The sequence below is a fragment of the Gigantopelta aegis genome, chromosome 9, assembly GCF_016097555.1.
Source record: "Gigantopelta aegis isolate Gae_Host chromosome 9, Gae_host_genome, whole genome shotgun sequence".
Lineage (NCBI taxonomy): Eukaryota > Metazoa > Mollusca > Gastropoda > Neomphalida > Peltospiridae > Gigantopelta > Gigantopelta aegis.
Window position 1 is genome coordinate 20404604 of NC_054707.1, and position 67338 is coordinate 20471941.

The 67338-nt window shown below is 36.0% G+C and overlaps 2 protein-coding genes across 2 annotated transcripts; one reads left to right on the top strand and one right to left on the bottom strand.

Annotated features, from left to right (window-relative positions):
* Positions 1 to 5688: 5688 nt before the first annotated feature.
* Positions 5689 to 31990, bottom strand: LOC121381163 (tubulin gamma-1 chain). Its single transcript, XM_041510337.1, has 13 exons — positions 31882 to 31990; positions 27103 to 27153; positions 24412 to 24473; positions 23544 to 23711; positions 22948 to 23016; positions 22020 to 22099; positions 19630 to 19756; positions 18949 to 19035; positions 18091 to 18240; positions 14623 to 14775; positions 11942 to 12103; positions 11124 to 11315; positions 5689 to 6464 (listed from the first exon to the last, which is right to left on the bottom strand). Exons 1-13 carry the CDS (start codon positions 31928 to 31930, stop codon positions 6441 to 6443), a joined length of 1374 nt encoding a protein of 457 aa, XP_041366271.1. The 5' UTR covers positions 31931 to 31990; the 3' UTR covers positions 5689 to 6440.
* Positions 31991 to 37767: 5777 nt separating this feature from the next.
* On the top strand, positions 37768 to 56320 carry LOC121380450 (reticulophagy regulator 3-like). The gene is made up of 6 exons (XM_041509267.1): positions 37768 to 37792; positions 39024 to 39150; positions 41545 to 41629; positions 47590 to 47718; positions 50828 to 51034; positions 52421 to 56320. The coding sequence occupies exons 4-6, from the start codon at positions 47592 to 47594 to the stop codon at positions 52957 to 52959; spliced, it is 873 nt and encodes a 290-aa protein (XP_041365201.1). The 5' UTR covers positions 37768 to 37792; positions 39024 to 39150; positions 41545 to 41629; positions 47590 to 47591; the 3' UTR covers positions 52960 to 56320.
* Positions 56321 to 67338: the final 11018 nt, after the last annotated feature.

A 67338-nucleotide genomic window follows, 5' to 3' on the forward strand; every position in this document is an offset into this window, starting at 1 on the left:
CTGATTCAATAATAATCGGCTATTGGATGTCAATCATCATTACATAGGCGTATGTATATTGGCTTTATTGGTCAAGAGCCGACCAATGAAAATATTTTTGACAATCAAGAAAACTGAAGTAATAAATGAAAATTGTATTTGTTACTTTGTATATTCGGTTAGTTTATACATTCATTTAATGGTTAGTGAGAGCGACGTCTGTCAAGTACATTGCGTTAGTGGTTAGTGAGATAAAAGTCTGTCGAGTACAGTGGGTCAGTGGTTAGTGAGAGAGAAGTCTGTCGAGTATAGTTGGTTAGTGGTCAGTCAAAAAGAAGTCGGTGTTGTGGCTTTGCAATTACCCATTGACATGTTCTGACTCATTGTGGCTGGGAGCCGGTACCAGGATGCGAACCCAGTACCTACGTGTCAGTCGTATTTCCGATAGCTTAGCCACTACATCAACGACGTCGGATATATCTGGATAATCGGCTGGCATTTTAATTCAATTTAATTTAATTTAATTTAATTTAATTAATTTGTTAACTTATTTTATATCATGTCAGTGAGAAGTGTGCTTGTTCTCCGTGTTTGTCACACGATCTACAATTCTGTTAGTACTTTCTTCCACGTGTTAAGTGCTCACCCTTTTTCAATGATTGGGTTCAAGTCTTAGTCCTTAGCTTCTATTTCTCGTTACAGCCAGTGCACCACGACTGGTATATCAAAGGCTGTGGTATGTACTAACCTGTCTGTGGGATGGTGCATATAAAAGATCCATTGCTGCTAATCGAAAAGAGTAGCCCATGAAGTGGCAGCAGCGGATTTCCTCTCTCAATATCTGTGTGGTCCTTAACCATATGTCTGACACCATATAACCGTAAATAAAATGTGTTGAGTGCGTCATTAAACATTATTCTTTTATCCTTAGCTTCGGATTTACTGCTTCTTTAATTTATTGATTAATCACACTCCTAGCAATGAAACAAATATGTTGCTGTTTGTAATGGTGCACCGGCCAAACATACGACATAATATAATCAATACAAAATAGCATTTGGGCAAAAATGCTGACTTTGTTAATTTTTTACGATACGAGAGAAATTTAAAAAAACGTACTTCTCAGAAATTATTCCAAATTCTATTAATTTAGATGTGTATGCATTGAAGGTCCTTTATCAAACATTGTGAGATACCAAGTATATATCAACAAACATTATGGTTATTATAGTGAAGGGGGCTTTTTTTAAAGAGTGAAATACATTACTTTTAATAAATTGTACATTGTTAGGTAATATATGATAACAGATTCGGTTTTCCTAATATATTTAACAATAATATGATATTTTAATCAAATTTGGTTTGTTTTCATTGGGATATTTGAAACAAGTTGAATATATAACGTTATTATTCAAAGCTGTTTGCGTTTCATTTTTCGTATTTTTGTATTATTTATAGCAAACCAAAGGACACCGATTTATATTAGCACAATGCAAAGCGACACTATTCACAATAATTCCATTGTATAATTCCATCACATAATACAATTTTCATACATCTGCGCACACATTTTCAAAGAAATGGTTGTGTAACGAATTTTGTTTATTACCAAACGTTAAAACCAATTACGTACGTGTATCTGCTAGAACTTCTCTTTTTAGAGTTATAACTCGCAACAAAATAAACGTAGTATCAAAAGCTACTTTTACACATATTTAATAAAGTATACATGTTTGGCTGTAACATTTATAGCAATAAAAATACACTTTATTTCATAAACAGTGACATTGTCTTTGCGAAATCAGGTTCTGGATGACTTGTGGTGTCTTTCTCGGCACGTTTACACACGTACTGAAAGTAATCTAGTGATCAGTTGTTTCTCTTGCTTGTGATGTGTACTTGTTATAAAACAAAAAATATATATAACAAACATATATGAAGAAAGTAACGTATTTTGGTTCCAATTGTAAATTAATTCTCAACATAATTTCACTAAACTTATGTGATAATTACAATAACAATATTTAAATAGCTATAACTACTAACGAAAGGTAATTTTTAAAATGTTCGTTGTCGTTCAGTTTGACTTGTTCTAGACGATTTAAATTTGGTAATTGGCATTTAGGAATGAATTGAATTTTTGGGGTGAAAACAAAGAAAATTGTACTCATCCGCTGTTGGAATGTCTGTGAATACTGGCATAGATTGGTACCATTGCTATGTGCCTTTTGACGGCCTTCTTCTCTATTTAAGTGATGTTTACAAATAATAACGGGTGGGTTTTTGTTTGCGTAATGGATTTCGGTGCAACGGATTCTGTGCACATAACTTTATTCTCACATAACTCGGCGAATTTTTTTACCGACCACGTTCTATTTTCCTTTGGTCGGGAGAAGACCGCCTGGCAGTTATATGTATAACAAACGTCATTTGTCTTTCTATTCTGTAAATAGGTCAAAATAGCGTAACGTGTTTGGTGTTTTTAATAATCAATTCCTGGGTTTGAACTTTGCTCAGATTAGTTTGACCATTTTTTTAATATACTTGGTACAATTTAATAATATTTTATTTAAATACGAATAATGTAGGGTTGACATGTTGTAGCCTTCATGTTACACCAAAACTAGTAACGGATTTTGTACGTTTCTGGCTAAATGCAGAAAACACTTTTAAAAAAAGAAGTTATTGTTGAAGACAAATGTGAATAGCCAAAGCAAGTATACCACGCTTCAATTTAGTGCAGTTGACATACTGCGTCACACGTAGTCCTGAGTAACACGTCAAAATTAAAATGTCGTATTGCCGACATTGAAAAAATTACGTTTTGAAAATATTGATTGATTGATAACAACAGATCTTCTGAATCGTCTGTAATCTTTCTACAAAAGTTCAGCGAAAAAGTGCGTTCGAGAGAAATGCTGCCGAATCATTTTTGCCAATTTATTAATTCAGCCGTAAAAGATTACTTTAAGAATAAAGTTTCTTTATTTGTTTTGTTTAATGACACCACTAGAGCACATTGATTTATTAATCATCGGCTATTGGATGTCAAACATTTGGTGATTTGGACATAGTCTAAGGAAGGAAACCCGCTACTTTTTTCCATTAGTAGCAAGGGATCTTTTATATGCACCATCCCATAGACATGATAGCACATATCACGTCCTTTGATATACCATTCGTGGTGCACTGGTTGGAGTGAGAAATAACCCAATAGGCCCACCGACGGGGATCGATCTCAGAACGACCGCGCATCAAGCAAACGCTTTACCACTGGGTTACATCCAGCCACATTAATAAATTTACTAAGCTATTACTTTAAACAATAAAGAAATCAGCTGAAAAGATCTATTTATTTTTGGAGTTACTTGATATGATTTGGATCAGTCGAAGCTTTTATAACAATGAGTATTAAAGGGATATTCCTGAGTTTGCTGCATTGTAAGATGTTTCAGGCTAATAAAATATTTCTACGATTAAACTTGCATATTAAATAAATTGTCTTGTTTAGAATATCAGTGTCTGTACATTCAATGTGTTTCTTGTCGTCTTAATATTTGTAAGAAGCCCAAACTGGATTTTGTCTTCAAATAATTTCGTATGTACGAAAATTGTTTTTTTTAACCTAGTACAAGTATTATAACGATCAGAAACACGTTTAATATACAGCCACTAATATTTTATGCAGAAAAATATATTTGATATGTAATTACAATCGTCAAAATGTCTCTGTTATTCGATAACATCTTAAAAATTGCAGGAATGTCCCTTTAACAGATTAGAATTTTCATAAAATGTATCAATAATTGGGTTTGCTTAGTTTAATAACTTTCAAACCTGGGGCATTTCTGTTTATTCTACAACAATGTGCGAGCTAAAACTTATACTTGAAGTAGAACCTTATTTCATACCACACACCCCCCCCCCCCACCACCCCACCCCTCCCTCCATTGGAAATGGATAGATAAATGTATGTAGCTACAAGACGGCTGATGTACGGACGGTGTAAAGTACATGTTACACATTTGCGTCATTTTAACACCTGTCACAGAAACGTCGAACACAATTTACTACTCTAACACACCACTACCCTAACACACCACTACTCTAACACACTTCCCTAACACACCACTATCCTAACACACCACTACCCTAACACACCACTACTCTAACACACTACTACTCTAACCAACCTCTACTCTAACACACCAACTACTCTATGAGAAATAGCCCAATGGATACACCGACAGGGATCGATCCCAGATCGACCGCGAATCAAGCGAGCGCTGTACCACTGAGCTATGTCTCGCCCTTTGATGAAGGCGACTATGCAAAGAGCACGTTGGAATTTGGAAAGGTTCTTTTTAGTCCGTATATGGTGTATGCCACCAAATCAAATCCCATAGACAACAATAGTAACATATGTGGCTAAATTTTCTACTTGCCCACATATACATCATGAATATAAATACTACTACCCCTCACCCTTAAAGTAAACAAGAAAACATTTAAACATTAAAAGACCTTTGACCTTTTGTGATGCACTGGTTGGACCGAGACAAAACACCCAATGAGCTGAATGGATCGACGGAGGTGGTTTTATCCTGCAACACAATACAAACTCACATGACTGCGCTAAATCTCGCCCACTTAAACAGAACATACTTTACTCGATGTACATGTACCAGTTGTGGCAGCAGGGCTATTCCATTATGCGGTATGCAAATAAGTGGGTTGCACTGTACCGATTGGGATGAAAAAAAACTCTCCAGATCCTAGTGATGTTCCAATGATCGATTATAATCGAACATTTATCTAGTTCAGCTCTTCCAATGTGGTGATCGATTATAAAAATCCATAATCGATTGTGTGGGAAAATGTTAACTGTAATTGTTCCTCAAAGTTAGACGATAAAATTGATGTAAATATCCTAGTGTTTGTGTTTATTTTCATATATACATAAAGAAAATATTATTAAAGGCCATTTGTAGGTTGCACACGACAAAAGGTGCAAGATCCTTACAATTCAAATTCTTATGTTAATTCAATTCTAACCGGTTATATAATCAAAAGAGGATCAGTTGATGCCGTTTATAACCAGTATGAGGCAGATGAGGCGCTCATCGGGAATTACCTCAGATTTATTTTATATTTCACATGACACTGATATTTATTTTACAGGTCTGGGTTTGAATCGGCATTTTTTCCTCTCTGGCTATGTCCTAGATAACTGATTGTTGATGAAGAAATTCCACTAACTGTGCTTGCCGTAGTAATAAAACTGACCGATTAAAGAGACATTCCTGAGTTTGCTGCATTGTAAGATGTTTCCGACTAATAAAATACTTCTACGAATAAACTTACATATTAAATATATTTTCTTGTTTAGAATATCAGTGTCTGTATATTCAATGTGTTTCTGGTCATCTTAATATTTGAAAGAAGCCCAAACTGGATTTTGTCTTTAAATAATTTCGTAGGTACGAAAAGAAATATATTTTAGGAAATAAAGTGAAATTTAACCTAGTACAAATATTAGAACGATCAGAAACACATTTAATATACAGCCACTAATATTTTATGCAAAAAAATATATTTGATATGTAATTACAATCGTTAAAAAGTCTGTTAGTCAATAACATCTTAAAAATCGCAGCAAACTCAGGAATGTCCCTTTAATAGAAAAAGTTAATAGGAACACAAAACAAATAGTTTACAAAATATTTAATATACAAAATATGTTCTCCACCATTAGTATATAATTTTTACATTAGCAAAATTGTTCACCTCATAATTGATAAATGTCCAGAAGAATATTGCTTCCAATGTGTCAAAAAAACAATGTACAGAGATGTTTGTAAATAAACATTACCAACTAGCAAACAAAGCACATTTAACTGGTGTTATTTTTTATCTAAATCTTGTGTGTAAAGGTAGTACTAAACCAAATAGTAGTATACACCCTAAACCTGCTTTCAAAATTAGGAACATTTAACACATGGGCTGGAATTCAGTGAAGACATTTATTTCTGAACTAGTAAGAACATTTTAAATTGGCCTTTTTTTTTTAAAAGGTAAGCAACATTTTAAAGATGTATGTGTACCTTTTGATTTATAAACACTGAAAATAAAATTAAAATTTAATATCCAATATTTCAGCCAAACCTCATAACTTGAATTAATCAAAAGAATAGGAAACAAAAATTATGAAGCATGGGCTAAATAATATTCATACACATATATTTTTGGAGACAGTAGCATAAGGTTATCACAGAAGTATGTTTTGGCAAATCCTTTTGTTCCAAGGATTTGTGATCTGAGTAGTTCACCATTGTGGCATGCCTTCCACACCTGGCAATGTTATATACATGTATCAACATGGTTCTGCACCAAATCATGTCAAGTGTTTTCGTCTTTCATCAGATCAGCACTGCAACGATCAATCATTCAATCCTTTAGTTTCACACACGTTCTGAAGTTCCACTCTGCAAATATAAAGATGTTCATCAGGAGCAAATATCTGCTGTTTGAAAAGTACAGAACAATCTAAAAGACAAATATTACTGTTAAGAAAAATCCATCATAAAATCTGCTAACAATTAGCTATTTGACATTAATCATGCACAGTGGACAGACCGGGGGAAACCCCAGAACGAAATGACAAATATTGACTGCAACTGAAACCCTCATACACAGCATCAGGAAGCTAACCAACTATACTGAGTCAAATTAAAAACTTTACAACCGTTTCAACTTGGCTAATTAGCAAATATTACAGAAGAATGGGTTAAATAAGGTATTTTTTTATTGTATGACGTCCAAAGAAAGAATAGGAATAAATGTTGAGTCGAAAATCTGTTCGATGCACCCACAGCATTCGTCAAAACCAATCAAAATGGTAATTCACAAGCAGGGTCGTCTGATGACAGGTTCAGTAGCGCGTATGCCCTCCATGTGTACCCACGTGTAAAGACTGCATTAGGGATACGGCACCATTGTTCAACTAATGAGGCATCAAGTTCCTGCAAAGTCTGTGAAGGGTTCCTGAGAGTGAGTAGTCATCTTCCCAGCACATCCCAGAAGTGCTCGATAGGATTCAGGTTGGGTGACTGTGAAGGCCAATCCATGACATTGATGCCCGCGTTCCTCAGGTAACCCTTGTCAAGATGGCCGTGTGGGTCTGGCTTGTCATGCTGAAAGATCAGGTCTGGACCATGAGCTGCCATGAAGGGCACAAGTTCCTAGGCCAGCACCTGGTCGCGGTATACAGCAGCGTTGAGGTTGCCATGAATGACAAGAAATGGATAACGTCCATTTCCACAGAAAGCACCCCAAACCATTACACTTCCGCCTCCAAATCTGTCAACTTCACTGATACAAAACTTAGCATGACGTTCACCATGTCGTCTCCAACCTTCTGCCTGCCATCGGCAAATTGCAGTGTGAAACTTGATTCATTGCTAAACACGACTCTATTCCATTTCGTCTGAGTCCATCACAAGTGGCGTTGTGCCCACAGTTGATGTTGACGTTGATGAAATTGGGTCAAAATGGGTCCAACATATGGGCACCGTGTGTGGAGGTGAACGTTTCGCAGCCGATACCAGATTGTTTGCGTGGACACCCGTCTGAAAAGTTCATTACTGGTTGCTATTACTGTCATGAAATGGTTGCAGAGGTGACGTCACATGTGGTCTACCCGGTCGGGGGCGATCAGCTGTGGTGCCAGTTTGTTGTACTCATGTCCGCAGATCATAAACTGCCCGTCGACTGCAACCCAACGCCCTTGCAATGTCAGTTACTGACATTCATGCTGCACATTTGTGAGGCGTGGCATCAAAACAGGTCATAACAAATATTGTTTTAATGGGTTTTTTCTTTGTGTCAGACTACTGTGAGCAAGTAACGATGAAAAGACGTGTGCTATTGTAAACACGCGACCAGTGGCACATGCAAAACCACTTTTGCCTCAAAGGTGCTGTGCACGTGCTATGGATCGGGTCACGTGGGCTGTGATGGGCTTCAAATGGAGTGTAGACATTGCCATTACAATATTTATTCCTGAAAAATACACTCATTGACTTTATTCAAATGTTAGATTGTGAAGTTTTTTATTTGACTCGATATACAGTCGACCTTCGATAACTCAAAGTTCGATTTTTCGGAAACGTCGATCTCTCGAAGTGAAACGGCGGTCCCGGCCGAACTGCTATACAAACTAGTAATAACAGACTTCGAACACTCAAACTTCGCACATTCGAAAAACTCTATCTCTCAAAGTAATTTTGTGGTCCCACCATAAAAAAAAGATCGCCGACTATGCAGAACGAAATGATCCTACATGCCTGCATTGGGTTGTCGGTGTTTGTACACGGCAGCGGGCCTCATTACACAAAGTACGGATAGTCTTGTAATCTTCAAAGAACTGTTGTAATAACAATTAACGCTGTTTGTTTGCAGAACCGTGAACATTCGGAAGAAATGCTGCTCAATCTGTGCAAAATTACAGACACAGTAATGAAAGACGATTTTTTAAGCAAGTGTGCCAAACAATCTCTAATTACAAACTTTTTCGGATAGTTCTGCTCTTTGTACTTTGTGATTTGAGAGCTATAAATTATTTTGTACTGTTGTGAATGTTTTATATGTAAAAAAAAGTACATAACCTAGTGCTATTTGGCATACAGAGTTTTGATTCGTTATGTTATGTCTCGCTATGTTAGTGAGGGTTTTTAAAATGATTTTTGTGATTTACAATAATTTTGCTATTTATACTGTGTATTTATTATTTGGTAAACAAACGTACTTAGTGCTAACCGACATTCGGTATTTTAATTTATTACAACGTTACGTTCCGCCTTGTTTTGACATTTGAAAAATATATCAACTTTAATTTATCGCTTACTTCCGGTTATATGTAAGTACGTGCTTTCAGTTTTCGTTTTTTTTTTTTAACTTTACTGTCAATTAATACAATAAAAGTACATAGAGATGTACGTCAAATTGATCGGATTTATCTCGTTTCTGTTAATATTTACTTAGTTTTATCATATACACAGAAGAAATGTGCTAACATCCGATATCAACGAAATGATAATACTGCAATGCAGTTTCACTTTGAGGTCTGCTGTACGAATTTCGAACACTCCCTGAAACTCGAACTATTTCGTCGTCCCCTTCGAGTTAACGAAGTTTGACTGTATGTGATTGGCAGTCAATTCCACAATAAATCTCTGTAACTCATAAATTTGGGCTCAATTACCAGAAGTTTCCTCATTTCTCTCCATCAGTACATCTTCTTCTAGAAAGAAATGTGCATAGCATAAGCATACAAGGCAGGGAGTGGGGGGGGGGGGGGGTTGGGGGGGAGGGAGTCCTGGATCAAAATCTCAAATTTGGGCAAATATTATACAGATATTCGGGCAAAATACACTAGCTCAAGACCTTTTTACTATGTATTTCCATCATTCTACCCTCAAAATTAGTTGTAATCCATGTAAAAATGTGTAATGCTTCCTTTGCAACCCTATATAGCTATTTGGTAATAATGCTAATATGATTAAATGATTTTTCCAAGATTTGGGCTTTTTTTTTTTAATTCGGACAAAAGCCAGCCTGCCCCCCCTACAAAAATGGAAGCCTGTATGCCTATGGTGCATAGAATTACATCCACAACAAACAAATAAAATGGTGAAGATGGATATAATTTGAATTTTAAAAATGTAAAAAGACAGAGTAGGAACATTTCAAAACTAGGGAGGTGAGACATGGGTATACAACTACAAAAAAAACAAGATTGACAATCACAAGTGAACGCATGACATTTTAAAAAATAATATAAGTTAGAAATATTTTCCTGGAGTGGAACAGACATTTCTGTAAGTGGGTCAAATGATATACCTCCCGACATCTCCAGTGTTCGAGATTAACGGTATCCTGATATCCCAGGGATACCAGAATTTTATTTTGGATACCAGACTTCAACAACCCAGTATCCCACTGGGATACCATATAATGTTGGGTTTTTTTAATCCTGCGTTTTTATTTTTCACTGAAACAATGAAAGTCGTCATTTACTGGGGAAGTTAAGTAAATAACAGTATTTTCCAGCTCGTACACAGTCTAATGCTATGCCATAACAATATCTCCCCCCCCACTCGTACCCAGACTAATGCTACACTGGAACAATAACGGCATAGCAATAGACTGAGAACTGCTAAGTCGCTATTGTTTTTGTTGGATATTTCCTCCCTTTAAAGTTTTACACATTCAAATTGATACAGGTAGGTTTATCATTAGTAATGTCAGAAACACTTACAGGCTACTGCTAAATATTAATTTATGTCAGTATTACAAAAAAATAGATACAGCAAATCTTTTTGCCAATTCCGTTTGATTGCGAATTTTACGAATTCCACGATTTCGATTGCGACGTAGCAATAGACTGGGAACGAGAACAGTGTAAGTCTGTTACAATGTTGTTTATGAATTTCATTTAAGTGGGATACTAAATTCTCAGGTGGGATACCAGATTTTGAAATGTTAGTATCCAAGTGAGATACTGCCCAACATTTTTAATCTCGAACACTGATCTCCACCCACTAAGGCACACTGCAGGGTAAGCACCCAACCCCTCAACTTCCAAACTTTCTTGAAAATCTAGTGTTTACAGGATGAATACAATTATTCTTTTTTTAGTATATGAGATGTCACATTGTGTTCTACTAGGCAAGACTGCCAAATGTAAATGTTTTGAAAAATAGTAGGTGCCATTTTTTTTAAACCGCATCTACTCCCTACTAAAATCCTACTTCTGCTTCTACACTAACTATACTATTTTCAAAAGACACTTTATGGATCAGAGATGAAATTGGGTTATGACAAAAAATCCTGATATTTCAATATTGGTGTTCGGGTACTGAGATTGGTCCTAAGGGGAGGGTTGCATGATGGTCTAAAATTCCATCTCCCATTCAGAATGTATGCAAAGCACCAGTAAAAAAATATGACCTAAGTTTTGAACAGACAATATTTATAGAAACCTTTTGGCGAACTATGGAAAACCTGGAAACACTGTACAGACGTTTAAAATTCATGACTATATTCCAGATAAATCCGGAATACTTTCAACTCTGCTGGATTACCTGCTGCATTCCCCAGGACAAGTAGTCTCGCGTGGTGGCAGCGTGGTACTCATCAACCAGCTGTTGTATGACTTCCCGCGAGCTGTCAAACTCGTCCAGATTGTCCTTGAATATCGGCTCCTTCTTGAACTGGTCCAAGAAAGCCTCTCTCTTCCTTAGTTTATCAAACTGACGCAGAGTTCTCTCAAATAACTGAATTTTAAAAAAAACCGTAACAAACTTAGCAACAACCACCATTTCTAAACATTTTTTATCCAGAGATCATATAGGCTCGTAAATTCGGCCGATCTTGTTTTGATAAATGTTTGATAAATTGTTTTACATAAAATTTCAATCATCTTTTAGAAGAAAAATTCAAGGACTTTTTGATCAATGATGTGAAACTGCAACAAGTTTTATGTGACCACTCACATTAACCGAGTGTTAAGTTGCTTGTAGATCACGAAGTTTCAATGTGAGATTATCATAGATTTTGTTCACTGTGTGTTTACTAGTTGCTTAATGTCAAAATTAATGACAAAATAAAAACAAAATGCACAATACTCTAAATCTTGTCTCCTGAAAATCTTACAATTAATCAGATATTTGATTGGGTACCTTAGTAACCATTCAAGATCCTTTGACAATCTTGCTAGCAAAAGGAAGCTTTTGATTCAAAGAAAATAAATATAAATGGAGATGGGTGACATACTACTATTAATTGCTTATCATTTAATTGCATATTACATCATGAGAATACAACTTAAACATTCCAAACAGAATGTACATATTTTGCATAAATATTCAATGATTATATCAATGATTATATCAATACTAACATTTGAGATACTTGTATGATTTGCCAGCATTAGACCGCTGACGCGATGTGCTGTCTGTATGTACGGTGATTTTCTCGACAGTGCGACCTGAATGCTTGCTGGACCCCAGGGGATGAACTGAGCCAGTTTACGCTCTCTGATTCGCTGTAAACTTTTGTGTACCTGAAACAAGAAACAAAATTGAATGTTTAAACAGGGTACATTAAACATTTTAAGATAGATGACTTATTTACAAACATAACAGATATTATTTTGAAAAAGTGGACAACAGTTGTGTAATCAATTAAGAAATAAATTTTTTTGTTCCAATATTCCAATATTTAATGTAATAACTAGTGAAACTGTGTAAGGTCGATCACCCCCTATAAGATGTTTAGAAAGGAGATATTTAATGTATCATTAAGTGAACCTGTGTTGGGTCAATCTCCCCCTGTATGTTTAGAATAGAGATATTTAATGTATCACTAAGTGAACTTGTGTTGATTCGATCTCCCCCTATATGATCAATGGAGATATTTAATGTATCATTAAGTGAACCTGTGTTGGGTCGACCTCCCCCTGTATGTTTAGAATAGAGATATTTAATGTAACAAAGTGAACCTGTGTGGGGTCGATCTCCCTCTGTATGATGTTAGAAAGGAGATATTTAATGTATCATTAAGTGAACCTGTTTTGGGTCAATCTCCCCCTGTATGTTTAGAATAGAGATATTTAATGTATCACTAAGTGAACTTGTGTTGATTCGATCTCCCCCTATATGATCAATGGAGATATTTAATGTAACATTAAGTGAACCTGTGTTGGGTCAATCTCCCCCATATGATCAATGGAGATATTTAATGTAACAAAGTGAACCTGTGTGGGGTCGATCTCCCCCTGTATGATGTTTAGAATGGAGATGTTTAATGTAACATTAAGTGAACCTGTGTTGGGTTGATCTCCTCCTGTATGATGTTTAAAATGAATATATTTACTGTATCATTAAGTGAACCTGTGTTGGGTCGATCTCCCCCTGTATGATGTTTAAAATGAATATATTTAATGTATCATTAAGTGAACCTGTGTTGGGTCGATCTCCCCCTGTATGATGTTTAAAATGGAGATATTTAATGTACATGGTTCATACAGGCAAGGACCCATAAAATTCAAGGACTTTTCAAGGACCTACCTTATGTTTTCAAGGACCATACATACAAACCTTAACCAGCCTTTTCGAACAATGTTTTGAGTGCGCTCTCGCCCATGGCGCCAATCTTAATATCCTTACAACAACAGGAACACATGGCCTTTGACACGTCCTTACTCTCTCTGATCCACGCATATTTTCGACACCACGTTTTGTTAAAAACACACTTTCACTACGAATGTTAAAATTTGAACATGTGCTTGCAAAAACTTCAAAATCTAAGTGATTCCGTGTCGTCTCGCCTGACTATTGTTTGCAGTTCTCAAAACGAGGCTATTACACTCGTAAATAATCGGTAAATCTCGGCTGAGGCATTTGGAACATAGCATTTGTGCTGGAATGAAATAAGCACTTTTCATTTCAAACTCCCAAATTCAAGCACTTTTCAAGACCGTGCGAACCATGATGTATCATTAAGTGAACCTGTGTTGGGTCAATCTCCTCCTATATGGTGTTCAGAATGGATATATTTAATGTATCATTAAGTGCACCTGTGTTGGGTCGATCTCCCCCTGTAGACCGGCCTCGGTGGCGTCGTGGCAGGCCATCGGTCTACAGGCTGGTAGGTACTGGGTTCGGATCCCAGTCGAGGCATGGGATTTTTAATCGAGATACCGACTCCAAACCCTGAGTGAGTGCTCCGCAAGGCTCAATGGGTAGGTGTAAACCACTTGCACCGACCAGTGATCCATAACTGGTTCAACAAAGGCCATGGTTTGTGCTATCCTGCCTGTGGGAAGCACAAATAAAAGATCCCTTGCTGCCTGTCGTAAAAAGAGTAGCCTATGTGGCGACAGCGGGTTTCCTCTAAAAACAGTGTCAGAATGACCATATGTTTGACGTCCAATAGCCGATGATAAGATAAAAAATCAATGTGCTCTAGCGGCGTCGTTAAATAAAACAAACTTTACTTCTCTCCCTGTGTGATGTTCAGAATGGAGATATGTAACATTAAGTGCACCTGTGTTGGGTCGATCTACCCCTATATGATGTTCAGAATGGAGATATTTAATGTATCATTAAGTGAACCTGTGTTGGGTCGATCTCCCCCTGTATGATGTTCAGAATGGAGATATTTAATGTAACATTAAGTGCACCTGTGTTGGGTCGATCTCCCCCTATATGATGTTCAGAATGGAGATATTTAATGTATCATTAAGTGAACCTGTGTTGGGTCAATCTCCCCCTGTATGATGTTCAGAATGGAGATATTTAATGTATCATTAAGTAAACCTGTGTTGGGTCAATCTCCCCCTGTATGATGTTCAGAATGGAGATATGTAACATTAAGTGCACCTGTGTTGGGTCGATCTCCCCCTATATGATGTTCAGAATGGAGATATGTAACATTAAGTGCACCTGTGTTGGGTTGATCTCCCCCTATATGATGTTCAGAATGGAGATATTTAATGTATCATTAAGTGAACCTGTGTTGGGTCAATCTCCCCCTATATGATGTTCAGAATGGAGATATTTAATGTAACATTAAGTGCACCTGTGTTGGGTCGATCTCCCCCTGTATGATGTTCAGAATGGAGATGTAGCAGTGGTTGGCCGATCGTTGTTGTACGGTGGACACCATCATGTTTTTCGGCTGAAGGAGTCGTCTCATCACATCAAGCACGGTGGTCTTCCGAACGCTCGCCACCTGAAACAAAACAACAATTCCACAGAAATAAATCTCACACCTATCATAACGTTTTCAGTGCACTGTGATGAACATCCATAGGTTCAACTATAAACCAAGTTTCAGCTCAGTGTGATGAACATCCATAGGTTCAACTATAAACCAAGTTTCACTGACCTAGGACTTATAGATTGTGAGAAACTGATCTAAATGTGAAAACTTTATCGCAAAAGTTGATGCTGCTGCCATCGGAAAAGATATACCTATATCTCGTCTTTTTACTTCGTGAAGGCTTACAGAAAAGATAATAATGAATGAATCAGTGTCTAAGCAGGGGTGGGAATTGGTGAACTGTAAAAAAAGAGGAAATCTAGAGGGTCCCGGAAACTCTTGAAATCCTAGGTTAAAATTTGTGCCATCTGACACATTTTGGAGGAAAGGACGATTAAAATGCGAGGAAACGCAATGTTCCATGAGAGGAGAATTCCTACCCCTGCTAAGGACAGCCCAAGACAAAAATATATTGATTACCAAGTACCAAACAAAGACAAATATCTGAATGGCATGGGTCATTCTACAGAAAGCATCACTTTTCAAAATACAAATTCAAGATAAAATAATTAAAATATATAAATATTTATTGTTAACTTTTGGAAACTAGATGAACAAAGAAACATCAAATTATATCTGGCCACGCAGAACTGTAATCGGCCTGCACGTGTTAGTCTATGAACATGTTCATTATGTCATTGGTGTTACCGGACAAGTGGGGTAGTTCAGCAGTGTGATCCAACTGGTTTATAGTGATCAAGAGCACATGGATGTGTTATTTGGGTGTCCCTAATAACATATATGGAATAACTTTAAAATTAAAAACTATCCATGGGTGTAATTGTGCATTTTCACACAAATATTTTGCATGTGACTTAAATTATACACTCTGGCAGTTTTAATTATTTAAAAATATGGAGTCTTTCAAAATAAATTTCATCAAAGTCATAAAGGTAGAAGGTATGCTTTCTTAAATAAACAATTTAAATTTCAAAAATAAAGTTTCTTGAGAAATGACAGCTAAAATATTCTTGCATAACACCAATGACAAAACAAATAACACCAATGACAAGATGTAACACCAATGACATTCAAGACTGTATCCTTGAAACACTATTATTCTTGAGACTACCACTACACTACTTGTTTGCACAATTATGTAATTAATATTTTCTTAAAATATTTTTTTTCTTCTTCAGCCTACAACTATTAAAGGCCTATTAGAATAATAATTGTGTGTTTCTGTATTCATAAGATACGGCCGGTCAGACAGTTTAAAAAATATACTAAATTACACAGAATTTTAATTTTGTTTAAATATTAAATTAAAGATTTATTAATTTATGTAGTTATTTTCAGGTTTATATTAAGGCTCAAAATCTATTTTACTGTATACTTGTATTCCCAATAACAAGTAAAAGGTTGTAATCCAACTTTTGCTTTTACGCAACTGTTCCAAATATTTCCAGAAAACGAGGACGCCTTATAAATATGTGATGTCATTCTAATGTTTTCAGTATATACCATACAGCAAATCAAACAAATTATGTCACTCTTCAAGAAATAAATCATGCAAACTGTGTCATTATTCAAAAGAGTTAACTATTTCTTTTTAACTAAAAAACTATTTTAATGAAGGATTTTCAATATTGTTTTAACTAAAATTTAAACAGCCTTTATTGGAAATGAAAACATAAGTAATGTAATTTTCCAATATTTGACTACAACTTGGTAATACATTTTTAGTATGATTTTAACTTTTCTTTATGATAAAGTTAACATCTTAAACAGGAAAGGTTAGTAGTTTTTAACTGCGTTTAGCATTTGAAAAAATAACATTTTCATGCATGCACCGTTCGACATTTTCAATTTTTAAAAACAACTACATGATAAAATATATATTTCTGAACTATGCACAGTGGGCAAACACTTTGTTTAAAAAAAAAAAATTAAAGGAAAAAATCCAGCATTCTGGTCCGGTTGGTGTTTTACTAACGGTTCCACATGGAACACCTTTTTTCATACTATGAAATATACTACATGCTATTTATATTTTGAGCCGATTGTTTGGTAAATTGGACACAAAAATAACATTTATTTTTTATTTCCAAAACACATTTACTTGTCTTCTTATGTCAAACCAAACTGAAATTATTAACAAAAAACCACTTTTGTAGAAGGATGGGATGGACTATAGTAAACTTGATGGCTTTAGGGGGTTGTAAAGTTTTGTATTTAGATACTTACTTGTCTGAACTTTATTGTTAATGGAAATCTTCACTAACTGAAGAAAAACCTCACAAATGAACGACAAGCAGACGACAACAAATTGGATGTTAATTGCACGAACCAAGCATAACACAGTTAGGGACGTTGAAGATATACTCTTTATATTCCAGCAAAACATTTATTTTACCCAAAGTGCAACTATGATGCTGCACAAGTCCCTTTAATTTTCAAATCATCTTAAAAAAATATGCAAAGCAAGGAAAACGGCATCTTATTAAAACGCATTGTCATTGGTGTTACTCAGTACCCGGTAACACCAATGACAGGTAACACCAATGACAAATAAGTGTATAATTAATTCATGCTCTCTAAAGAAACAGTTGAGAAAACTGAAAAGTGCATGTTGTAGCAAACATACGATGTCTATAATAACATACAAAAAGTTTCTTAAATTTATTAACCATTACATAAATACTATTTTAACACCAATGACAGTGAATAAACATATTTTTATATTTTGACAACACATTCATGACATTTAAAGAAACCTATTCACAACTGTTCAAAGGTCTGCTGTTTTTGGCAAATAAGTTCGATGGCTGATATCTACGGGTGGAATGTTTCATCCAGAGAGCATTTAGTTTCTTTTGTTTTCTCATAAGTATATACAGTAACACCAATGACATAAAACTCCAGGGACAAGCTTATATTGCCCACCGTCTTTTGAATACGGAAAATATTTACAAGATTCCTTCTTTAGTGAGTAAGTCAGCCATCAGTACGTATTACATTAAAGGTTTTCAGTGTTATGTCTTCTGTTATATATTTTAACAGTGCATGGTATGTATAGTGTTATGCTAGGGACAGGTAACACCAATGACATTTTACACTAATCTCGAATAAAATCTCTATCAAAGCTGATTACCAGAGAGAAAAATATGCTTTCTGTAGAATGACCCACATATGAAGGCTAACAGACCATTTACAATATGAAAAGTATGCCATTTCTTCCATATCAAGTTAAAACAACAAAAGTGTATTGAAATGATGTACAACCTGTGAGTCTGTGGTCAGTGGGGTGTAACCGGTCATGAGAAAATGCAGTCGCGGTGTTGGTATGAGAGAAGCTATCAGACCAATCAGATCATTGTTCATGTAGCCTGGGTAACGCAAAGTTGCCGTACTTGTTGCCATGACAGTAGAAACCTAAAAGAAAAGAAAAAAAGAAAAAACATTCAAAGTTAGACAAATACATTAGTTTGTATGCATAAATGTATTAAATTCATGTTTATTTTATATCAAATTGCTTACTATTGAACTTATTCAAGAACCCAGGGGGCTGGACGTAGCCTAGTGGTAAAGTTTTCGCTTGATGCACGGTTGGTCTGGGATCGATCCCTATCGGTGGACCCATTGGGCTATTTGTCTTTCAAGCCAGTGCTCCACAACTGGTGTAACAAAGGCTGTGGTATGTACTATCCTGCCTGTGGGATGGTGCATATAAAAGATGCCTTGCTGCTAATTGAAAAGAGCAGCCCATGAAATGGCAACAGCGGGTTTCCACTCAATATCTGTGTGGTCCTTAACCTTATGTCTGACACCATATAACCATAAATAAAATGTGTTGAGTGTGTCGTTAAATAAAACATTTCCTTCCTTCCTTCCTTCCTTATTCAAGAACCCAGTTAGCATGTTTAAAAATATTATTTCAAACATTAATTTGTTTTAAAAAACTTAATATACATAATTTGTACTACATATAAAAAATATATTTGTGAATCAACACCGAATAATAACATTTTGTTTTAAAGTTATTTCCTTTACCAGATTGAGTAGTTGGATTCACTGCAAAAAGAGTCCCAGATTTTAAATGTTTTCAATTTTTGTTTATTTTATATATCAAAAAAGGCTCACCAACTGATTAATCTGGGCGAATGATGGTGTCTCGATGTGAAGTCGATCTGCTGCAATGCGGTGCAGGGCTGTGTTATCCAACACGACCTGAAATAATAAAAATATTTCATATTTCTTTTTGTTTAAAAACTATAAACAAGCATTCTGAGAGTACTGCTAAAGCAATACATGTCGCCCCCTACCAAACCCAACAATTTTTTATCTCTTAAATGTAAGGGACATACCTTTGTGAAAAGTGGCTAAATTACCATGAAAGATACACATGATCAGTAACAATACACGATAAAGAAATGTAAAACAATTTAGTTCAATATTTCAAGATCTTTTGAAAAAAAACCCTCTTCTAAGTTCAAGGGCCATAACTGTAATTTTTGCAATGAAAGTCAAACTTGATCTGTAACAATACATTATAAAACTACACAAAATTTTTTAGGTCAATATCTCCAGGCCTTCTAAAAACATATCTGGAAAACTATATGTGTGACAGACAGACAGACGAATGAAACCTATAGTTGGATAAACAAAACACACAAAGTAACTATTTTATTACTTGGTATGAGGTAGATTTTTTTCTTCTAAAAATCTATTATTGTGTCATTTATATCAAATACATTTAGAAGACAAATCAAAGTGGAAGTTTACTCAGAACAAAAATAATATCTGTTAACAATGTATAATTACCACGCAGTCGGCATTCTGTGTTAATCGTTTCAAGGTAAGCAACGAGTTGTATGGCTGTACAACAACGTCAGAGATTTCTTCCAGGTTTGGAAAAACAGAGTATGTCTGAATCAACTTCTTGGGAAATCTGAAGAAGAAGTTAAAACTCAGAATTTTATCACCGTGTAACAGATGTAAGAGATTTCTTCCAGGTTTGGAAAAACAGAGTATGTCTGAATCAACTTCTTGGGAAATCTGAAGAAGAAGTTAAAACTCAGAATTTTATCACTGTGTAACAGATGTAAGAGATTTCTTCCAGGTCTTGAAAAACACAATAAGGAAGAAAGGAAGGAAATGTTTTATTTAACGACGCACTCAACACATTTTATTTACGGTTATATGGCGTCAGACATATGGTTAAGGACCACACAGATATAGAGAGAGAGAAACCCGCTATCGCCACTTCATAAGCTACTCTTTTCGATTAGCAGCAAGGGATCGTTTATATGCACTATCCCATCTTAAGCGAGAGCTTTACAACTGGGCTGTGTCCTGTCCCTGAAAAACGGAATATGTCTCAGGTAGTGCTGCAATGATAAACCGGTATACCGCGATAATTGATCTGCTCGATACGAACCGCGGTATACTTTTGCGCATCACGATTTTTACACGCTATTTTTTCCTTGTATTATATTTGACTTGAAATAGGCAAACAAACAAATAAACAAAAAAACCCATCATTTTATTAATTGGTGATGACAGGAAATGTAACAATCAGTCAAGCGTAGTCGGCTTACTTGTTGGCATACGAAGTGATAGGTCGGTTATACTTGGTTCTAACTTCTAGACAAAACGTGTTAAAAGTCCGATAAAAATAACCAGTTGACGATAATTACAAATAAATGTTTTGTTACTTGCACATTATTATGCATTGTTCATTTACGTTGGAATATGGCTACGGCTATCATCTTCAAAGAAATAAACCAACAAGTGAGAATCGCACTTCGCTGTTTTTCCCTGAACTCGGAATACTTCGGCCGATCGTTCAAAACACCTCGGGCAATAACCTCTGGTTCTGTTGATCTGCCGAAACATTGCGACATATTTTCCGTGTCAAGCAAGCAGCAACGGAAAAAAGCCCGATAGTAAGGATTTCCAAATGTGACTATTTATAAATAGTTTAAAAGAGTCAAACCGGTGTTCTAATAGACTAGTATTGTGTTAAAAAATAAAAATGACCAAGAACAACATTATGCTACTAATAAATGTTGTGGTTTATATAATCATTTAGGTCTATGATGGTATCAATATTACAAATATTTCGATTTATATACTTAAATCTTCTGCTTTCATTAAAAAACCCACATAAATATTAAATTTAAATAATATCAGCTATATTGCAATACATATTGCAATACGGTTTCTTATATCGCAATACCTTTTTTACCGTATCGTTGCATCCCTAGTCTCAGGACTAGCTCTGGCACTCGTCAAATTCGCCAATTGCGAATTTCAAAAACAATTAGAGAATTTTATTTTAATACAATTTTGGCGAAATAATTTCATGTAATAATTAATTATTTTTTTTTACAAAATAACTGGTTTTCTGCAATTTTTAAAGTTTAATAGATAATTTGGCGAATTTTTTTGCTGACCAAGAGATAGCCCAGTTTGTGATTAAACTTGTTGAGAAACCTAAAACCCCCCAGGTTTTATGCACTTTATTATTATATTGCAGACACGATAATGTGTACCGAATATTTCCTTCTTAACATAACTACATTTTTAAAACCATCAAATATAACCGGGCCCAACAATTTTTCTTAACTCTTAACTTTCAGGACCATTAAAAAGTGGGTAAATTGCCATGAAAGTCAAACTTTATCTGTAACAGTACATGATAAAGCTATATACAAAATTTTAGCTCCATATCTCAAAGTCTGGAAAACAATTTTTCACAGTTAAAGGGCCATAACTCTGTCAAAAATGGGCAAATCACCATGAAAGTCCAAATTGATCCGTAACAGTACTGTACACAAATTTTCAGCACAATATCTCAAGGCATTCTAAAAGAAAACCCATCCGGAAAACTATATGTGGGATAGACAGACGGACGGATGGACAGACAGACAGATGTATGTAGATAAAACTTATAGTCCCCTCCGGTTGGACTGGTAGGGGACTAATAATGAGAATGATAGAAGAAAACCAAAACTGCATTATGCTATCACATTTGAATTATAATATTGAAAGTAGGGATATACAGGGTATTTGCAACAACCCATGACATTAAATTAGGTGAGATAAACCCTCTCACTAACAGCTTATTGATGTTATGTGAATAATAAATTGATATTTAGTTAACATACTAATCTGTGATGAACACTGTTGTTATATAATCTGTTACTGACCTGTCATTGAGGCGTTCCAAGAGAAACGATCCCATTCCAGACCCGGTACCACCAGCAATGGAGTGACAAAGAACAAAACCCTGCAAGAATTCACATTCAAAATGCACTGTTCGAAATATGGTAAGCACTTGTCCATTTGTTCCGACAAGTAAAAAGTTGCTCAGAAAAGCAAAATGGACATCAATGGTTGTCCAGTGGACAAAGTAAAAAATTTCAATGCACTTTTATTTTGAGCAATCAAATATGGTCCTTGTACTTGAATAAAACAAATCATTTCTTTGGACAAGTAAAAACATTGGTGGACAAATAGATTTCTAGATGTACTTGTCTGGTGGGCCAGTGAAAGATTCTGCTTATTTCTATCGCTGAAATGTCAATATCTATCTTAACATAATAACTGATTTTTGTAAGTAAATGAAAAAAACACTGAACAAAAAAAATATATATACTAAATAAGAACAGCTGAACTGAGAGAAACCATAGATAATAAAAATCAACGACTAAAAATGCCTTGGATAAAACATGAGCTCAGTAGAAAAGTAGAAATATATCCAGACTGTAGAAACAAAGGAAGTAGTAGTCGGAAAGTGACATAGGTGTAGTGAAGTGGATAATTATAAGCATGAAAAGCTGGCACGTTAAACAAATATATGCAGTTCCAGTTATCTGACCAACCCTAATTTTTTTTGCAGACCTAAACTCCCCCCCCCCCACCCCCCAACTCATGGCCTGGTGCTTATAAAACTTTTACAGTCTAGACTTGAGACTCTAGTAAGAGTCTGAGACACTAATGCCATACAAATTGTATGTGTGTGACGTCATTAGAGATCGAGTCTGGACTCTTAAAAGTTTCATAAGCACAGACCCTGATGTTCAAAAGAGTAACTAATGTAACATGTAAAATGTGGTGAGCCTGGGAAACAAGTACCTCAAGACTGTCGCTGCCATCGGCTTCTCGGTCAACGATGTCAAACACATCCTCGTACAATCTCTCTGCCTAAAATAAAATAAATAAATGATGGACTGTTATTAAATTCAACAAGCTAACACACATGAATCTGTTGACTATCCGTGTCTAAAAATTATGCATGTACACCAACCACAAAACCTTTATTGTATATGCAAACAGCCTTAATTGCTAAAGAATTTAAGAACAAAAACAAAGATAAAAATGTCTTGTTTACAATAAATGTATTCAATATCGCTGACAATTGCATTCATAGATGTTCACCTCAGTTAATGTTAACAAGAAAAATAAAAATAAAATTACAAAATAAAATAAAATAAATAAATTTAAAACCCCCCAATAAATCTTGTTTTATTTTATTGTGATGAACATCAACAGGTGCAACTACAAACCAAGTTTCATTGATGTAGGACTTATGATGTGTGAGAAATATATTAATATATTAAATATATTTTAATGCTGAGCTAAATGCAAAAGTTGATGCTGTCACTGCCAGAAAAGAAATACCTTGACATCACCAATAAGGCGAAACCAAAAAACAATTTCAGCATACAAACCTGTGTATATCCACTAGCCCAGTTGTTGCCGGCCCCACCTCCGTGTTTGGAGAGGTAGACATTCTCTGGGTTGTACAGGTTGGCATAGGGAGAGTTCAGGATGGAGTTGATAACTCGCGGCTCAAGATCCAAGAGAACTGCACGGGGGATGTAGTGTTCATCATCCGCCTGCAATTACAGGTACAAATAGTTGATACTAACTTATACATTTAAAATATACCATTATACATTTAAATACAAGATGATAGCATGGGGCATGTAGTGTTCACTGTCTGCCTGCAATTACATTCATTCATTTCAACTTATTTTCATGCTTATATCCAATTAAGGTTCAAGCATGCCATCCTGGGCACACACCTCAGCTATCTGCGCTGTCTGTCTAGGACAGTGGGTTAGTTGTTAGTTGGTTAGTGAGAGAGAAGAGGGTGTAGTGGTCTTACACCTACCCATTGAGTTGTCAAAACTCGCTCTGGGTGGGAGCCGGTACCAAGCTGCGAACCCTGTACCTACCAGCATGTAGTCCGACACCACCGAGACCGGTTGCAATTACAAGCAGCTTACACATTTAAATACAAGATGATAGCACAGGGAATGTAATGATTATTATTTGCCTCCAATTACTAACAGCTTATAAATACATTTAAATACAAGATGACAGCACAGGGAATGTAATGTTATTATTTGCCTCACATTACTAACAGCTTATACATTTAAATACAAGATGATAGCATGGGTCATGTAGTGTTCACTGCTTGCCTTCAATTACTAACAGCTTATACAAGATGATAGCATGGGGGATCTCATGTTTATTATTTGTTATTTGCTTAATTTCAAGCTCTGTACATATGTAGTTGCATATGAAACTCACTTGATAGAAGAAAACATCCTTCCTGTCAGTACCTTCAGTAGCATACTCTTCAAGGATTCCCTCTAAAGACAAAAAACATTCACATTCAAATCTCTAAAGTCGAATTAAAAGAGCATTTCTTTATTTCAATAAGTTGTATCAGATTACATTTTATTGGATATTAAAGGGACATTCCTGAGTTTGCTGCAATTGTTAAGATGTTATCGACTAACAGAGACTTTTTAACGATTGCAATTACATATCAAATATATTTTTCTGCATAAAATATTAGTGGCTGTATATTAAACGTGTATCTGATCGTTCTAATATTTGTACTACGTTAAATTTCATTTTATTTCCTAAAATAAATTTTTTCGTACGTACGAAATTATTTGAAGACCAAATCCAGATTGGGCTTCTTCCAAATATTTAGATGATCAGAAACACATTGAATATACAGACACTGATATTCTAAACAAGAAAATGTATTTAATATGCAAGTTTAATCGTAGAAATATTTTATTAGACGGAAGCATCTTACAATGCAGCACTCAGGAATGTCCCTTTAAAATGTGGATGTTTTGTTATATGTATGTGCATGTACATTAATATAAGTGTCAGTACCCATTTTTCAACAATTTGCAATAAAATAGTTTTAAAACAATTGTGACAATGGCAGAGTAGTGTGTACAAAATGTATCAAAATAAACAAAAGTTTGTTTTGTTTAACAACACAACTAGAGCACATTGATTTATTAATCATAAATAAGTCGAGAATGGTCATTCAGGTTACCGGGAGGTTATCATGTAAGAAAAGTCGAGAACAGTGATTCCGAATGTAAACCAGGCAATGCATTCTGGACTTCCATGTTTAATTTTCTCGTAAGGAATTGCATCGATGTTCGCGCGCACTTGTGCAATTGCTAGCAATTTCTGCAATCTGCATTTAAGCAGCGCCCACTATTGTCCGAACCAAATTGTTAACAACTACGAAAAATTACTCTCCTATCTTTAATTACTGTTAGATTTCCTCCAAAGTTTGTCCAGACACAAATCTTGAAAAAACCATTACAATGACACAGATTCCACATACCAGATGATAACCATGTCACCTATATCGACTTCGCTGAGAGCGCATAGGGAAAAAAGCATGTAATTTTGTATCAGCTGCCATTTTGACATTTTATGGAATATTCTTCAAGAGGGGTGAAAGGATAGGACTTAATCTAACAACATCATAACATGTTATGATATAAAAGCAAACGTGATGACGTCATATTATTAATTTTTTTTATTATTATTATTATTATTTTAAAGATACCACTAGAGATCATCGATTTCATATTAATTGTGTCACATACTTTGGAGGCTTTCACCCCTCTTGAAGAGTATTCCATAAACAAGCAACATGGCAGACGGCAGAAAACTGCATGTATTTTTCCCTATGCAATCTCAGCAAAGACAATATCGGCGACATCGTTGCAGTCTCGTGTGTGGAATCTGCATATTTGCAGTGGGTTTTTTACGATTTGTGTTTGGACAAACTTTGGAGGAAATCTAACGGCAATTAAAGGTAGGAGAGTAATTTTTTGTAGTTGTTAACAATTTGGTTCGGACAATAGATAAATTTACTTCCGGATTTCGTTTGTCGTACCAATGTTCGCTCGCACCGATACAATTTCAGAATCCTACCTGATAAATTAATAACAAATTTACTAGTTGTACTAATCACCATGTACACATTGAACAGTAATGTGAACGTGAGCAATTGCATCAAAATTTCCCATTTCAAAAATATTATCTTTCATTGTTGTATGATAAAGTAAGAGAAAATAAAAAAACAGAACACTTATTTTCATCAATTTATTTATTCAACTGTTCAGTTATTAAATATGAGTCACATACTTGTAAAGAATTACATGTAATGCATTAAGAACAGTGATAAGATGAAGTATGAATCATAAATACATGTGTACTACAATAATCATCTGGCACACATGTAAGGGCATTAAAAGTGGTAGTAACAGGAATTCAATTCTAACTTTCATATAGTTGTGGTAACCTATAGGTTACCAGGCTATATTTTGTGGTAACCTGTAGATGGGTTACCAGACACAATGCTTATTTCGATGCCTGCTATTGGATGTCAAACATATGGTAATTTCAACATATAGTCTTAGAGTGGAAACCTGCTACAGTTTTTCATTAGTAGCATGGGATCTTTTATATGCACCATCCCACAGACAAGAAAGAACATCCCACAGCCTTTCATATATACCAGTCATAGTGCATTGGCAGGGACGAGACATAGCCCAAAGAGCCCACTGACTGGGATCAATCCCAGACTAACCGCACATCAAGCTTTACCACTGGGCAGTGTTCGAGATTAAATTTCTTGGCCAGTATCCCAATTGGATACTAACATTCCAAAATCTGGTATCCCACCTGAGAATTTTGTATTATATGGCATCCCAGTGGGATACTGGGTTCTTGAAGTCTGGTATCCAAAATTAAATTCTGGTATCCCCGGGATATCGGGATACCGTTAATCTCGAACACTGCTGGGTTACATCTCACTCCCAATATAAACACTACATACACGTATCTTTTTAATTCGGTTCACACATAAACACTATATATATATTTAACAGTAAAAAAATATTTTTAAAAACCCTAGAATAACATAGCATCAGTTCAACATATTTCACATACCTGGACTTATACCATGTTCTGCACAAAGCTGCTTCCAAAATTCCATTCCAACTGTAAAAAAAAAAAATATCAAGTTTTTTTAAAAGGACAGTAAAATTCCCAATATCAAAGCCATGGACGTCAAGTTAAATTTTAGAAATAAAACACTGTCGTTGGTCTGTGACTTATAACTTGTTCTGAAAACAGCATTTGTAAATGCAAGAAAAAAAAAGAATTGTTGATATTCTTGCTAGTGCTGCATGTGTCATTGGGATCAACAGGCCCTTGTTCAATGTGTATTAACCTCTCTGGCTGAACTCAGCCCTGATAATCGTCGGCCCATTGGGCTATTTCTCGTTCCAGTTCACCACAACTGCAATATCAAACACTGTGGTATGTGCTATCCTGTCTGGAATGTTTTGTTTTGCTTAACACCACCACTAGAGCAAATTGATTTATTAATCATCGGTTATTGGATGTCAAACATTTGGTAATTTTGACATAGTCATAAAGAGGAAACCTGCTACATTTTTCTATTAGTAGCAAGGATCTTTTATAATTTATATGCACCATCCTACAGACAGGATAGTACATATCACAGTCTTTGATATACCATTTGTGGTGCACTGGCTGGAACGAGAAATAGCCCAACTAGCCCACAGACGGGGGTGGATCCCAGAGCGACCGTGCATCAAGTAAATACTTTACCACTCAGATATGTCCCGCCCCTGTCTGTGGAATGTTAGTTTCTTTTGTTTAACGGCACCACTGGAGCACACTGATTAGTTAATCATTGCAGTGCTATACAAAGCAAGTTCAAATTTACTCTTCCCTGGCCAGTAAAGTATAATGTTTTAGTTGCCAGCCACTTATATTTAGTAGCCAGCTAATATATACTTGTCATTAAATCGATTCATCTGCCATTTTACAGCACATTACTAATGCCGTAATTGTTATTAGGAACGCATTCGAATGAACTCGTGAAGGGGTAATTCCTAGTTGTCAAATAGTAATTACACGTTACTGTTTGTGTCCGGTTCCACTAAAACAGTGAAGGACTATTAACTATCATTATCAAATTCCGTACCCAATAATTTTATTAAATGAAAGTAAGCGAATTCCTATTTTAATGGCACTGCTAAGATATGCATTTAAATTGCAGTACTCATTAAAAGTTAAATAAAAACATTCTGATAATAATTACCAGGCTTCAAAGTGTTACTAGTAGTTACCAATCGGCTACCTTACTTTTGGTTTAAATAATATTTATTTTCGTCACATACTGCCTTGTAAATCTGTAAATACTGTTTTGTAAATAGCTGTGTCTTTAAAGCCATCTAAAGTCGAGTCATGAAAATATAAACATGTTTTCATCCTACATTGGTGAACATAACTTCCGACGTGATTAAAACAACATTCACGACTGGAGACGTTGTTATCGTGGAGGGATCCATTATCACGATAAGCACGACACCATTAGGAGCACAGCAGACTTGCAACACATATATCGCAAAAGTGCCGACATTTATGAAGAAAAATAATTAACGTTTGAGTTTGAAACAGACAAGTAAAGACACACAGTGATTCAACAATCTGATTTTAAAACATAAATAGAACCTGGCTCTAAATGGGACAGGACTGACTTGGTCCAAAACGCTTGAAATTCAAGTTAAGGGAGATAACATCATAACGAAGTATTACCTCCCTTAACGTCACTGTTATTCATAGTTCGATTAACGTGTCTCAAACTTTTATTTTTCCAAAAAACTACCGATAGAAAACACGTTTTATGGAAAATATATTGTTACTGGTCCACTGTGTTTTACGATGTCCAGTTTTGTTTACACATTAAAGTAAAATTATTGGACAGTCGCCAACTGGTGAATGTGATTTAATTTTTTTAGACGCCAGGGACTGTTTTTAGTCTCCATGGCGAGTATTTTACTCGCACTGTAGAGCACTGCATTGGCTATTGGATGTCATACATTTTGTAATTCTAACACAGTCGTCGGAGAAAACCTGCTGCATTTTTCCTAATGCAGCAAGGGATCTTTTATATGCACTTTACATTTATCCAGTTGTGGTACACTGGTTGGGACGAGAAAAAACCCAATCAGTTGAATGGATCCTCCGAGGTGGTTCAATCCTGCGACGTAAGCACCTCAAGCGAGCACTCAACGTCTGTTGAATGATGCATATCAATATGAACATCAACGGGGAAGGCTGGAGGTGACTCTAGCCTGAGTACTCTGACTGTAAGAGACCTAGAGACGGACATTTGGACATAAATACGCTCTCATTACAGTCAGAGACCAAGCTATGTATTTTTTTGGCAACTGCAGACAACCAAAAAGTTGTCAAAGATTTCCGCTCTAATACCACAACAATCCTATGTTTGACGTCAAATACCTTTACATTGATCATTTTCGAGTTAATTGATTAAAAAAAATATCAGATATTAATCACTAATACACACACTACAGAAAGAAACCCGATAGCACCCACATTCAGCAAAGCTTCGGCAAACTCTAGACAGCAGAATTCTAAGTTCGCCAACCTATATCGTGATGATACATCACATGATCGCCTACTCAGCCATTCCGTCTTCCAGGGGGCGTCTCAAAACGACAAGTGCCAGACAATCACAAAAAAAAGAGTTTTTTTGTGTAACGACACCACTAGAGCACATTGATTCATTAATCATCAGCTATTGGATGTCAAATATTTGGTAATTTTATCAGTGTGAGGAAACTCGCTACATTTTATCATAAGTAGTAAGTGATCTTTTATAGGCACCATCCCACAGACAGGATAGCACATACCATAGCCTTTGATATACCAGTCGTGGTGCACTGGGTGTAGCGAGAAATAGTGCAATGGACCCACCGACGGGATCAATTCCAGACCGACAATGCATCAAGCCAAGCAACAGAGCAATCACCAAAGCAACATAGTACACACACACAGAAAAAATATATACTCTTCAAAAAAAGAAACGCAAAAGGGTACAAATGGGTTATAACTCCGATTTTATGTTTCCTACCGGTTCATGCTTTGTGAATATAAGGTCATTGCATGTCCCAAACACATTCCCACGGTTACATTCGATAAAACGCAGCTACTGTACAATAAAGTTCCAAAATGTGAATATTCGCAAAAACGCAGCCACGTGCAAACCATGTCACCACTGCACGTGCGTTGTCTGCACGTGCAACATGAACACCGACAGTATAAAAGTGCAGGGTGTTCGCTTGTCTGGCCTCTGTATCTGGCCGACAGTTGACAATCCAGGACATGCCACGTCTCAGTGAACCGCAGAGAAACAATGCCATCGGCCGACTAGACGCAGGCGAATCCAGAACGGCCGTTGCCAGGGCATTCCATGTGTCCCCAAGCACCATCTCCAGACTGTGGGACCGTTACCAGCAACATGGATCAACACGTGACCTCCCTAGATCCGGCCGACCACGGGTCACTACCCCCGGGCAGGACCGCTACATCCGGGTACGCCACCTTCGGGAACGATTGACTACTGCCACCTCCACAGCCGCAGCAATATCAGGTTTGCGCAGGATATCCGACCAGACCGTACGGAACCGCCTACATGAGGTAGGAATTCGTGCCAGACGTCCAGTTCGAGGTGTCATCTTAACACCACAACACCGTCGACTCCGACTGCAGTGGTGCCAGATTCATCGACAATGTCCTCAACTGCGATGGAGACAGGTGTGGTTCAGTGACGAGTCCCGATTTCTGCTCCGACGTCATGATGGAAGATGTCGCGTGTATAGGCGTCGTGGTGAACGTTATGCGGCAAACTGCGTGCAGGAAGTGGACAGATTCGGCAGGGGTAGTGTCATGGTGTGGGCAGCCATCTCACACACTGGCAGAACTGACCTGGTCCACGTGCAGGGCAACCTGAATGCACAGGGCTACATTGACCAGATCCTCCGGCCACACATCGTTCCAGTTATGGCCAACGCCAACGCAGTGTTCCAACATGACAACGCCAGGCCTCACACAGCACGTCTCACAACGGCTTTCCTACAGAACAACAACATTAATGTCCTTCCTTGGCCATCGATATCACCGGATTTGAACCCAATTGAGCATCTATGGGACAAGTTGGACTGACGCCTCCGACAGCGACAACCACAGCCCCAAACCCTGCCCGAGCTGGCAGCAGCCTTGCAGGCCGAGTGGGCCACCATCCCCCGGGACGTCATCCGTACTCTGGTTGCTTCAATGAGCAGGCGGTGCCAGGCAGTTGTCAACACACGCGGAGGCCACACCCGGTATTGACTCCAGATGACCTTGACCTTGGTGGTGTGTCCTATCACTTACTCACAATGGACTAGAGTGAATTGTGAACAATCCTGCAACATTTGGTAATTATCGGACTCACCATTCAATAATTAAATCAATTCTCCAAATGTTACGACAATGTGGTTTTGCGTTTCTTCTTTTGAAGAGTATATTACATTCACGTTTTCTCAGTTAATGTGAAAAAAGTATTTCATCTACGAGTGGTATACCTGCTTGGCATGTGTACCACTGGCATATCATGTGGGATGGTGCATAGGCCTAGCTTGGTCTCTGACTGTAATCATTAATGAGAGCGTATTAAACGGTATTTATGTCCAAATGTCCGTCTACGGTCTAGCTCTCTTACAGAGTACTCGGGCTAGAGCAGTAGTAGAGGTGACTCGAGCTATCCTCTGCAAAGTTATTAATCGGTTGTAAATACAAATACTAATTATGATTATGAACGGGATATTTAAAAAATATAATATAACGTACTTTGATTGCCACATTGTCCAAGCTGAAGTGTGATAATTTCTCGCGGCATATTTGCATGCAATTTTAGAAAGCTGTGAGTTATTTTCGATTGAATGTGGCGGTAGGACTCTTTCGGGTACTATAAATATTGCATCAGGTGGAAACACGAAAACGGCAAAGACTAAACATGCAATGAAGAATTCTTAAATGTTGTAGTTGAAATTACAATACTTCTTCATATTCTTGTATCTTTATTCGATAAAGCAAGATCGGTACAGAATATGTCAATATTAAATTTTGTAATTCGTCTATTTCGTTTTGGTTTTGCTAACAATTTTGGAATTTAAAAAAAAAATCATCGGGTCTTTTCGGTACTATCCGGTTTGACTTAAAGACCATTTGGAATGCCTGTGTAGAACTTCGTGGAATCGACCGACAAGTGCCGAGTGTGAAATAGGAATGTAGAATGTCTACTGGTTGTAGTGGTTTTATTACGCTATTATGAAAATGCTATTTGATCACAATTACCAGTCTACAAATATATATGACGTCACACCAAAACAAAAATATATCATCCATGGCGTAAATATTTAGGTGACACTGACACTTGTCAGATTCGAGATTAAAGCTCAGGATGGACACTTTTAACGTGCCAGAAATGGATAGTGACATAAAACAAACTGAAGATCGTATTGTCGACATGCTAAGTCCAATCGAACCACTTGTTATGCGAATTCAAAGTCTTCTAGTCTGGGAATTTCCAAGGAGAAGTGCCTTGATGTTTATTTGCGTTCATTTAATATTTTGGTTTGTACTTATAGTTCTAGGTGCAGTCGTAATTTAAATAAAATAGTGGCTATATATCATAGGAATATCAGTTTTTGTGGGAATTTAGCAGTTCTAAAATATGTTACTGTTTAAAATAAGAAAAATTATGCAATATTTTTTTTATATCTACGGTACCTTTTTATTTCTATGCTTCAGATTACATCATACATGTACATGATTTAGCAAAAAGTTGGCTGGGAGGTAGCACTGTTTTTCACATAGACATGAAGTACCCAATCCATGGAATTAAGAAAATGTCAAGGGCAAAAAAGCATGTCGTGGAATAAAAATTTAATGTACAGTACTAGTAGTCCTCAGCAAAACAGGAAGGAAGGAAACGTTTAAATTTTTTGATGCACTGAACACATTTTATTTACGGTTATATGGCATCAGACATATGGTTAAGAACCACGCAGATATTGAGAGAGGAAACCCGCTGTCGACACTTCATGGGTTACTCTTCTTGATTAGCAGCAAGGGTTCTTTTATATGCACCATCCCACAGACAGGGTTACCCGGTAGTACATACCACAGCCTTTGATATGCCAGTCATGGTGCACTCGCTGGAATGAGAAATAGCCCAATCATAGACCGATCGCGCATTGAGCGAGCGCTTTACCACTGGACTATGTCCCGTCCCTTCCTCAGCCAAAAGGTTCTGTGGATATTTTTAAAAAACGTCCATGGCATTGTCAGTTAAAATATGGCATTTGAACGGGTTGAGAACTATAGCATGCATCATTTGTAAATATTGTTTATTATGTCACCTGTTTGAGTAGGTAAAATGTTTAGTGATATGGCAATATATTTTTCATCTGTGAAAATTACAATCAGCAATAGGACTGGGTTTTTTATGAAATTGCCAGAACTTCACATTGTACATGTACATGTAAATACTTTAAAAAAACAAGTTTGTTGTACGCCACTGGATTACTTATATTGATTTTCATTAATGCATTTCAACTTATTTTTGTGCTTATATCCAATTAAGGTTCAAGCACAATGGTAAATTTGGTGTCTGAAGTAACTGTACATACCTAGTTTACGAATCTGTGTGAAAATGTAGTAGCCCATCAGACTTTGAGAATCTGGGACCTTATTCACTAAACTCTCGCAACGTTGCAATATTGCAGTGCATTGCAAAAATACTTGCAAAGAGGATGCTTTGTTGTCTAGCAGAGCCTAAGAGACCTTTGTGAATTAGGCCCCTGGTAGTCTGAAGTGGGTTTTGGTAGATGAAACACTCTGTGCTATAACTATGGTTGAGCCCTGTTTGGGTGTATAAAAGCTTAGTCAACACAAAATTGACCTACTAAATGTAAGGCCCTTCCTGGTCTAAAGTAAGTTGGGTGCAGTACCAAAAAAAGTCAGGGCACATTAATAGAGGGCCTTCTCTGGGTAGTTAAAGAAAGCACTTTTGACCTTATAAAAAGGGAACTTGTTTTATCTTGTTTATTTGGAGGTGTAACTACCCTTTATTACCCCCCCCCCCTCCCTTTGCTATGTTTAGCCCTAGATTGTATGTGCATACATGTATGTACCTGTTAAAATGACAGACCCTAGATTTTAAACACTGATCATATTTTCACCATTTGAGTCATTTTTGATAATTGAAATTGGACATTGCTGAGATTTTATTGTAAAGTTTATCTATTGCCATACACATGTTTTTGATTATCCTGGTGTTTCTAATATCACAAAATGCATTTTTCATATTTAAAACCCCCCAAATACATTTGTATGTGTGCCTCTGTTAAGTAACAATTATGGAAATGGTCTAGTTTTAAATAAGGGTATTTTCCCATTTCAACATCACAGACAGTTTGAGACTTTTGTTTCACTGTTTTAACTTTGTGCAAATACAGTAAAAGTACACTTGTAATGAACATGCTTAAAATGAACTACTGCACAGAACTAACTGATCATAAAGTCCCATTTTATCTCCCTATACATTAATAACCAACTTGCAGTGTTTCTGCCAGAAAGACATTTTTGGGTATGGCGCTATGGAATTAAATGCAACCACAGTCAAGAGGGGATATGGGGGGGCCTCTCCCACAAAGAAAATGGGTTACATTTAGGGTTAGGGTTAAGAAAATCATACAATAATTATAAGAGTCATTAATTTTGTCAAAATGTTAACTTAAAAAAAAGAAAATTTTGGGTATGGCGCCATATCCGTTTTACCCTCTGGCAGAAACCCTGACTTGTACAAATGTGTACAACAAACTACTGATCTAACGAACTATGATGGTCCCTTCCGGGTCGTTATAAGAGTATTTTATTGTACATGTATGTTACATGTTTGTAGATTAACCAAGCTTAGTGTTTATTTGTACCAGGGCCCTGTTCCACGAAAGAATGGTAGCTACGGTTAATTGTAGTGACTTAAGGGGAGTTTTACAACTGGCACTGTAAACTTTACAGCTGTTCCACAAAGCAACCTTACTGTACATGTAGTTGTAAGTGCCCCTTTGAGAATTAAGATTTTCTTTGTGAAGAAGTGTGAAGTTAAATAATAATTGGTTACCGACTTTTTGGAACATCTTGGATGTATTGGTATCGGACATCCATGAAGTAACTTTGTTAGTTTATTTGCTAAGCAATAATTACAGAATGCATAAGACATGGGAGTTATCTCCCTTAATTCCGTGTGACAGTCATATGGCCTAGAATGTTTTTCATTGGACGCCAAGTTTCATAAAAGGTAGTTGGTATATATTAGATCCATTTTTACCCAAATAGTTAGTATCCTACTTAGAAAATGATAAAATCATCATCTAACTGCCATTTGACATCAACGTTAGTGGCTTACAACTGCCTCGTACCAGTTGTAAATTTTCACCATAATTTACGACGATAGTAAGCTATGTTATGTCATGGAACGGGCTGGCGATCGCAGAAAAAAATTAAGGATGCAATGGTAGGTATTTACAGCGATAATAGTGCTAAGATAGCTTTGTAGAACGGAGCCCTGATTTAAAGTTAAACTAGAGTCTGTGGCTTTAACATTTGGCTCTGAAATTTACCATACACATGTAGTTATACAGTATGTACACAACAAATTTCCAGTGGATGTTTCTATATTTCTAGGTTTCTAACATTGACATCACTCAGATTCTACTTCCTAATTTCGACAGCATGTATAATCATATTTTTCATGGATACATGGAAAAAGAAAATATGGCCTGAAATACGAGGCAAGTATATACTTTGTATTACATAATAGTGTTTTTCCTAGCTTGTTTTAGCATGGTGCAGCACCATGCCTCAATAGTCTAGCACCATCTTGCCTCAATCAGCGCTATGCTGCCCTGAGATTAAACAAGCCTTTTTCAATAATTAATTCTAAAATTGCCTTTATAAAACACAAAAAAAAGGTATTATTAATTAATAAAATATGCATTTTATTTCTTTTGACATTCATTTATTAACACAAGCACATAAATTACATTAATGTTTATTTCAATTAATTTTTGTGTATTTTTAATGAAAAACAAGTGCCCCAAAAATGGCGAAAATGCCCCAAAAGTGTTTGGTCTACCATGCCTTGCCAAATTTCTAGGGAAATCACTACATATATTGATGAAAAATTTACCTGTATGGAATTATTGTTGTTATATTCGAATCGCATTGTTTCAGGGCTTGTGCTGTAATTCATTTAATTCTCCAATTGTGAACAATAATTAAAATTTGTGAAATTATTTACGGTTTAGTGAAAAAAAAAATCATTTAAAATTGTTTAGTAGCCAGACATGCATGCAACAGTTGTGGTCTGATTGTCTTTCATATGTTCAGTATTTTTATAGAGTCCATCCCTCCTCCTCACTAAACTGAAGTTGAACAATATGTTTACCAGGGCTCACCCTGTGCATTGCTAATTTTTATATAACGTGGCTACAAAATTTAGTCTTTGGCTGATAAAAATATTCCTAAAATCAACCATATTTGTTATAAACATTCCAGGAAATACTCTATATATCTGAAAATTAACTAAATAAAATTTGTACGAGTGTGAGCCCTGGTTTCCACCAGAAAGTATTGTCAAAATAAGAATGATGATGAAGGAAAGCCAAAATTCTTGACCACAGTGTTAAATATGTAAATCCATTTAGTACAATTGAAATGCCATAAAACAAACTAATTTATTTGGTCAATCAACATTTTGATGGTATGACCCTCTCTTACTTCATATTACCCTTCCTCTCATCCATCCATCCACAGATAAAACAATTTGTCCATCTATGCATTCATTGATCCATTCATTGTTACTTACTTCCATCCATTCATCCATCCATCAGTGCAACCATAAATTCAACCATCCATCCCATCGATCCATCCATTTCTCCCTCTATCCATCCATCCATCCATTTATTCCATTTATTCTTCCATCCATTCATCCACCCATTTTCCATTCATTGTTACTCCCATCCATCAATCCAGCCATAAATGCAACCATCAATCCCATCCATCATCTATTATTCCATTTCATCCACTTAATTTTCATTCATTGTTACATCCATCCTTCCATCGACCCACTCATAAATGCACCATCAACACATCCATCCATCCATCCATCCATCCATCCATCCATCCATCCATCCATCCATCCATCCATCCATCCTTCCATCGACCCACTCATAAATGCAACCATCAACACATCCATTTATCCATCCATCCATCCTTCCATCAACCCACTCATAAATGCAACCATCAACACGTCCATTTATCCATCCATCCATCCATCCATCCATCCATCCATCCATCCATCCATCCATCTGTTCATCTGTTCATTCATCCATCCATACACCCAAATACATCCACCCATCCTTCCATCCATCATCCCTACATCTGTCTGTCCGTCCGTCCGTCCATCCATCCTACATACATAGATTTATTCATGTCCATCCATCCATCCATCCATCATACATACATAGATGTATTCATATCCATCCATCCATCCATCCATCCATCACTGATTGCTGACTCATTCTATTCACATCTCTGCCTATGTCACATGTGTTCATCGATGTTTTCAGCCATTGTAAATATAGATTACATTGTATTTTTCAGTGCCTCCCCAGTTTCCTGAAGATTCAGATGAGTGAGTTGTGTATTATGTTTAGTAACTGGAATTAGTCAATCTAGGGGATTTGGGAGCATAACCCACTACAATAATATTTATTGACCAACTCTAAACTCAATATTATTGTCTAATTATATTTCATTAAAAATATATATATTATTATTTGAAAATTAATTTTATGTTTTTACCCCATATAGTTGTTTATTGCATTACAAACACTAATAGAAATTACTTTTCCCTTCTCAGAACAATGGGGCAAAGTGGATATTTATTAGTACATATCATAATATTTCATCATGTTCCCCATTCCTTTGAGAATGTTCCAAATTATACACTCTGTCCTAATCATTATATAGAGGATTCGTCACAAGTGTTTTTTAACATGTAAAATATCAACTGAGTCTATGTTAATCGGTATTGTTGAGGTTCTAGATTGATTGAAACATATTTTATTGCATATAATGTACAAATGGATTGGGCACAAGTTATCCAATTTACGAAGCCCTCTCCTAATAACATACAATAATGACAATAATTACGACTACAACTATTACAAGAATATACAAGAAATTAAATATTCAAAAAGAAGTATATACATGAGAGAAAAACAAAACACAGAGAAAACAAAAAAACAATAATAAATAAATAAATAAATAATGAAAAAAGAAGAAGGAAAGCAATGAAGGTGATTTATTTTCCAATCAGACAAATACCGATTAACTAGACGAGGTTGATATTTTACATATTAAAAAACACGAGTAGTGAATTCTATTTACCCTATAACACTTCTAAAATAACATTTTAATTCAATTTTTAGTAAATCACACTACTAAAGTCACCTCCATCGGTAATATGACGTCATCACGATTAGCACAAATTAGTTTGACATCACACATTTTAACTAATTCTTTCAAAACGTTACCCTCGGGTACACAGGTTTTGTTGGCATGTAAGCAAATGACCCATCCACAGCAACACATTATATAGAGACCTTGCAAATTTGCATAGCATTATTAACCAGGTTCATACACTAAAATTATCACATGGGTTTATGACATGAATATCATGGATAAGTTACAGGATAAATTTCATTATCAAATACTATTATTATTTTAATATTTTCCATTTGAGTTCTATTAATTTGTCATGTCTTTTGTAGTGCAGCTTATAATTATCATTAATATTATCAATGTGATAGTAAATTGTTCTCTAAGGTTAGATACATTTTAAATTTATCATGTGTTTACAGATGGATTCCTGTTCACCCAAGGTTACTGAGTGTTCCAGAAATAGCCCATATTCTTGCACAGATTTGGCAGAGTTTTCTTTCATTCTGTCATAAATGTCGTCTGCTTAGAAGGAACAATTATAAAAAAGTATGTAACTTCTTAAATATTTATATATTTGTCAATAGGTGTTCAATACACATTTATCATGTAGATCTTGCTGATCGAATCCACATTATTGAAGTTTTTTTTGTTGATGAATTATTCATTTACAAATTAATTTTAACTTATTTTTGTGCTTATATCCAGTTAAGGTTCAAGCATGCTGTCCTGGGCGCACACCTCAGCTATCTGGGCTGTCTATCCAAGACAGTGGGTTAGTGGTTGGTTAGAGAGAAGTTGGTGTAGTGGTCTTACACCTACCCACTAAGTTGTTAAAGCTTGCTATGGGTGGGAGCCGGTACTGAGCTGCAAACCCAGTACCTAGCAGCCTTATGTCCGATGGCTTAACTACAACACTGATCCCTATCGGTGGGCCCATTGGGCTATTTGTCGTTCCAGCTAGTGCACCATGACTTGTATATTAAAGGCTGTGGTATGTGCTATCCTGTCTGTGGGATGGTGCATATAAAAGATCCCTTCATACTAATGGAAAAATGTAGCGGGTTTCCTCTCTATGACTGTGCCAAAATGACCATATGTTTTACATCCAAAAGCCGATGATTAATAAATCAATGTGCTCTAGTAGTGTCATTAAACAAAACAAACTTTATTTTAACCATGACACAAGTGAGGCTAATTATTGTTATAAATATTTATTTAAAGAATGTATTCAGTGTTACAAACAGAAAATAAATGCAGGGTTAAAAGGCATCTTTGAATTGGTGTATGTTTTTATTTTATTTTCATAACCCAATGCAATGCATCACCTAAAATATAATAGACCATTGTTTAATGAAATTACACAGATTTTTGTCTTATACATGTGTATTATATGTATGTCATGACTAACAGCTTAATATATATAGGATAATAAACGAGTTACCAGTGAAGCTCTTGACAAGTGAAAATTATTTCATGAGGGACATAAATTTGATAATAACTGGTACCGAGTTACTCTATTTATTACCCCAGCTATTTGGGTTTTTTTAAAAGCCTTTATTTTCGATATAGCCTACACGTCCATGTATGTAGAAAGGATGTAAACTACTTCACTGTTCTTGGTATTTCTTTAACTTTGTATTTTATTCACGGTTCACAGATAATTTTCAAAACCCAAAGTTTATATATGTACTACCGTATATATATTCTGTAAAAAACTCAAATATAATGAATTGCATTAAATTACCATTTTATTACAAGTTTAACACTGAAACCAGAAAGACGTAAACACAAACGCTTTAAACTATGTGACGTCATTGTGTGTGCTATGCCAAATCGTGATGATGTCATATTTAGTACCGACAAGGTAATTGGTTTGTTGGCGTCAAATCATCCAAAAGTAATGTACGTTAAACCAATTTATGATCATATCACAGTGAGAAATTATGATTTTAATTTTCCCTTTTATGAGTGTCTGCTGGGGTAATAATGTTGTTAATATGGTGGCTCGTGTGTTTTCAGTTTAATATATAGAGGTTATTATCAGAGTGTTTTTTGGTATCGTCAGTATCATATATTAGGAATAAGAATTGTATTATGCGAGCCTCTGGTATTGTTTACAATTGTTGCAAATGAAAAGAATGATAATGGATGATAAAAAGAATAACACCCCCCAGCCCGTGTCTTGTGATATCATAATTTATCAGTACTCGTTGATAAAAGTATAAAAAATATTCTCGGCAAACCTTGCATTTTATACTTTCATCAATCCGTGATGATAAATAGAGGTTATTACCAGAGTGTTTTTCGGTATCGTCAATATCATATATTAGAAATAAAAATTGTATTATGTGAGCCTCTGGCGAGCATAATACATTATTTTTATTCCTAATATATGATATTGACGATACTGAAATACACGAGGGTAATAATCTCTTTATCATATAATCTCAAGCTTAATACAACGTGTTTTTGTAAACTGTACACGCAACTTTAATTCCAGTCCGCCATTACTAGATATTCAAATGATGTAAAAATATGTGGCACTGTGTATGTTTGAATGGAAATGACGTCAAACTCGAATGACGTCATTTTGGATGTCCTTACATCAAAATAAAGTTATGCCTAACGTTTTTTTGTTTTCTGAACACTGGACAGCTTTCAGTGTCAAATTGCCATTGAAATGTTTTTATTTGATGACTATGAATGCATAGGTCAATCATGGAGTGTCACCCAAGTACGTTTGCTTAAATGGCAATAAACCTAGTGCCGAGACCTCGACTAATTTACATCTAATTTGCAAAGTTATTAAATTCTTAAAGAATGTGATCTGAAAAATATCACATACTTTGATTAAACTGAAAATGTAAGATATTATATGATAAATATTATGTAATATGTATAATGTTCAGTATTATTCATATGATGGCTTTTGTGTTTCAGTTTAATATCTGCAGTGCAGTATTCTTCCTGTGCCTGTTACTGTTTGCTCAATATGTGTCGGACATCGTGTTATCTTATGTGTTTGGTGAGTATCCTCAAAACACAGATTACTGTTTGCAGTGTCAACAAAATGGTTAAACAAATATTTCTCTCTGTGTTGCAATGGTCTGGTAATATTGCTGGAGTTTGTGAATTCATACATTGTGATAGTTTGGTGAAATTCATTGTGGTACTTTATTGGACAGGGTATGAAATTAACATTAAGAAAGTAAGCCATCACTGGTTATTGTACCTGTGGGCTAATTAAAATGAGTGAAAACTAAAACTTATTCAAATAGACTGTTATAAACTGGGCTTGTTAAAAAGAGTGTTATTTAACTTTCACTATCAATACATGTAAATACAATGATAACATATAGCAGGGATTGAAATGTTGCCGCCCCGACCGGTTGTTGCTAACCAACATCACCATAGACTGGGAGATTTTTGAGGCCTGCCGTCCTATAGGACCAGCAATTATTTTAAGTTGTAAACACTTCTATAATAGTTTTAAGTAAAATATATATAGATCTACATCAAAATAGTTGTCAAACTGATTCCACCACAGAAGTAAATGATTATAAACAACCATGGCATTTATTAGAATCATGTTTCTCTTGGTTATTTTTAACAAAACACTGGTGTCAAACATTATTTACAAATCACCCTTGGAAGTCCTTATTATCGGGCATTACCGTTGCTGCTTGTATAATACAAAAACAGAGTTATTGGCCGAGATGTTAAAATAATTGGCCTAAGTATTTTGAGTTTAACTTTGACTTCATGAAAAAATGCGATGTGTTCCGATATAAAACACGTTATGTAACTTTCATGAAATTCTAGTTTTTATTTGTTTGTGGATGAGATCTCAACATTATTCATATATGAATAAATAATGAATAGTAATGTGTAAATAACAAAGAATATATTTTTATAAATAAAAATGAATATATTTGACATATGCTATAAATGACATTATTGTTGTGGTTATTTTAGCAAATCTTGTTTTAGAACCAAGTAGCGCTACATGTATTCGTATAACCGAGATGCCAATTCATGTATCAACAGCAAGCTAGCGCTTAGCCGTGATTGTCATTTTGTGCCAATGCTAATTAAAGTGCTATTTTTGTTTCTCTATGATTATGAAGTTTCCAAGGCCATATGATCGACATGAAAAGTTGTTGGATAGAGCACACACTACAGTGGAAGCCTGTTTTTCCATAAATGCAGATATTTAGGCATTGTAAATGTATGTAGTTACACGCATGTAAGACATAAACAGGCTTTGTAAATACAGACCATAATTATTATTAAATTAACAATTATAGAATGATAAAGTTGAAAAAGTAAATGCTGTGAGCCTCCCATGGGGGATGGAGGTGGGCACAGACCTTTCCCGGCCCCTACAGCCATGGGTTAATAGTACTTTCAACAACTTCACAGGCAATAGGTTTGGTGCAACACTAAAAATCTTGTTTGTATTTTATGTTAAAGTTTGTTTTGTTTAACGACACCACTAAAGCACATTAATGTATTACTCATCAGCTATTGGATGTCAAACATTTGGTAATTTTTACGGATAGTCTTAGAGAGGAATCCAGCTACATTTTTTCATTAGTAGCAAGGGGTCTTTTATATGCACCATCCCACAGACAGGATGGCATGTATCCTAGCCTGTGATATACTAATCGTGGTGTACTGGTTGGAACGAGAAATAGTCCAACGGGACCGTTTGTAATTAAAACATCTTCAATTAAACGAGCACATTGGTGAATGTTATATATTTATAACTTAAACATACCATGTATTACCATAATTAGTATAAATATCAGTGAGTTGCTTTTCTTAAATCTTTGTCTATTTTATTTAAAAAAAGAAGTTATATTGCAGTTTTATTATTAGACATCATTTGTTGACATTTTATTTGTTTGTTTGTCCTTTTTTATTAATCTTTTTATTATAATTATAATATGTAATCATGTTAGTCTGGCAGGTTTTGATTTGGGCCTGGCATAATTTGAAGTTTGCTAGACCGAATGACCTGGAATTTCAGCCAATTTCAATCCCTGTGTAGTAATATTGAATTGCCATGACGATGATAATTACTGTACCACGCTTGGGTTGTTTTCCCATTGACAAAAGTGTGCAGTAAATGTGTATAACTGCACTTTTGAAACCTTACCTCTCAAGTGCAGAGAGAGAAAGAGAGTACCTTTTTAACATCTCCCTATACCACTAAGGTTTCGAGCATGTCCATCCCGGCCTCGGCCTCTAGATAGCCAGTGGTCTGGTCCGGGACAGATCAAGAGCAGCAAGAGTTGTTGGTCAACATTTGTTCATGCCTATTCTTATAACAAATAATTATGTAAACACCATTATGTTAGCATATACATGTAGCATTATTGAACTACCATGTTGAGGATAATTATTATATGATGACATGTACCACAACTGTATATAAATGTAATTATGGTAGTCATAATAATTCATTGTAATAGTTATATAATTAAACTTCAATTAAACATTGTTCTGTTACATGCATTGTCATAATTTGAAAAGTTAATTCAAACATTGTGGTAGATGATTTGAAATGATCCATTGTTCAATAATAATAATACATTTTAATGGTACTTTAATGATTTACATTGTGGTAGATGATCCATTGTTCAGTAATACATTTTAATGGTACTTTAATGATTTACATTGTGGTAGATGATCCATTGTTCAGTAATACATTTTAATGGTACTTTAATGATTTACATTGTGGCTGAATGATCTCTTCCACTGTACAGCTTGACAATATCAGACGTTGTGGTACCTAACTTAATGATGCTTTATAATATATTGTGATGGGTTCATTATATCATAATGTTCATTTTGGTAGTTTATATTATGGCTCTTTCTTTATATCATACAGTGCCATTCACAGGTATGTTACAGTAGAGTAGTAAATGTCTTTCAGTAACATAGTACTATCAGGCATCGAAATAAGCACACAATGTTTGCAAATTCATATACATTTTATGTGTCCACTGGCGTAGCGAGGGTTGCCAGCACCCGGGGCAAGGCAAGTATTGCACCCCGTAACCAGTGGACCCCAAGTCACTCCCACCAGTCCAGAATTTTGCGCCCAGGGCAACCGCCCACGCTACACCACTGTATGTGTCCACAAACTATGCGCTATGAAATCATAAAGCCATCATAGTGACATCATAGCTAACGTTGGCACTAAGATATAGCTTCAACAAATGATGGGCCATGGTAACCTAGAGGGTATGACACATTTATATAAACATATGTACATTATTATTAAATTCCTTCACAGACACACTGGTACTTTGTTATTGTATAATTGTTCTCATTTATTGATACTTGTATACACGTTATACACATGTACCTCAATAACACAATTTGTCAACATTTAGCTTAGTGTTTTTTGCTTAAAAAGGGGGCAGGATTTAACTCGGTCGGTGCAGTACTCGACTAAGTTGCTTGTGTCACAGGATCAAACCAGCTCAGTAGATCCATTCAACTGACTGGGTTTTTTTCTCATTCCAACCCAATGCACCACAACTGGTCAAAGGTCGTGGTATGTACTTTCCTATCTGTGGGAAAGTGCATATAAATGATCTCTTGCTGCTAATGGAAAAATGTATTCGGATTTCCTCTGATGACTACAAGTCAGCATCCAATAGCCAATGATTAATTAATCAATGTGCTCTAGTGGTATCGTTAAACAAAACAAACTTTAACTTTTACTGATAGGTGTATGTGTACTTTATACTTCAGTAACACAATTTGTCAACATTTAGGTGTGTGTTTTTGCTTAATAAGATTTTCTGGAGATCAAAGTAGCGTTCTCGACTTTCTTGACATATGGTAACATCCTGCTAACCTGAACAATCGATCTTGACTTATTTCGATGCCTGTACTATTATGTGTTGTGGTAGCAGCAGCAGTGTAGTACTCTATGTTTTGGTAGCATAGTGTTACATTGTGTTGTAGTTTTGTGGTACATGTTGTAGTAGCTTAGTATTATTTATAGCAGTGATAGAGTGTTATATGTTGTAGTGGTGTACATGTACTTGTTATATGTTGTAGCAGTATAGTGCTGTATGTTGTAGTATAGTGTCACATGTAATAGAATGGTGCTACTTGGGTACTGTATGTTATAGTGGTACATGTATAGTGCTGTATGTTGCAGTAGCGTAGTGTTGTATGTTGCAGTAGCGTAGTACTATATGTTGTAGTAGTGTAGTGCTATATGTTGTAGTAGTGTAGTGCTATATGTTGTAGAAGTGTAGTGCTATATGCTGTAGTAGCATAGTGCTTTTTACTGTTATTATTATTATTATTATGGCATAGGCTATATATTGTGGTAGTGTAGTTCTGTACATTTTAGTAGGATAGTGCAGTATGTTCTCATAGTGGTGTATGTTTTAGGAGTGTGGCCTATGTGTTGTCTAGTACCAGTAGCATAGTGCAGTGTATGTGTTGTAGTAGTATAGTGCTGTATGTTTTAGCAGTATAATGTTATGTGCTATATAGTAGTATAGTGCTGTATGTTTTAGCAGTATAATTTTATGTGCTGTAGTAGTATAGTGCTGTATGTTTTAGCAGTATAGTGTTATGCGCTGTAGTAGTATAGTGCTGTATGTTTTAGCAGTATAGTGTTATGCGCTGTAGTAGTATAGTGCTGTATGTTTTAGCAGTATAGTGTTATGCGCTATATAGTAGTATAGTGCTGTATGTTTTAGCAGTATAGTGTTATGCGCTGTAGTAGTATAGTGCTGTATGTTTTAGCAGTATAGTGTTATGCGCTGTAGTAGTATAGTGCTGTATGTTTTAGCAGTATAGTGTTATGCGCTGTAGTAGTATAGTGCTGTATGTTTTAGCAGTATAGTGTTATGCGCTGTAGTAGTAAAGTGCTGTATGTTTTAGCAGTATAGTGTTATGCGCTGTAGTAGTATAGTGCTGTATGTTTTAGCAGTATAGTGTTATGCGCTGTAGTAGTATAGTGCTGTATGTTTTAGCAGTATAGTGTTATGCGCTGTAGTATAAAGTGCTGTATGTTTTAGCAGTATAGTGTTATGCGCTGTAGTAGTATAGTGCTGTAGTTTTAGCAGTATAGTGTTATGCGCTGTAGTAGTATAGTGCTGTATGTTTTAGCAGTATAGTGTTATGCGCTGTAGTAGTAAAGTGCTGTATGTTTTAGCAGTATAGTGTTATGCGCTGTAGTAGTATAGTGCTGTATGTTTTAGCAGTATAGTGTTATGCGCTGTAGTAGTATAGTGCTGTATGTTTTAGCAGTATAGTGTTATGCGCTGTAGTAGTAAAGTGCTGTATGTTTTAGCAGTATAGTGTTATGCGCTGTAGTAGTATAGTGCTGTATGTTTTAGCAGTATAGTGTTATGCGCTGTAGTAGTATAGTGCTGTATGTTTTAGCAGTATAATGTTATGTGCTATATAGTAGTGTAGTGCTGTATGTTTTAGCAGTATAGTGTTATGTGCTGTAGTAGTATAGTGCTGTATGTTTTAGCATTGTAATGTTATGCGCTATATAGTAGTATAGTGCTGTATGGTTTAGCAGTATAGTGTTATGTGCTGTAGTAGTATAGTGCTGTATGTTTTAGCAGTATAGTGTTATGTGCTGTAGTAGTATAGTGCTGTATGGTTTAGCAGTATAGTGTTATGTGCTGTAGTAGTATAGTGCTGTATGTTTTAGCATTGTAGTGTTATGTGCTATAATAGTAAAGTTCTACATGTTTTAGCAGTGTAGTGTTACATGTGTATGTGCTTTAGTAGTATAGTGCTGTATGTTTTAGCATTGTAGTGTTATGTGCCATAGTAGTATAGCACTGCATGTTTTAGCAGTGTGGTGTTTTGTGCTATAGTAGTATAGCACTGCATGGTTTAGCAGTGTGGTATTTTGTGCTTTAGTAGGTATAGTGCTGCATGTTGTAATTGTGCTATAAGATACAGTAAAATCATGCTTCTGTATTTCAGTGATGAGCATTATGCTGTGGCCGGGTGTGATCTATCACAACCTGCTGAAGAAAGCCTATCTGAAAATGGAGCCTGGGTTCATGTGGCTCGACTACCACCTCAAACAGCAGATGAACAAGGCTATGCCAGGTACAATTAAAGTTTGTTTTGTTTAATGAAGAAAGCCTATCTGAGAGGTTCGAGACATAGCTCAGTGGTAAAGTGCTCGCTTGATGTGCAGTCAGTTTGAGATTGATCCCCGTCAGTGGGCCCATTGGGCTATTTTTTGCTCCAGCCAGTGCACCACGACTGGTACATCAAAGGCCGTGGTATGTGCTATCCTGTCTATGGGATGGTGCATATAAAAGATCCCTTGCTGCTAATCGGAAAGAGTAGCCCATTGCATGGCGGTAGCAGGTTTCCTCTCTCAATATCTGTGTGGTATGTCCGAAGCCATATAACCGTAAATAAAATGTGTTGAGTGTGTCGTTAAATAAAACATTTCCTTCCTTCCTTCCTATCTGAGAATGGAGCCTGGGTTCATGTGGCTCGATTACCACCTCAAGCAGCTGATGGTTTTTTTTCACTGGCATCAGCAGTAGATACAGCACATATTCAAAAGCAGTAGTTTTTCAGTTCATATTCCAGTACTTACTGCAACAAAAAGCTAATTTATTATTCAAAAGTTTATGCTGTTGACAGCAGTAGTTACTGTTAGAGTGCAAGTGTGGATAATTTTTACATGCTCATATACCACTAGAGTTTCGAACATGTCCGTCCTGGGGCCTGTCTCTGGATAGCCAGTGACTTGCTCCTGGACAGAAAAAATTAAGAGGACAATTTTGAAATTTACATCCAAAAATTAAATAGTGGGCCTTTAAAATCTCTAATATAATTAATAAAAATAAAATCTACTCATTAAATTTGGTGACTAGATTAGATTGGACGGTCAAAAAGAAATTAGATAGATAACTAGTTTAATGGGGGGGGGGGGGGGGGGGGGGGGGGGGGGGGTAAATGGACAGAATTTTGAAATTAGCAATTAGTAAAAGAAATTAGTAGGATTAGAAAAAAAAAATTACAAGCCAAAAATAAAATGAATTGACTGCTCGGCCAAATATTTATATAATTTGGAGCAAAGGACAGTCCAAAAATAAATAAGAGAAAGAAGAGAGGATCGGACCATTTAATAATATATTTAAAAAAAAGTAATTTCGACATAACATTTTGAACGAAGATCTAAAAGTTTAAAGTCCGATCTATATGTCCACGCGAGTGGCCTCGTTAAGGCCGTTAGGGGAGAGGTTGGCGACTACGGCGAGCTGATGTCTGGAGTTGCAGTCAGCGATGGGATGAGTTGCTTCTTAGAGAGCAGATCTCTGATGACCACGCAGTAACTGGCACCACAAATCATCTTGACGATCCTGTGGATTGTTGAACTGTCCATCTCGTAGAGGAGTGTCGGTTGGTCTGCTGGCGCCGGTGCGTCACGATGAGTCCCGTCGCTGAGCTGTGGAGCCGAATGTTGTGGAGCTCGAAGTGGCTCCTGTCTGGCAGCAGTCTCCAATCCTAGTTGCAAAACCGGCCCCTCAGCTTCACCGTATCAGTCGTGTCGCCCTGGACGTATTCCCAGTACTGAGCCTTAAGTTTCCCCAAGGCCATTTGCCAGGTATCTACGTCCTCCTCCGGGGGTGTCATCTGTCGGACAGGCTGGCTTGCAGGAGATGTTGCTTTCCTCTTGACGGCCGCCGTCGCCTCAACAACAGCAGGGCCAGAGGTTCAAAAATGTTCAAAAAAATTACTTGCCACAGGGCAAGTGCTAATCAGATATTCACTTGCCCCATATATTTTTTCACTTGCCCATACTTCTTAAGGTAACTAATTCTGTTACTGACAGTACTTAATTTAATACAGTGCTCAATAATGTAATAATCTTAAAAGTAATTGGCTTAATTACACAAATAAAGATTTTTTGCAATAGGTTACATCACTTACATCAGTTGTTATCGAACTTTTCAACACATTGTTTTCCGTTTTGGTGTGTTAACGCATTGGCAAGAGTTCCGATTGTTCCAGCATTTAGGGTTAGGTTAGTTCTCAAGGCTGTGCAAATGCTCGAACGATCGGAACTCTTTCCAAAGGATTTATGGAGATTTGTAACAGATTGAAAATATGTTTTAGCTATTACATTAGTCACTTGTCATCGGGCATATGCAGTTAACATAATTACTTGCCCGACATGAAAATTCCGCTTGGCATGGGCTTTGGGCGATGGGATTTTTAATCCCCTGAGGGCACTTCTCAACGGGAGCAGTCTGTATAGTCGACCGCTTCACCGGAGGTGCTGGAGTGGAAGTGTATCGAGGCGGCGGTGACTGGGCCATAGCAGTGTCCAACAGGTCGCTCGTCACCTCCGTGGTCGATTCCGCCGGTGGCGTCTTATTCCTCTTCGGTGGTGAAGCGGGGGGCGGCGACGCAGACAGAACTGCCACTGGCGGTTCAGCCACCAGCTTTGGTTCCCCCTGAGCCGCCCCTGCAGCGCGTTCCTTCCTCCGTCCTCCTCTTCCTCTCCTCTTCTTATTGGAGTCCGCGTCCCCGTACACCAAAGTCACGGTCGCCCGCGACCCGGTATACGCAACGCGGAACTCCAACATCATTCCAAAGCTTGGCATAAGTCCCCCCGGGGGGAGGTGGGGGGGCAAGTTCAGAGCGCACATCGACACGTCTAGCTTCATAGCTGTCTCTCAGTGGAATCTGTTGGAGGCAAAATCATTTGTCTATTAAGATGAATACCCAAAGTGTAGACTACAATTATTATCATTTGTATACGGTGTCTACTTTGAAGACCCATTCTCTTATCCCAATGGTAATACTGCTTCCCCTACAATTGTTCTTGGCAATCAGTATAATGCCATGGAGATTACCATGGATTTTCAATTCTTTATGGCACTTTTTTTGCTGTTGTCTACTGGTATATTGAATTTTGTTTAACCATGGCATGTTTATTTCTGTAGACGATTTTCTTAATTGCAGGGGTTGGTACTTGTCAATAGTTTATGTCATATTGGGGTGACTTTAACATGTAGAAAGGAGATTTTAAGAGTTGCATGCCATGGAGTTTTTAGTTCTCCACGACATGTTTTTTGTCATAGACATTTTCTTAATTACAGTGTTTGGTACTGGTCAATAGTTTATGTCATATTAGAAGTGATATTAATATTTAGAAAGGATGTTTAAGAGTTGAATGCATTTCTTTCAGTACTGACGCGGAGGGCAAGGTCAGATGATGAAGTTACAGCGTCTAGGGTTTCCATGGATGATGACGATGACTTCTGTCCGTCTATGAATCCCGAGACAATCGCGCTGCTGGCTCGGGCAATCACAGACAGCGAGGACGAGAGTGGGACACCCTCTCTTCCCACACCAGGAGCGTCGAACCAGCCATCACTGGAAAACAGTGACAGTGGTAATCTTTTTGTATCAGTCAAAGCATCTGTATTAAGCAATTACCTAGTAGGAAGCAGAAAAATGTAAAGTTTGTTTTGTTTAACAACATCACTAGAGCACATTGTTATATTAATCATTGGCTGTTGGATGTCAAACATTTGTTAATGCAGCAAGGGATATGCACTTAGCCATAGACAGGAAAAGACATACCACAGCCTTTGACCAGTTATGGGGCACTTGTTGGAATGAGAAAAAACCAATCAGTCAAACAGATCTACTGAGGTGGTTCAATCCTGCAACGCAAGCACCTCAAGTGAGCACTCAACCGACTGAGCTAAATCCCGCCCCAGAAAAATGTGGTATAGTGGTTAAACCATCGGACTTGAGGCTGGTAGATACTGGGTTCATATCCCGGCACTGGCTCCCATGCAGAGCAAATTTAGTGACTTGGTGGGTAGGTGTAAGGCCACTACACCAACTTCTCTCTCACTAACCACTAACCCACAGGTTGTATTATGCTATAGCATAGTCTGTCCATCTGTATGTTCATGCATAAACATTTTGTTTCCAGAAAATATTTTTTTTTACCAATTTATATAGGATCATCAAACCTTGCATGACAGTACAACTTGGGATTTCGGTGTGTTGGCTACCATAATGAGGTCATCACGACCTACTTTTGACAGGCTTATCAAATACTATGTTTATATTTTAAAATACGATGATGAGCAGTAAACGGCTCACTGCGGCCATTCTCTAGGAATTATGTAGCAGAGTAATTGCTGCTCTCCGCCAAATTTACAGTACTTTTGAGTAAATAAAATAATGATATCACAGGGCTTCTAGAATTTTTAGGAAATTCACTAGCCATGGGATCAGTGATTTTTAAATTTTACTAGCCACAATTAAAAATTCAATAGCCCTACTTTACTTTAAGTTAATACAATTTTACTAAATAATAGTAATAATCATATACGCCACCTAAAGAGGGAGATAGCTTAAAAACACCAGCATTGAGGGGTTGGAGCGCTGGCAGGATATTCATCTTTACAAAACAAAAATAAAGAAAGAAATGTTTTATTTAACGACATACTCAGCACATTTTATTTACGGTTATATGGCGTCAATTACTGTACCAAACAGACTTTTTAACTGCAACATTTGACCTTTTTTTTCCAGTAGCCATCAGGCATGGCAGTGGTAGTTATTTACTAGCCCAACATTGAATATCAGTAGCCATGGGAGTGGGGTAACCATAATCTAGAAGCCCTGGATATCGGCATGTAACAAGGTGTTTTTTTCCCTACGCGAAATTGTTTGCAAAGAGATCACTCAAGCAAGAGCAATAGCTCATGTCAAACCATAAGGACTGATAAATAATTTCAGTACATTTTCTATCTTTCAGAGGAAATGACCAACTTCAACTTGCCTATTGACAGAATGCCATCGTACGATGACCTGGACCAGACTGATGATGACATGGATGAACCCGAAACCAAGTCAAGCAGGATGAATTACACTCCTTCGCACTTCATCGACGGGTCCGATTACTCCGACTCGGACGACGAGGACACCCTCTCCAAGGACCTGGCCTTCCCCGAAATATCGGAAATCCAGGGAGGAGAGAGTCCCTCACATTCTAACGCACTGTCGAATCTGACGAGCAATCTCGTTAGTCAGACGCTGACCTCCATGATGCAGTCGGCCTTGCATCGAGTCACCAACATGGGCGACCTCTCATCGCCGGCCTCGTCCAGCCGGCGGATTGGGGCGCACTCTCGCATCACGTACACGAAGACTGAGAGAGGCGAGTCGCTAGACCTGCTGGATCAGGAGTTGGAGGACACCATCGAGGAAGAGGATGAAACGGTCGGGGCTGAAGCAGAAATAGAAAAAGATTTTGATTTTTTAGAAGATTTTGATCGTGGAGATTCAAGCAGTTAGGTTGATAGAAACATTTTTTTATTGCAGTTAGATGTCGATGAAGATGTCTAATTTGTAAGACAGTTAAAAGCATTGTTTTTAAATCTCAGATCAGTAGACTGACGTTGAGGAAGAGGATGAAAGTGTTGGAGCTCAAGCAGAAATAGAAAAAAGATTTAAATTTTTTACACAAATTTTGATCCAGGAGATTCAAGCAGTTAGACTGATTGAAACATAATTGTGTATTGCGGTTAGATGTCAGGGATGATGTCTAATTTGTAAGATAGTTAAAAGCATTGTTTTGAAATCTCTGATCAGTAGACTGATGTTAATATTTCTAGAAGTGTTTTCGCTGGTCCATGTGGGATTAAATGAAAGACAAATGTAGAGGACTATAATAAGACAAACATGGTTGGAATCATAAAGGCATCAGTTTAGGAAGGAAGTCAACAGGTACTTGACTACAAACAGGTTTGGAAACACTGCTCAGATTAGTGGAAAGAGAAACCAAGACAAATATAATGGATGAAAATGGATGGAGTCTTAAAGACGTCAGTTTAAGAAGGAAGCCAGCTGGTATTGGCAGCAAAAAGGTTGAGATACATCGAGCAGAAAGGCACACATTTTTTCAGGTCCTAATATAAATATTTATATCATTCAGATATTCTGACTATTTATTTTTGTGTGAAATATAGATATTTTTTTTTTTACAAAAGAAACAATCCAGTGAAAATATAAATTTTTAAGATTTCATATGTACACAATGTAGTATTTTTCTTAAATCAAAATATAATGTTCCTTTCACCACGTACCCCATCTATAATATGTAAAATGACACGAGCTCCGTGATTTGTTTTGTCTTGAGTTTTGGGGGATTCTAAGGTTAACAGTAACAATAAAAATAAATGATTCTGTTAAATTACAGCTACTTTTTTTTTAATAATAATTTTTTTTCTTTTTAATTACAGCTGCTTTAATATGTAATCTTCAAAATTAAACTACAAATCATTTCATGGGGTGATTTATAAAACATATGTTATTGTGATTTGATTAGGATCTAATAATTGTGATTCCTTCACAGTTAGTATATTGTAATTTTATGACTAAACGTTTTATTTTTTAGCTTTCTTACATATGCTACAGTTCATTACTGCAGTTCACCATGATGATTCATTTAGTGGTGTACTAGTAAACATTGGGTAAATTAGAACAGATTCTATAGATATAATATTGTAAATAGAATACCTGACAGTGTATGTTATTTTTATTATTATTACACATTTAAAATTTTTTTTTTTTAAATTAACTAACATTAACAAAGTGATTTCTTTTAGCTGTTTTTAACTATATTTAAGCTATGTTAATTATTGCACTTTATAAGTTTTATTTTACACACGTTTTAGTTATTATATTTAATATCAGTTGCTTATTGTTTTATGCTGCATTGGATGGGAACAATTAGTGTCCATATTCTGCCCCTTATTTTTCTACAAGATATGTGTAACCTTGAAATAGCTTTTTCATCTATATTTTCCGCCATCAACATACACTCGGTGGCGTAGCATGGGTAGTTTTTGTTGAATAATATTAATAATCTGTAGGTTCATTTCAGGTTACTATAACTGTGGATACGTGAGACTGTGGAGTTTCACTACTAGTTATCTAAATTATTTTAGAGTTACGCTTCTTTAATACATTTTGAATGTCGTCTCACTACCACATAACTTAATAAAATCAGTGCATTTATTTCTTTATTATTCAAGTATATTTTTTATATGTATCTTAAATATTCTTCGAATCCTGTCCATTGATATTAAATTTTTTTGTGATTGAAAATTTTAATAAAATCAGGCAGTATTTTTCAAATTTTAACTAACATATTTGTTGTAATAATCACTTCCTGAATTTTTATTTAATTTTTTTTTGCTGTGTTCACAAATAACTTCTAAATTTGTTGTTAATCTGAAATGAAATGTGTAAAGATAGAACTACATATGTGTCATTGTAGAAAACAATTACCAATATTAGCAAATACAGTATCTAAAGAATAAATATGAAAACCCTTAAATACATGTATTAAGTAAATTTAATATGTATTAAAATCTCATTGACAACATCTGTTATTTTGCATTTTCGAATCTTTTGTGCAGCATCATTCAAAAGGCTGAAAAAGGTGCTGTTACAATAAATAGAAATTATGATTTATTAAAATGTTTCAGCATACAGTGAATTATTTACTAATTTATCGCCAATTATATATTAAATATTACACAGGCAATTATAGCAATTCTGTGTCACGTTAGTGCAATATCATTGATATTAATAATACAGAAAATAACTAAATAAATATAATCAGGTAATAAATTTCAATTTGTGGTACACTTGAATAGCCAGATGGGATTCCTGTGTTGTAAATTTATACTGTAAAGCAGGGTTGGGGAAATGTGTGTGTATAAAGTTTGCATTGTCCACATCCACCCCCGTCACAATATTTATATGCACATATATTATTTATATGCACATATATTATTTATATGCACATATATTCATCGCAGATACTAATGATTGCTTGTGAAATTTATGTTGCAAACATTCACACAGGTGTGTGTAAAAATGTGAGAAAGAAAAATATGTCACAATATTAATTTGGTTTATGCTATCAATAACCCCGAACCACACTTGCTGTTTTGTAATAGTCATGTAAAATTTTGCAACAGAAACCATTCAGTTAATTACTTTGGTTTTTTTGTGCTAGTAATTAATTATGACTTGTCATGTGTTATTTTTGTTTCACTACATGTATTTAAGAAAAAAACATGTCATATGAGTTTGTTACACTGGACTAAGCAGTATGTTATTACTTCTTGATGATAGTGACAAAAAGGAATTAACTCCTGTTAGTATATTCCTTTTGAAATGGCTCCACAAGGTCTGTATGTGCATACATGTAGAAACATGCATCGTCTGTGGAGTATGGTATCAATAGTTGTTTGATATTTGTATATTATTATGAGAAAAATGTAATGGATAAATCAGTACATATCACATGGCAGAGGAACACAAATAAGTAACAGCCTGGCAAACATAATTTTATAAAATATGTTTGTTAAGTTTTTTAAGTTTTTAATTCAGTACAGATGAAAAGTTTCCATCACTCTAAATAAAAGATTGCAAGTTAAAAGACAATTTATTTTTTTAAGAAACTTCCAGTAATAAGTCACACAATAAGACATCGTTTCTGGGTTTTTTGGTCCTTAAGTTTATAAGCAGGGCTTCTAGATTATGATAGCTCCAATCCCATGGCTAGTGATAGTCAATGTTGGGCTAGTAAATAACTACTATTGCCATGCCCGACGGCTAGTGAAAAAAAAAGTTGTTAAATGCTGCATTTAAGTATGTTTTGTAAATATAAATATCATGCCCTCACCCCCATCCCCCAATCTTAGTGTTTTTAAGCTCTATCTCCCTCTTTAGGTGACATTATTACTATTAGTAAAATTGTATTAACTTATTTAAAGTAAAGCAGGGCTAGTGAATTTTTAATTGTGGCTAGTAAATATTTAAAATCACTGATCCCATAGCTAGTGGATTTTATAAAAATTCTAGAAGCCTTGGTATGGATATCAGCTTACGACAATATTGGTGATTTATTTTCTGGCTGGTATCCACTGAACTGAGTATGCCATTCAGTTGCCTGACTGGAAAAAAAAGTTAATCAACTTAACGGGTCATTTTGAGGAAGAAAACATTCTGCTACCACAAAAGTCTAAGGCCCAAACCACATCGAAGCTGGGTCTGGGTCTGGGTCTGGGTCTGGGTCTGGGTCTGGGTCTGGTGAGTGTGTCAAAAACACCATGTCCGATGTATTTTCAGGTCTGGGTCTGGGTCTGGGTCTGGGTCTGGGTCTGGTGAGTGTGTCAAAAACACCATGTCCGGTGTATTTTCAGGTCTGGGTCTGGGTCTGGGTCTGGGTCTGGTGAGTGTGTCAAAAACACCATGTCCGATGTATTTTCAGGTCTGGGTCTGGGTCTGGGTCTGGGTCTGGGTCTGGTGAGTGTGACAAAGACACCATGTCCGATGTATTTTCAGGTCTGGGTCTGGGTCTGGGTCTGGGTCTGGGTCTGGTGAGTGTGTCAAAAACACCATGTCCGATGTATTTTCAGGTCTGGGTCTGTAACTGTAACGTGTTTATTAATGTATATTGATGCTGTCATATCTTTAGATAAATTTACTTCTGTAAACATCAACATTAAGTATGAGAAATCGACATTGGTTGATATACTGATGGAAAGAAATAAGGGATCACACAGATAGCAACAAGAAATAATGAATGCATCAAAAATCAGTTCATATTGTCAGAAGTTGACTGGGAACATACATAGGCAGCACATTCAGTACTACAGACATTCAATCCCACATTACAACTTGGTATGAAATGCAGATATTACTATGTTAGTAGTAAATTAAATTTGGTCTACAATTTGATGTGTTCCCTTATTGTGTTCCCTTATTTCTTTCCATCAGTATATATACGTTTCCAAGTGTTTATTAAAAAAAATTAACGAGTAAGATTCAAATTGCCATATATGTACATTGTAGTTCAGTGCATTTCAATTTTGACTGGTACCATACTCCCCAGACCCAGACTTGGTGTGTTTTGGGCCTGTGGCAACAAATGTTGCTGAAAATGCACAATTTGTTTTCTCATAATCAGCTTCATAAGCAGCTTTTGCAGAGAATTCTTCATTTTCAGAAGTGATCATAATATATATTTCTCCCATCCCTAGCCATGCAAGACAGGCATATTCCATGACGTCAGCCCATGCGGAATAAATTGGTCTTGCATGACCACATGACTTCTATAGTTTGAGCTGATATTAACATTGGGTGACATCACGTAAACGGCAAATTAACGCAATCCAATATTAAGATCAACAATATTTGATGTCTTAGTTTGGAATGCCTGTAGCTATTTTGATGATAACACATCAGGTTGTTTGGTCATTACATGTGCGACCATCAAAGTTCTCTTTTATTAGAATTGTTGTCCTTTAGACCTCAATTTCCCTTTCAGATATTGGTGAGGGTTGTCAACTGCATGTAGACTACCATTTGTAGGGATGACAAATTTGGTATTTGCCATGTTGAATTCATATCAACTATTTTTAAATAAGTTTTGGCCGTTTGGTGTACATTTCCTTTCCACATGAATATCATCCGACATCAGCTATAAATATTAAATTGTAATTTCTTAATATAGTGAAAGCTCTCAAAACCAGACCCTCTGTAAACTGGAATTCCCTCAAAACTGGACATTTCAGGGCCGTAGCTAGGATTTTTTGTTTGCGGGGTGGGGGGTGGGACTGAGTAGTTAATAGTCTAAAACTCCTTAAACAGTTAAGAAGAGATTTTTTTTTAAAGTTTCTAAAAACATTTTCAGATTTGTTTTCTGGGAGGGTAACTGCCCCCCCCCCCCCCCCCCCCCCAGCTATGGCCCTGCATTTGTCATGTCCCTTTTTAAATATCAGTATAGAAGAGAGCCTCTCTAAACTGGATAACTGTTAACACCAGACTTTTTACTTGGAAATTGGGTGTCCGGTTTAGAGGTGTTTCACTGTATTTCTTTTTAAAATTTATAAACTTTTTAATTTTATTTTTAAGAATATTTCTCTTAATAACCTACAATAGTTTAGAATCCTGGTTTAAAACAAATGTCCTTTTAAAATGTGGCAACAGTGCAAAAATAAGGCAAGCAACACATACATTTGTGCATGCACTGTACTTATTTAGTTTAAATGAATTACTGGTCTTTCAATTGTACAGGGTTTATATATTTTGTCTTTATTTGGTGCAGTGGTTGTATTTTGTTTAAATTATACATACTGGATTACTTACATAATAAATCTTGAGCAAACTTATTTACTGTTTAATAATGTATATAGTATAGTTCACACTGAATTTTTTTTTTTTTTTTTTTTTTAAATCATTAAAATGACAACATTTGATGCCAAAGGTCAAATGTTCTGAGCCAAAATACTAATTTTTTTTTAGCCAGTCTGTTTAACATCAGTCTATGGCTAATTTGACTACTACTGATGTTTATTTTAAAATAGATTTTGACAGGTGCGTGTGCAGGAATCTTAACAGGACCAGGGGCCTAATTCACAAAGCTCTCTTAGGCTCTGCTAGACAACAAAGCATCCTCTTTTCAAGTCTTTTAGCATTGCACTGCGAGATCGCAAAGTTGTGAGAGTTTAATGAATTAGGCCCCTGGACTGTAGCAACAGAGATTTTTAGGGGGAATTGAGTCATGTTTCTCCAGAAAATATATTAAGAAAAAAAAAGAAATGTGCTTCAACAGGGAGGGGTTCTGACCCCCCCCCCCCAAAAAAAAAAACCCTCCCCCTGCACACGCCTGTTTTATTTTGGCACTTACATGTACAGATAATGCCAAATTGGTGCAGTTCTTTATATTCTTACTAAACCCCAACATTAAACTGTGATATACATGATCTGCACTTACTTTGATATACATAATTAATATTAATGATACAGATGTAGTGTGTGTGTCATTTAATATACTGGTACTTGATGTCAGGGTTTTGTTATTAAATTATGATAAAAAAGTGAACATAATAGAAACCGTTTACAGATAAATTATTTTATAAAGAATTAACTCAGGTATTGTTCATCAGTCAAAATCTTTAGATAAAAGACCATCTATCATATCTACAAGCACTGATCATATTACATGGGTGGTCTTTATATACATGTGAAAATTGCAAGCATTTGTATGCAGAACAACAAACTGGGCTGTTTATTGAAGTGATGCTGCTGCCATTTTGTTTTTGTCAGGGGATAGGTCAGTTGTCATAATATAAGTATCACTGACTTGTACCTGGCATACATTAAGAGAAGGTGCATCATGGTTCATATGGTTCATAAAAAAATCCTGGAAAGTCATGAAAGTCATGAATGTCATTTTCCAGGACTGTAAAGTCATTGAATTTTGATTTGGGCCATGGAAAGTTACGGAAAATGAAAAACTGATTGGCAATAGTTTTCTTTTTAAAATAACACAAGTAAAGATCAATAGTTCATGTCATAACATAATTGTAAATATTAGTACAACATTTATTATGTTCACTTGCTGTTTGCAGTAAATTCCTTGAAAATATATTTTTATAAAAGTAATGGGAAATGTCTTTGAAATATGTACAGCCATGAAATTTAGTTGATGACAACATGAAAGTGTTTAAAACTATTGCAATGTCATTCTTGATTTGTAAAGTGCTTATAATACAGGCTGAAATAGTCTGTGGTCTGTTATGATAGTCTTAATCACACTAATAACAACTACAATAAATTACTCTTCTACCTTTAAAGGCATATTGTCACAGACCACTGACCTATTTAATGGTCTAACAAAGTATTACCTGAGAAAATATAATTTGATTTGTCCCTAAATGTACTTTATTCAACCATCTTTATAACCACCATACTCCATTTATTAATGATATTTTGTAAAAAAACACACTGAATTATGGCAATGGTCCATAATTCAAAAACTAAAATTGTCGAGAGGGTTAACATGGATTTCACTCCATCATGGTTCAGTTAAGGTGATACAATAGCTAGATTTGGTTTCCAGCAATCAATGTAATTTCTATTTATTATCCATTTTTAGAGAAATAAGGTCCTTAAATCTGTGACAGTATGCCTTTAATTACACTTAAATTTCCCCAAAAGTTTGTCCAGCAACAAATCATGAATAAATAATTACAATGAAATAGGTTCTACATACCAGATTCTAACCATGTCACCTACATGTATATCGATTTTCTAGGACTGAAAAAAATATAATCTTTTGCCAACTGTCATTTTGTTTTTTGATAGAATACCGTACTCAAGAGGGGGTGAAATGATTTGCTGTAATCTAACAATGTCATGACATGTGATAAGGTATAAATATAAGGTGTAAAACAATCATCACAATGTCAGATAAATTATGTCACATACTTCAGAGGCTTCCACCCCTCTTGAAGGGTATGGCAGATGATGAAAAGGAAATCTCAGCGAAGTCGATACAGGTGGCATGGTTTCAATCTAGTATGTGGAATCTGTGTTATTACAATGATTTTTTCCAAGACTTGTTTCTGGACAAAATGTGGTGGAAATTTAATGGTAATTAACAGAAGGAGAGTGATTTATCATGATACATTTGTAGTATTTATCATGATACATTGGTAGTTGTTAACTGTGTGATTCATTAATACTTTACTATCACTTTGATGATGAAAGTTGATCTATAGATCTGAAAATGTGGTGCATGCTTGCTACAGACTGATTTTTTTTAATTTTAACTGTTGTAATGGCTTGATCATTATTGAAATCAGCAGAAATGGAGTGTATATTTTTAAATATAAAATCAGAGTGGTAATTATGTGGTTGCCATAACAAAAGATGTAATTACATGTAACTATATCAGTACATATTTAGGGATTAATTATTACATGGGTTTGTGTGTCGTACTGATTTTATGAAAGAAGTGTCAGGATTCTTGTAATGCCCATGCGAGAGCGAGAGTAATACAGGAATCCTGACATGAGTTTCGTAAAATCAGTATGATTCACACGCGAGTGTAATAATTTCTTTATTATTCATAACATAATTTTTTATGAATAACAAATAACATAACTAGAATGAGATAACGAAATGATGTCATTTTACACAGAGCTACAAGACTGGGGAAGTCACATTATGTTATGATGTTGCTTCCCAAAATTATGTCATTTGTTGGTAACGTGAAATCGTTGACACGTGTGTTGTACTGGTTATATATCGTTGTATATCTTGTACTATGTGGATAATAAAATGGTGTATACTTTGGTCAACGGTTGTAGCTAGTGTTAATGTAGCACACGGTTATATTATTTGATGTTGTGACAGGAAATAGTGATTCCGATTGCTGTGGTGAATTGGTGACCCAGTGGTTTAAATATTGTTGTGAACACATGTATAGCTATCTTTTTTGATGTGCATAAATTACCATTCCTCGTATAGCTGCTTTTAAACATTTATTTTGCTTTGATGTTAATTATATAACAATGTGATTTTTTTTAAATATTGGAATGTTCTGTGATGTTTTTATTTCATATGTTAAAAATGCTTCAGTAAATCCATACAGTACAAGAAGATAGCAAGGCGTAATTATAGAATAAATAAACCTCCACAAAAGAAACCTGTGTTAAGCGACCACCGAAGTGAGTATCGGAATGTATAGTCTCTTATAACAGGTGGCTCTTATTACATATCAATTTGTACTATCTGCACATTAGGCCAAACAAAATATATTGCTCGCCTCTGGTCCCGTTGGGCTATTTCTTGTTCCAGCCAGTGCACCATGACTGGTATATCAAATGCTGTGGTATGTGCTATCATGTCTGTGGGATGGTGCATATAAAAGATTGCTTGCTACTAATGGAAAAATGCAGCAGGTTATGGAGTATATGGCGATGTGATGGAAAGCATTTAAGGTACCAATTGAAGGCAAATAAGGGGCATCATGGCCAGTGAGGAAAGTCCAAGGCAGATGACAAAAAAAACCCACCTAAATTTACCCACCTTTTCTGTCCTACCCATGTTCAAAATAATAATAATAATAATAGATAAATAAATAGAGGATATTTCAAGCGCGACTCGTGAGACATGATTGCAAACATCACTTGATGAGATATAAATCATATTTGATAAAAAAAAACATGAAATTTTCTATTTATTATATAACTTTTGGCAATTTACCTTTATTTTTAAAATGCCAGCAGCAAAATAGTTCCGGCTTTCTTACAGTGAAGATAACACTTCCTACAGTGACGATAACACTTCCTACAGTGACAATAACACTTCCTACAGTGACGATAACACATTTCAGAGTGAACAAATGTTTTAGAACATTGAACAAACCAGAGATCGACTATGTTTTGTTTTTTTTTTGCCTGAGATGATTTGTGATACTATTAAGGTGGTTGCTTAAGACAGATGACTGCTTAATATGTACATGTAAGCCTGTCTGTACTATATATATTTCGATGTGATAGAATAATATGGACATCTAGGTGACTGCATTAGCAGGTTTGAACTTTATTCTTGCTTCTTTTGTTTTTTTAGACATTCTAACAAATTGTGATGAGATGACTTGTTTTTCAACTAGTACTGTTTTAAAAATGCCCTAGCCCATTGCAATCTCATAACTGTTATATATTGTCAATGTCCCATTACAACCTCATAACTCTTATGTATTGTCAATATTTAATTTTTTATATATACTGGGTTGTATAAACTATATCAAGAGTAGAAAACGCAGGTTTGAAATGAGCAAAGAGAATTGCTTGAATATTAGGCTTGTCCCAAGCTGTTGAAATAGAGTGGACTTGAACCACATTTGTTATGTTGAGAGAGAGTACCTTTTAACATGCCTCTATACCACTACAGTTTCGGGCATGTCCATCCTGGGTCCGACCTCTGGATAGCCAGTGGTCTGATCCGGGACAGAACACTAGTGGACAATTTAGAAATTTAAATCGAATATGGGAGTGGGATTTTAATAATAATAATATATATATTATATTATATTTTAGAAAGCGCAGTCCAAAAATAATATTTTAAATTAAATTTAACATAATTTATCCTAATTTATATAATTAATTAATTTAAATTATTTAGAAGCTATTTTGGATCGGGCATTCCAAAAAGTAAATATTTAATATTTATAACCAAAATATTTTAGCCCTAAGGAGGTAAGGTGGAAGGTTGGACTTGGGCCTCACATGTTTATTTAGTGGGTTAATTAAGAAGAAACACTGTTCCTATCTGGAACTTCAGTGTGACCAATCGAGGGGGCAGGGAGGGCAGGAGTGGGACCCAAGACAAACCTAACCAACCCTACGCCATACTCGCCTCCCTACCATCTACTGAGCTCCAACCTCCCCCACCCACACACCCTGGCAAGTCCAACCGTCATGCCAACCATTTTTCCGTCCAATCGCAGTGTTCTTTGAAAGATCCAACGTTGGCATCACTTGTTATGTTTAACTCATTGTTTTAGCAATACATACTGAGAGAAATAAATAAGGGAACACTTTGCCTTACCAAGGGTTACCAAATGAAGGAACAACGCACTCAACACATTTTATTTACGTTTATATGGCGTCGGACATATGGTTAAGGACCACACAGATATTGAGGGAGGAAACCTGCTGTCGTCACTTCATGGGCTACTCTTTTCAGTTAGCAGCAAGGTATCTTTTATATGCACCATCCCATAGACAGGATAGCATATACCACGGCCTTTGATGTACCAGCGGTGGTGCACTGGCTGGAGCGAGAAGGTTACTAAATGAATATGGTGAATGCAAAAGCCCTTGATGCCTTCCAAATTGTGTATAAACCTTGCTTTGTACTGTAGACCAAATTTCAATCATCATTAGCTTCGTAATATCTGCACAAAGTAAAAAGATGTAACGTGGGATTGAATGTCATAATGTCAAATCTGAAAATCAGTAAAACTGTTACTGTAAACATACTATGTATTACATGATAAAAGTATTGAGTGGTCAGTAATGGCCATATGAGTGTAGAAAGTATTGCATCTCAGCTGATGTTATATTATAAAAAAACTCAAGCACCTTGTTTTAGCAGCAAGCTGAGGTGAAAGTTCATACCAGCCTCGGTGGCATCGTGGTTAAGCCATCGAACATAAGGCTGGTAGGTACAGGGTTCGCAGCCCGGTACCAGCTCAATCCTAGAGCGAGTTTTAATGACACAGTGGGTAGGTGTAAGGCCACTACACTCTTCTCTCTCACTAACAATTAACAACTATCCCACTGTCCCGGACAGACAGCCCAGATAGCTGAGGTGTGTGCCCAGGACAGCGTGCTTGAACCTTAATTGGATATAAGCATGAAAATATGTTGAAATGAAATGTAAGTTCATACCATGTGTTTTTAATTAATTGGAAATGCTGATGGTAATTAAATGTCTTAAATGAGTATCTGATAACCACAAGTAACATTTTGGAATGTTTAACATATAAGGCAATGGCTAAATAAATTAAAGTAATGTTTTTGATAGTACAGTGAAATCTGTCTAAACCAGATCACGCTGTGGACCTAATATTTATCAGATTTCGACAGGATCCGGTGTTTAGATGGTCACGTTTTAAAATTCTGAAAATTTGGAACTATGAAACTTGGCTTGTTTTTGACAGGATCTCGGTTTGATCAGGGTCCAGTTTAAACAGGTTTCACTGTACTGATATTGTTAGTTTTTATTACTTAACAAATATAATCGTAAGGTTGCGTAGAGAAAGTACTGCACTTGGTACTGTTTTTGCAGTACTTTGTAGCTCTCAAAACGTTATGCATTTACAGTAAATTCTAAACACTATGGTTGAGGATTTCGATTGCAGTCATCCTTCCCAGTTTGTTTTGGTGTGATCCCTTATTTCTTTCCATCAGTGTAAATTAATTTTGGACTATAAATTCAACCAGATATCAGTTTAGCAGTGCACTCACAAACACGGAAAAACTAACACACATACATGCAGACGCACACGCACACACCAACTAAAAGTATATATGCCCATTCTGTCACCATTTCCAGTACTTTTGAAGTGTGTTCATGATTCTTTTTTTTTGAAGTGAGGTTTCTATGATCTGAGGAAATTCTTTTTTATAGTTTATATCGGTAAACAATATATTTTTCAACTTGTACTATTATATGGAAATAAAATGGTTTGGGCTTTGTAATGATGTTCTTTTTGTTCCTTGCTAAAGATAATCCTAGAATTTTATCCATGCATACAAACTGATTTCACATATCATTCACACCAGTAAAAGATATGGGCTGATTGTATAAGATGCATTATGGGACTTTTGAGAGGGAACCGCATACATACACAAGGCCATCTATTAAGGCAGAAGTTGGTGTTTTTAAATTGATGACGGTTTGATAAGAAGTCATTGGTTAAATATTGAATCAATAGTCATGTTGTGGTCGCTTCATTTAGCTATTTATCAATGAAGCTTTGCATTCTTATGTCACACATCTGTCAATGAAATTTACACAAACTATATTATAAATATATTCAAGGCCATTTTTATAGGCCCATCTATGATGGGTCATGGCATGGCGTCCATCTGTCCCTTAACTTTTTTTTTTGTCTGGACCATATCTTGCATACAAATGCATACAGGACCATCAAACCTCACATGTAGGAACAACTTGGGATGGTGGTGTGTCGCGTACAATTACTAGGTCACTGTGACCTACTTTTCACGGTCTACTGCACATAACAGTAAATCCTTGTCCTGACCATATCTTACAATACAGACCATCAAACTTCACATGTAGGAACAACTTGAGATGGCGGTGTGTCACATACCATTACTAGGTCACTGTGACCTACTTTTCATGGTCTACTGCACATAACAGTAAATCCTTGTCCTGACCATATCTTGCATACAGGACCATCAAACCTCACATGTAGGAACAACTTGGGATGGTGGTGTGTTGCATATGATTACTAGGTCACTGTGACCTACTTTTCACGGTATATTGCACATAACAATAAATCCTTGTCCTGACCATATCTTGTATGCAGATGCATACAGGACTATCAAACTTCACATGTAGGAACAATATTGGTGGTGGTGTGTCGCATACTATTACTAGATTACTGTGACCTACTTTTCATGGTCTACTGCACATACCAGTAAATTCTTGTCCAGACCATATCTTGCATACAGGATCAGCAAACCAGCAAACCTTACATGTAGGAACACATGTACGTACTATTGTAAACTGTGACCTACTGTGTCCATACCATATTCTTGCATACCAGATCTTGCATACAGGATCATCAAACCTCACATGTAGGAACAGCTCAGGATGGTGGTTGGTCCAAAACAACCTGTTCATCCATCCCATTGCAAACATTTCACATAATTAGAACTGAATCATACCCGTAACATATTCATTAATATATACTACTCAAAAGAATTTAAGGGTCAGACGATATTTTCGACATTATTTTCTGAATGTCAATTATATTAGCTAGACCATAATGTCACACTTGGTATTGTTCCATTTTGACGAAAGTGGGTCTAAGCAACCCATAAATGAATTAAAATCCACTGTCATTGACACTGTCGACTAGTTCTAATGGCGAAAACATGCTTACATTTGCACGTAAATTAGGGCGAAAGCGAAAGGTCTGCTAAGTGCCCATAACTTGCTTTTTCACAAAGCGCTTCATTTGCACGCTTTGCATGTGTATTCCATGTTCCCAATGCTGAATTTCCGTATAATTGGAGCTTGCGTTCGTGTACGGTGCACACTCCA

What these genes read in the sequence shown, in the direction of transcription:
- LOC121381163 (XM_041510337.1), bottom strand. Translation starts at nt 31,930, where the DNA reads ATGCCGCGAGAAATTATCACACTTCAGCTTGGACAATGTGGCAATCAA. An exon ending in AGAACATGGTATAAGTCCAG is followed by an intron (nt 24,474 to 27,102) that starts GTATGTGAAATA and finishes TTTTGTCTTTAG; the next exon opens with AGGGAATCCTTGAAGAGTAT. An exon ending in AGGATGTTTTCTTCTATCAA is followed by an intron (nt 23,712 to 24,411) that starts GTGAGTTTCATA and finishes CTGTAATTGCAG; the next exon opens with GCGGATGATGAACACTACAT.
- LOC121380450 (XM_041509267.1), top strand. Translation starts at nt 47,592, where the DNA reads ATGAGCATTATGCTGTGGCCGGGTGTGATCTATCACAACCTGCTGAAG. An exon ending in GATGAACAAGGCTATGCCAG is followed by an intron (nt 47,719 to 50,827) that starts GTACAATTAAAG and finishes CATTTCTTTCAG; the next exon opens with TACTGACGCGGAGGGCAAGG. An exon ending in ACTGGAAAACAGTGACAGTG is followed by an intron (nt 51,035 to 52,420) that starts GTAATCTTTTTG and finishes TCTATCTTTCAG; the next exon opens with AGGAAATGACCAACTTCAAC.